At 59.3% G+C, this 68,660-nt stretch overlaps 4 protein-coding genes across 4 annotated transcripts; 1 reads left to right on the plus strand and 3 right to left on the minus strand.

The window, feature by feature from the left end:
• Positions 1 to 20,539: 20,539 nt before the first annotated feature.
• Positions 20,540 to 22,449, plus strand: HES1 (hes family bHLH transcription factor 1). Its single transcript, XM_082487157.1, has 4 exons — positions 20,540 to 20,666; positions 20,756 to 20,851; positions 20,948 to 21,035; positions 21,707 to 22,449. Exons 1-4 carry the CDS (start codon positions 20,559 to 20,561, stop codon positions 22,189 to 22,191), a joined length of 777 nt encoding a protein of 258 aa, XP_082343283.1. The 5' UTR covers positions 20,540 to 20,558; the 3' UTR covers positions 22,192 to 22,449.
• Positions 22,450 to 53,136: 30,687 nt separating this feature from the next.
• LOC309675024 (uncharacterized protein) lies at positions 53,137 to 56,065 on the minus strand. The gene has a single exon (XM_082487225.1). It carries the CDS (start codon positions 56,062 to 56,064, stop codon positions 53,299 to 53,301), a length of 2,766 nt encoding a protein of 921 aa, XP_082343351.1. The 5' UTR covers position 56,065; the 3' UTR covers positions 53,137 to 53,298.
• Positions 56,066 to 59,723: 3,658 nt separating this feature from the next.
• LOC309675025 (uncharacterized protein) lies at positions 59,724 to 61,727 on the minus strand (the record flags this gene model as incomplete). The annotated part of the gene is made up of 1 exon (XM_082487226.1): positions 59,724 to 61,727. The coding sequence occupies one exon, from the start codon at positions 61,725 to 61,727 to the stop codon at positions 59,934 to 59,936; it is 1,794 nt and encodes a 597-aa protein (XP_082343352.1). The 3' UTR covers positions 59,724 to 59,933.
• A 3,491-nt stretch (positions 61,728 to 65,218) lies between these two features.
• On the minus strand, positions 65,219 to 67,051 carry LOC309674940 (uncharacterized protein). The gene has a single exon (XM_082487130.1). The coding sequence runs from the start codon at positions 67,044 to 67,046 to the stop codon at positions 65,319 to 65,321; it is 1,728 nt and encodes a 575-aa protein (XP_082343256.1). The 5' UTR covers positions 67,047 to 67,051; the 3' UTR covers positions 65,219 to 65,318.
• Between the last annotated feature and the right edge of the window lie 1,609 nt (positions 67,052 to 68,660).

Consider the following 68,660-nt stretch of genomic DNA (forward strand, 5'->3'; position numbering starts at 1 on the left):
AGCTGAGGGGAAAAAAAGTTGAGTGAGGTTGTGTGTCATTATTGGCTGTGGGGACATCTAGTCTGCAGCACCAAGCTTTGGGGCTGGCAGGCTCCTGCAAGACTTGAGGGATATGGCCTGACTGTGCACTTTGCTGCAGCGGGAGGAGGCAAGAGCATCTGTCTCTTTTTTTTTTTTTTTTTTTTTTTTTTTTCAAAAAGATACATTAAAAAAAAATAAAATAATGAAGGCTCCCACTAACTGTGTCTTAGAGAGGGTTCATTTGCTTGCCATGTGTGATCCCCAGGTCAGGGAACCATGGGAAAGGGGAGCACAATTTTCAGTCCTTCTCAAAATAGAGAAGGAAGCAGAACAGCCTAAAACCCTTCAAAGTATTTGCTTTTACAAGAAACCCGATAGCTGGATCGCTGCTATAGGAGTGCTGCCCATACGTCCTCTCCCCGCACTTGGCTGTTACCTGGCCATTTCAAATATTATTTTTTGAAAACCACTTCCATAAATCAACAAACACAGCCCAGCACCAGCAGAACAGCCCACGCGGCTGGAGACCTGGTGGCCGCTGCCAGTCACTGAAGTAGAACAAACTAGCAAGTACGCAAAGAAATGTGATTAATGAAAGACAGACCACAAAGCCTATAAAAACACATTTCTTGCTTTTATTAGACCAAAGCAACTGTATAAAAAAGGCACACGAGCCCGAGATGCCCCGACAGAGGAGGGCGAGGATTGCCACCGCCTTGTAAAGATGAGGCATGTGGATCCCCCGCCTGCCCTTGTCCTGCCTGCCACCCCACAGGCATGGGGGAGAGGAGGCTCCACCGCCGTGTGCCCGGCTGGCAGGGACACGCATCCCTGCTGGAGCCGGCTGGGATGAGGAGGAGGTACGGAGGGGAGAGGCACAGACAGAGAAATGTGAGTTAATCACAGCGTGTGGCAGCGCTTGTGAAAGGATGGGTGTTACTGGGTGTCCGGCACTGATGCATCGGTGTCACATGGCTGAGGGGAGGATGCAGTGGCGTTTCATCACTCATCTCTCATTCACTGGGGCCTTCAACCTGCAGAAATGTTATTTTTGCCTCCCCAGGCACTTCTTTTCAAGTTAAAAAGAAACCCTCCCAGGAGTGGAAGGGAAACGTTTATTGTCGCCCCCCCATTCAGCTTGGTGGAGACGGTAACAACGGTGGAAGATCAAGGAAGGGATCAGCATGGCACCCTCACTTCCTGGGGAAAATAAAAGCTATTACACTTCCCTGCCACCGGCATGGCCTGGGCATAGATATTAAAAAAAAAAAAAAAAAAGATGAAAAAAAAAAAGAGAAGAAAAAGAAAGCCCCTTTTTCTGCTCTTCAAGGCAAGATCTCCTCAGCGAGCACTGGCAAAGAAAGGCATCTTGTTCAGGGGCTCTGAAAGGCAAGATGAAAGGGGAAACCTACATTTTTCAGCCCAGCCTGTTTCTGACATGGGAAAATAGCGCAGACAAGAATAGATAGCTTGTTGGCTCATTTTTTCCTTGACAGATTATCTGTGTGAATGCACCGTATTAAGCCGGGAGTAAGACGCCAGGATCCCCCCCGCCCTCCCTCTCCCCCTTCCCCAGCTACCTTGAGAGCAGCAAAGAGTGAGGAGCTGTGATTTGCGAGTGTGCGGGGTGCTGGGGGTGCACGGGGTGGCCATCCATCACCAGCCACATCTTTTTGCCACCTCTTGTGTTCAGCAGCCTTCTGCGCCCGCACTCAGGCTCCTGCACGCCCTAAAAATGCAACCATAACCATGCCGAAAGCTAAGCTCAGGTTAGGAGGAGCTGTGCTGAGATTAATTTAGCAATGCTCCCTGCAAAACATGTCCCAGCAGCACACGTGGGTGGTGGCATCGGAGAAGACGTGCTGCCATGATGGGATGGGAGAGGGTGACTGTGGCCACCAGCAGACCACAGGGGCCCAGGCTGGTGCCAGCGCTGCTCTCGGGTGGCCTTGTCTCCCCAGAGGAGCCCATTTTGGCTCTCAGTGCTGTTGCTGTCGCGTCTCCCTCCCACGGTGGCTTTCACTGGGCTTTCGGTAGCTCAGCAGCCACCGTTTCCATCCCGGCGCCACTCGGAGCGCGGGTCATTAGCTGCGGCAGGCTGTGTGACCACCAGCGCTGTCACCCGTGACGGCTGCTCTCCGCTGCCTGCTGCGGATCGCCAGGCACCGGGTTATTAAAACAAATGCGCAGGTGCCACACTTAGGGCTTGAGGGAGGCTCACGCCAGCCTCCTGCCCGCCCGCGCCCCGGCCGAATCAGGTTTTCCTGCTGCAAAGAAAGGAAAATTGGTCCAAGCGAGGGCTCTGCGTCTTCCTGGGGGGAGGCTGGCGCTGCTCCCGTGGGCAGCAGGGACATGGCACCATCGGTCCCACCGCTCCCATCCGTGGGGTCACGCTCTTTGCTTCTGCTTAGAAATGAATCCCTGTCAGAGAGCAGAATTTGGGGCTGCGTTGCCCAGCCCCAGGCACGTGCACCAAAAAGCCTCACTTAGGCCAAAAGCAGCCCTCTAGCTTAAAAAAATGCAATTAAAAGTCCGATGCCTTTTGGGTCTCCTTTGTCCCCTTCTGAGTCATTTGGGTCCCGTTGACAGGTTTTACCCCACAGTCAGAAGAAAGAACTAGCAAAGTGGTTAAATGATGACTTTGCCCTCCTCGCAGGGCTCCAGCAGGGTCCGCACGCCACCCCCCCCACCCCCCAACTGCGACAGGAACCCGGGCACCAGCAGCGCCGAAATGCAGCCACTGAGGCATGACAGGATGATTAGGGAACGTGCCCGGCCGGATTATGGGTCACTGGGAAGATCCCTCCTCCCCCAGCACCTGGGATGCTCGCCGGGCTGAGCACAGCCCATCCTGCATCCCCCCGCATCCCCCCGCATCCCGCCAGCCCTGCGGCCGCGTGCGTGCATCTGCGGGTGCATCTGCCCGGGCGTGCTGCAAGGTGCTGCGCCCTGCCCCGGGAAGCGTGTGCGTGTGTGCGTGTGTGTGTGTGTGTGTGTGTGTACCGGGAGGCCCGTTTGCATATGAAAGTGGCCGTGTGCTCCGGAGGGCTGTATCATTTATTGTATGATCTTATCTGGCGCGTGCCTCAGCCGCCCTTTCCCACACTCTGCATGCTCTGCTGCCAAGGCCCCGGGCTTAGCCTGTCAGCATTACCCGGGCTCAGCAGGCAGGCAGTAATTCCCTGAATAAAGAAAACATTTTAAGGTTTGACAAGTCCAGCATTTGCATGTCTGTTTTCAGAGAAATAACCATCTCAGGGGATTAAGCCCTTTTTTTTTCCCATCCAGCCCAAAGTATGAAAACATTCTTGACATAGTTGCCTGAAAAAAGGATTTCTATAGAGTAAAATACCTTGTGTCCTGTGTGAGTCCAGTGATTTGCTTCAGGGGGAAGAAGAAAAAAAAAAAAAAAAAACAGAAAGGAAAAAAAGGAAGAAAAGAGGCGCTCCAGTCCAATAGCTTGTTGGTTTTAAAGTGGGTGAAACGCGCCAGCAAGCGCCGCGGATCCCAGGCGACGCACACACGGGAGAGGATTTGCATCCCTCCGTCACTGCCCACCTCTTTGTGCGGCGCCGGCAAAGCCTGTCGGCTGGGCTCCCCGCGGGGCTCGGGCCGCTCTGGCTCGCAGCATCACTTGTGAGCTGAATGAATCCTTCCCGGCTCAGCAGCCCTGGAGAGGCAGGCAGCTGCCAGGGGAGGAGGGCTGGGGGCTCCGGGGGGGTTCCGGGGGGCTCCGGGGCTCAGCTTGCTTGAGATGTGCCTCAACACGGGGGCTTTGGTCGCCCACCCCAGGCACGTCCCAGGGGAGCGGTCACTGCACGGCCGAGCCGAGGGACACGCTGCCGCAGCATAGCGCCAGCCCCAGGAGGACTGGGAGCAGGTCGTGGCGGAGATGCGCAGCCAGGTTTAGGGTGTTAAACACTTATTTTCTTTACTACGAGTAAATCTGATTTACAAAGAGCTAGTCACCCTCTGATTCCAAGGAGGAAGTCACGCTTTGCCAAATTCAGAATTTGGCCCTCTGGTGCGGTACTGAGGGGCACCGGGCGAGACCAGCCTTTGCCCCGGTACCGCCTGGCAGCTCCTGTGCTGGCAGCCGCCTTCGGAGCCTTCAAGCGAGAAGGTGCACGTGGGAATTACACACACACACACACATACACACGCCGGCTCGGGGCCCGGGCAGATGACGAGCATCCTTCACTCCTCCGGGCTCTCTGCCCCGGTACTCCTTGGCACACCCAGGATGCTCCCAGCTGTGCCGGCCGCCGGCTCCCATCCCGACACCACTGGCAGCGGAGTCCCGCACGGCTGTTTGTAATTTGTCAGGGTGCTTTGCCTTCCTTCCCCCGGCCTCCCCCCGCATGTACACTGGTTTTCTTCACAGCTAAATGAGGCTTTAAACTGGGGGATAATACAGCTTTAACATGGAGAGGCTTAAAAAGCAAAAGTGAATCATTCCTCAGTTCTCCTTCCCGTAATCTCTCCCGGTAACATTAATTATGAGTTTGCGCAGAGTGCCCCAAGGCAAGCGCTGCTTTCCCAGGACAATTAAAGTTACTTAATTATTAAAAACCGTGTGTGCTGTTCCTGTGCGTTCCCCAAAGCACCGTGAGGCAGGCGGGCCGCCTCGGCTCACACACTTTCTCAGAGCGGCGATTGAAGCGTCTGTGGGAAAGTCTGCTCCTTTGTAATTCCTCCGGCATAATCTCCGCGAATCCCACCCCCGGCCCGCACCCCGAAGGGCGAGCGATGCCGGCGGCCGGGCCTCTGCCCCCGGCCCTCGCGTGCGGGACGGCAGCGGGGGCGGGTGGTGGGGTGCCGGGCACGGATGCCGGTCGGGCTGCCTGCTGCGGGCAGGAGGAGCCTGGAGGGGGGAAGCCCACCGCTGGGTGTTTGGGGGGGATCGGATGCTGGTGTGGAGCTGCGGAGGATGCTGAGCTCTCCTGCCGGTTCTCCACGTTCAGAGCAGGGCTGGCCAGCCCTTATAGGCAGCAAATGGCTTCGCACCAGAAAAAAGAGCTTGCCAAAGGCCACGGGTTGCCCGGGCAGCTGAACCCTGCTGCCCCGACACCCCGCGCCGCTTGTGGGTGCACCATGCTGTGCATCCAGCACCCGCAGCACGGGCGCCCGGGACAGCCCCGGTGCGACACAGCGGCAGGTTTGGCTTCTTTTTCTTCCTGACTCAAGATATTTTTCAACCTGACAGAGAAAATCTTGGCCAGTTCTCGCTCATAAAAGCCAGGGAGAGGGGAAGGCGCTGTGCGGCGGGGGCAGCAGCGGCAGGCGGGGGAGGATTTCTGCCCGGCACCTCGGAGCCAGAGGGCGGCACGAGGGAAGCACAGCACCAGGGCACAGCTCCCTGCCCGACTCTGCATCTCAGGAGGTGCCTCCGTGTGTTCCGCTCACCCTTACGGTCTGGTATTCTGGTTCTTTCACCCCTTTCCCGGGCCAAGGATCACCGGCTCGCAGTGCACCAGGTGCCGAAATACTCCGCTTCCTGCGGGAGCTTTGCCAGCCGCTTCCTCCCCCTTGATTTGGACTTGTTCTCACCATGATTTCACTGTTCCCAGTTTGATGCCAGCTCTCCCTCCACCTGCCACTCTAGCTCCTGGGACTTTTATCATCTCCTTTCACCTTTTCCAAGCTTATGTGACCTGGACGTCTGGTCTTTCTTCACCATGCCTTCGAACTCCACTCCCAAACATCTTTAAGGCCTTTCTTCATACTCCTTTATTCCTGTAACATCCTTTTTGAGAAAAAAAGAGCTGCCCATAATACTCAAGAGTAGGATCTACTTAATTGTTCTCTCTTCTTTCCTAATCACACGTGACACTTGCTGTCCTGCCTCTCACCCAGCATGGCTGCAGAGGAGGGCTGTGTTTTGCACGGCCAGTTAGGGCTGCTTTTCTGCAGGTCGTTGCTTTGCTTTTATCAATACTGAATTTCATCTGCCAGGTCACCAGCCTGAAGTTTAATACTGTGAGCTCCTGCTCAGCAGTCAGCTTTACATTTGGTGACCCTACGTCTTTTAACCCATTGTTTTCGCCCTGCGAGAAGAACGTCCCTCCGGTCCATTGAGTGTTCCGGGGCTTTTGCAGAGGCGCCAAGGCCAAACCGTTTTGGAAGCGCTGCTACCCCATGACTGGCGCATCGCTCTGCTCCCCACCCTCGGTGACCTGGCTGGTTTGCGAGACGTGGCTTCCTCCTGCAAGGTGGCGTTGACTCTTCTCCAAGCGCTGGGTTGACCCAGACCGTTACAGATGACTTCTCCCAGATTGCCCGTGACATTCCCTGAGCCCCTCTGGCTACCGCTCATGTCTCCTTCCCTTCCCCACCCTCTGCCCCAGGCTGGCAGGAGCAGCCGGGTACTGAGCCCGGCTGGGCTGGCATCGCCTCATGCTGGACACATGCCACTCTGTAGCTCCTCGCTTTGCTGGAAGACCCCTCCAGCAGGCTCTTGCCATGGGACGGGCCCCCAGCACAGCAGGGACAGGAAGGCTGCCATGGGGGCAGTGCCTGAGCATCCTCCCTTATCTCCAAACCACCTCTCAGCTTTCTGCTGAGCCTTTGCCTTCCCTGGGTGCTCTGTTCGTGCCTCCATCATCCACCACCTGCACCAGCTCACTCGCCAGTTTCCTGCTCCCGGCTCGTACACAAACGTGCTTATTTTCAGCTTTTAATACCTTCGGCAAGTTCTTCCCCAAACTTTTAAATCACCTTTATTGTGACTTTACTTTTTTTAATTTGCCAGGGTTTTGTTCTTTTCTGTTTCTCGTGTGGCAGCACCAGGTCCACTTTTGAAGGCTCTCTCTGCCGCTAACAGCCTCGTCAGCTTCTCCCTATGACCACACCAGCTGCTTTTAGGCCCTTCTCGAGTCACCGCGAGGGCTGGGGGCTGCACCATCCCCGACTGCTGCTCAGAGTCAGGCTAGCAGCGCAGGGCAGCTGATCCTGGGGGAGCCCTCCTCCCCCCGCGAACACCCGACCACCCCCTGACTTTTGTCCCACGTACAGTAGAGGTTCTTTCACCCCCCACCCCACGCCCAGGCACTTCTTTCCTTCCCGTGACAAAGCTGAACCCGCAACAAAGAGTTACTCCAGCCCTGCCGGCAGCCGGTTTGACTCCTTGAAGTAATCGCTGTAATTGACCCTTGCAGGCGCTGAGCGCCGAGGGAGCGGGGCCGTTCATCAGGCTGACGGGGTGTGAAAACCATCAACTCTTTGGCTGGGCTGGCTCCAGGCCCTGTCAGGCTGTGCTGGGCTGCCGGCGAGCCCCATGGCCGTCCTCACCCCGCGGCCCCCGCTGCCGGTTTGGTGGGGGGCTGGATGGGTCCCCAGGCTGCAGGTGGGGAGGGGATGAGCAGTGCCTTCATCCTCGCAGGGCATCCCCATGGCACCTGGGGAGCAGGGCTGGAGCGCCTTCACAGATAGCCTGCTTTCACCCGAAACCTGCCACGTTTGGGTCAGCAGCTCCCTGGAGCCCTGGGGACATGGGGACAGACCCACCTCAGCGCTGCGGCTCTGCACTGCTGGCAGCACCATGGCACGGGTGGCACCACTGTGCACTGTCCCTTCGGTGCAACCCACATCTGAATCTGGGGGCACCGCCGTTCGCCATCCGGAGTGTGCAGCCCATAAGTGGCTTTTCCTTAGGCAAGGGACATCTTCAAGGTACAAAGCTGATGTCAGAGGCAACAAGCGTGACGCATACCAGGTGATAAACCCCGGCGGGGCTGGCTGCTCCTCACCTCTGCCTCCAACACCTCCTGCGCCAGGAGGGAGCTCGTGCTCCTACCTGAGCGGTGCTGAACGAAGCCGTGGAGACGGTGCAGGAGATGCCCATCCCTCACCAGCCCACGCCAGCTCGTCCCTCTCGGGCATCGCTCAGGGTCCAGCCAGCAATGAGGTTATTTTCTGGCTGCTGCCGCTCCTGCCGGGAGCTGCTCCAGACCCTCCCCGGCCAGGGGATCATTTCAGCCCCATTTGTCTTCCTGGCAGTTTTGTCGTTCCCTTCAGCAGTTTTCTTCCTCTGACTCGGCTGCACGCATGTAGTAAGCGCGCTGTCCGGCCGCCCGCCCTTGCAGGCAGCCCCAGGGGACCGGGCGCCATGCCGGCCTCCACGCCTCGCTTTCCTGGCTGGGGAAACTCATTTCACAAGCAAAAGCTCCCTTTTTGTGTCCAAGTCACTGATGAACGAAGATCAGAGCCATCGGTGTCCCCCCTGCATGCCCTCCAAGCACAACTGGCCACCATCCCTGGCTCCAGTCCCTCCCCGTGCTGCAGCTCCGGGGTGAATTCTCACTCCTCCTTTTCAAAGAGCATCATCTTCCCATGGCACAGCCAAGTGCTCCCATGCGTTGCAGCGGGCAGCAATCAGCTAGCGTTGCCAGGTCTAAAAATGGTGTCTTAAAAAAGCTCTCAGGGTAGCATGGCAGAACTCTCTACCCCTGTCTGCCCTTCAATCTCATTTTCCATTTACACCCTTTCCTTTAATTACCTTTCTTCCAAAACATGTTGCACACCAGAGAGTAATTTAAAGAGCAGGAACACTGTGGGCTGGGATTTCATGGGATTATGGCTTCCTCCCTCCCTGTATCTCCCAGAGACACAAGATTTGGGATCCCTGGCTGCTGCATGGCCGTGGGAAGGCTGCGGCAGGATGGCTCCAGGTGGGACCTGCCCTGGGTGTCCTGTGAGTGTGTCTCCTCCTAGGGCAGCACCAGTGAACCCAGTTAGCAGGACGAGCCCAGGGATTCTGGTGTCTACTTTTCCCTGCTGCAAGCAGCCTCTGCTCATGGCCGTTATCCTTCTGCAGATGTCCAAGGCAGAGGTCACAGACCTCTGCAAACCTCTGTGTGTCCCAGGTTCCTGTGTCGGCAGTGGCCGGCCACAGTGCCGTGTTTCGACATGGATCCAAACATGGATGTGTGTCCCCTGGCTGCCAGCTGCCGGGGACAGGCTGTTGTGCACCAAGGGTGCAGGGCTGGTCCTCTGCTGTGACCCCGGGACAGATCTGCTCTCCCCATCCTCCAGAGGCCGTTTGCTTTACGATCTGTGAACATCAGGAAAAAATGAAATAGCAATGGAGAATTCCCTTCAGCAAAGCTTTGATGGTGAAAAATGTGCTGTTGGGTTGTCTGTTCTTCAGAATTCAGAAGGAGAAAAAAAAAAAAAAAGACAAGGAAAAGGAGGAGGAAGGAAAGAGAGAAACCATCTGCTTTTTTGAGAATTTCCTCACCCACACACACTCCATTGCTGCTACTCAGAAAGGCCTTTTCTCCTCTCCACTCCTGTGCAATCAGATAGTCCCCAAACTGCCCCCGGGTTAATTGAAACCAGAAGCTGCTGTCACTTCCAAGTGTTATGAGCACAGGGACCACGAGGAGCTCAGGTGTTTTGGAAAGGATGATGTCAGTAGGGTCTGCGATGAAAGGCTCGCTGACAGCCTGCGAGGCGATGCCGCGGGAAGAGCCGCAGGTAGGGGCTCAGCCCCTCCGTGGGTACCACCAGCTCCGCTCCATCAGCCGCGCTTTGCCAGGTGCTGTGACCAAGGGCCCCGCACTGCCCGCCACCGCACTGCAGCCACAGCAAGGCTGGACACGAGCTCAGGGACTTTGCCCCGTCTGCTCCCCACACTCACCCCTACGCTGTTATTTTTAGGGGGAAAAATGTTAGATTTTTTTAAAGAAAAAAAGCCCAGAGTGAAAAGAGGCTCTGGAGCCCTTCCCGGCAGGGGACAGCCGGTGACGGTGTGTGCCTGGCCTCCCTTCAAAGCGCGAGTGGCTAATCTTGTCTCAATAAAACCAGCATCGTGTCAGGGTAATCAGCGGATGTCAACGCTTTAATGGCACTGGCAGAGCCCCAGCGAGGTCCGGGGGTTATCCTGGCTGCATTGTATTCCCACGGGAAAGGTAGATAGCAAGCTCCCTCCTTCAGGTACACATCCGACGGCTGTCAGGTGCCGTGGGGCACGCGTAGCACTGCCGGCACCTCCACCGCAGCTCCGTCTGGGTTATTAATGGGCTCTCTGCTGCCTCCAGCCATCCCTCCCCGGGCATCCCGCCTGCCTGCGCCGGGAGGGGACAGGACAGGATGGGACTGGGACGGGACACTTTGCTCACCAGCGGGCAGCGTAAATCTCAGCTTCCCAGGCGGGGCAGCTCCGCAACCGCAGCAGCTTCAGCGCCGGGTTTATACGCTTACATTTACAACAGGCAAATTGACAGATTAGGCTGTGTACACAGATTGTGTAAACTGCTGTCGGGTGCTGCCCCGTGCCCCTCACCGGGCGCCGGCGGGTGCCCGAGCCTCTCCGCAGGGACGGGAGGGAGATGGGGGGGAACCTGCCAGCGGCACAGCCTGCGCCGAGCCCGGCACGCTCCCACGTACCCGTCCCCTCGGCCTCAAGGGCAGACCCGGAGGAGAGCGAACGGGGGGGCACGTTGATTTAAGATGTGAGAAGGTCAAAAGTTTTCTCGAGCGGAGTTGCTATCACGACGCCAAACACTTCATCCCCCTTTTTATCTGCCCCAGTATTTATTGTCCATGAGCAAATACTTGTGTTTTTATAAATTCCTTTAGAGTGAATCACCCTTCTCCTGTTTAAACCAGCAAAGACCACATCAAACAGTATCACTCCATCTAGAATTAATCATTAATTTGAAGTATTTGACAATATTTTGCCAGCGTTATTTCTTCCTCTCCCCAATTAATAGAGGTTAAGCCTCAGTACCGGCACTTTTGCAGGACACTCGGTGCACGGTGGTGTCGCTGGGAGCTCACCAGTCCCAAACTGGTGCACAGGCATGGAGGTGCAGGTCTGGACCCGGCCGTCAGGCAGGTGGAAGCACATGGTGTGGAGAGGGCAGCTGAGCCGCCGCGCTGCCCTGGGTGGCCCCGGGAGCCTCCATCCCGCAGCTGGGCAGCTAATGCAGGCAGGGGCGTCTGTCAGAAGGTTTTTGGCTCTCGGGGCAGTGCAGAAAGGCTGGTCTGGTCTAGAGGGTTGTAAAAGGAGCTGGAGCCTTCCTCTGCCTGCTCTCCCTGCAGCCTCCACGAGCACAGTTTCAAATCAGGCCAAGATCTGATCTCAGATGGATGCATGTGGCTTCTATTCACTCGAGACAGAATCCAGCCTTTAAACGCCACGTTTTGTACTTTGGTTTTGGTTTATGCCTCTAGACACGCGTTTTGCTAGGACACTGCATTTCATTTAAAAATTATTTTTGACAAGGCCTTATGGCTCATGAATTCCTGCACGCCAGGTCCTGCAACATGCATCCCAGATCTGCCGGCCTCTTCCCAGGCACCAGATCAGGGTGGTTTTGCCTCCCGCTCACAAACAAGCCATGAAATGATCTGGATTTTTCCAACGTCTTTGTGGCAGGGCATTTTCTCGACGCTTTTATGCCGATCTATTGCAGCCCTTGGATGGTTTGCAATCTAGCTTGCTTGGATGCTTTGCTATTTATTAGCATCGCTTCTTGCTTTCGAACAGATGAGTAAAATGTATAAACACACAAGGGCGCATGATGAAGGCAGAATATAGCCTGCTGTCCACAAATAACACACCAGGGGCAGAAAGATCAGGCATGGTAAGCTGGCCCAGGCAGGCTGATGAACTCCAGGTCTTCGGCATTTCATGAGCACATTTGGCTATTAATCGCGTACTTAAGGGAGTTAAATAGGGGCAGGCTTGGGACCTTTTGGCACGGTTTCTGCATTGCAACACTCTGGGAGGTCCCCTCCAGCTCTCCTTGCTGAAAGAAGCTGCTCTCCACGTGCCTACAGCAGACACGCTCCGAGTCCACAGGTGCCTTCAGCTCCGAGGAGAAAGCAGGGACAAGCTCCTGGGCGTGCGGCGCCCACAGCCTCTTCTAGCTCTTTCCTCGTCCTCCCCTGCCTGTGGCACCCAGGGTGCTTATGTCACAGGGGACAGGGAAGCCACCGCCATGTGCTGCACTCCTGGCTGCGGCTTGTGATGCTCAGGAGAGCGATGGAGACGGTGCTGGGCAAGGCATGAGCGTTATTTTCTTGCCTCTCTCCAGCAGCGGGACGGCAAAGGCTGGCTCGCCCGTCGTAAAGCCAGCGGTAAGAGTCGCTGCTCGCCTCGTAGGAAATCACTGCCAAACTCTCCCCAGATTGACACCCATTTTATTGTGGGGCAGTAGCAGAGAGCGCTCTCTAACAACGGACTGGACCGCTGTAACATCCCCGCAGCGAGCATCCCTGCCCAACCCGGCTTCTGGCATTTCTCCACCGGGTTTATCACTGCATCAGACATGTGAATACACCTTTTTTATGGCATGAGCCTTTCAGTGGACTTTCTGAAAGACAATGATGTGCCTTTAAAGGTTTGGCTGATCCTGTTTCCTGTATGCTCCCGAGCCTTGTATACATTTAAATTCGACTTGTTAACTTTATAAGGATACTTCAGACTTGTATTGTACTGAAATTGGCTGGGATCTCGGTATCTCCCTTATTCCCACGTACTTTTTACTTAGAAATGCTTTGTAGTCACGTTATTGCTGTTGGGAGGTTTGGCTTTAACAGCCTCCAATAAAGATATGAGCCTGCGAAAGGGCACCAGTGGCCCAAGATGATTCAATAGCAGGAACCGAAGTGCAGGTGCCTGCTGTTTGCAGGGCCTCTAATTCGGGGCAGCGGCAGCCGGTCCCAGCTCCGGTGGCCGGCTCGGCAGCAGGCAGGGAGCAGGCAGGGCTCCTCATGCCCTGAGGACCTGCCTGTGACAGGCACAAAGTCCCACAGCCTCCAAAGTCTCGCTGCAGAGCGAGCGGAGGCTGTCAGGCATGCATGGACGGCAGCAGGCTGCAAAAAAACCCCCACCTTTGCTGGGTGGTTTTTTTTGGCTGCTGCTTCTATTTGCATCCTCGCACAGAGCCGAGGCCTCGCGGGTGCTCCGGCAGTGGCACTAAAACCTCCCTTTCATCACCAGAAATACTCCCCGCTCACCTCCTCGGGTCCCGCCTGTGTTTTTCCCAGCCCAGCCCCACAGCCATCCCGCCGTGAGCTGATGCGAAGCCTCCCAGCCCACCGCAGGCGTCCTCGATTTTTGTCTCCATATTCTCTCTTTGCATTTCGTAGTATTAAAAAAATTGCAGCTGCACGAGCCTAGGTTTGCTGCTCCGCTCTCTGCGTAGCTCCCGGGGGCTCCCTGCCCTCCCCTGCGCTCCCCGGCAGCCTCGACGCATTTCTGGGGTGGCTGATGAGAACGCTGCCCTTCCTTGGCAGGGGAGGAAGGACAAGGCCCTGGAAATCTCATTTCGGGACATTTCATCATTTGGATTACATGTGAAAGTAAATGTCACTTCATACGACATTGCAGATTACTTATCAAATAACGATCTGCCTCTTAATGCCTAGACTACAGGAATCTGTGCAAATTAAATGTTGTACTTGCAAATGTATTTATTCATTACGCTTAGCAATTAACTCACGATTTGAGTAATTGAGCTGTAAATTATCCCCTTGTTTATAAAATAACAACATCCTCTGAGGGATAATACTTTCTATTACAGCAATTAGTAACACATCAATTCTTGACGAGCATGTAAAAGATCTCCACCTTTTCTCCTCTTGTGTTAGTTGGTGTGAGAAAAACGATTCTCCAGCACCAGGGCACGCACACAGCTCCGGACTGGACCGCCACACGGGCGGCCGGGCGGCACCAAAGCAAATGGAGAATGCACAGGCGTTTTCCCAAAAATCCCACCCCTTGCTAACGCGTGTCAGTGGCCAAGGGGCTAATGGAGGGGCTTGGCTGCAAATCAGCGAGAGAAGGAAGGAAAATAAGGGAGAAAAGCAGTCCACCCTAGCACACACCCTGCTCTGCTGCCAACGTTTGTAAATGGAGGATTTCACATCACCACCTCCCACGTTAGGTCTGACCGCCCGGGGTAGAAAAATAAACAAACCCCCACCACCCCCGTATCTCCCCGGCACACCGCCCCAGATCGCCTCACCTGCCGCCGCGGCTTAACTCTGCCGTAATTCGGGTGGCTCACCGGGACTGCCGCAGGCAGGAGGCAGGGCAGGATCCGGCTCCCCGGAGAGGCGGCAGGGACGATGCCGTGGGTGCGCTGCCACACAGCTTAGCGCCGTGCCCCGCTGCCCGACCCACGTGTACGAAGACGTGTGTCTTCGTGAGTTCGCTAATCCTAATAACAAATGAGCATCCTGATATTCTTGATATAGCTAAAGGACTAATTTTAGCTCTGCTATCACCTTGAATCATGAATATTGATTTCAGGAATGCAGCATCCAAATTATATATACATTAAAATATTAGATAGGCTAATTCTCTCCATAACGCTGCCGAGCTAAAACAAAACTGAAGACACCGGGGAGATCAGGCGCCACGTGCAAATGATTCATCATACCCTGGATTTATCAGAGTCCATCTCTCTACCACTTCTAGAAAGACATTGGCTGTGCAAAGGTTCTATTCCGCAGTAGCAAAGCACTGCGCCCTGAAGTATCCTGTGTTTTCTTGAACACATGGAGACGGGAATAATGGAAATGGGAGTGCTGACAAGCTGTGACTGATCCCATGTGTTAATGGGAAGTGCCTGGTGTCCCAAGGGCCCCGGGACCAGGTCAGACCAAGGGGGGCTGAGACCTCTGTCCCTGCCCTCCGCGGGGCACACAGCCCCGGTGCTGCCCGTCCTGCCCGCGCTGCCCTCAGCTGAGTTTCCCAGCATTTTCCAGCACCTCCCAAAGGCCCCAAATATCTTCTTGCTACGTCTCCGTGGTTGCCAGGGTTTTGAGGATCACATGCAATTCACACACCGCTCTCCCCACTGCTGGTTCACGGCATCAGGAATAAGAGATGACGATGAGCTGATGAATTTAACAGAAAGCTCCGGAGCAGTGATCGGTCCGGGCTCCTTTCTTGGACTGATTAATGCCAAGGAGAAGGAATCGTGTTGGAAAAGGTGATTGATCACTCTGCAGAGGAGCACAGACGCTGCTGTCAAGGGCTGGCCCCGTGGGATTTACGAGCCCGCAGCCGGTGAAGGTTGCGTCCCCAGGGAGCCGCGTGCCGTGGCTCCCACCTGCCCTTGGCTGCGGCTGCCCGCAGGGCCGGGGGAAGAGGGCAGAGGGGGCACAGAAGGGCTCGTGTGCCGGCACTCAGAGGACATGCTGACGTGCCCGGGCGCAGTTTCCCTGCGCCGAGGACAGCTGGCGAGGCTCCCACCTCGCCACGCTCCCGCCTGCGTCTTCCCGCCCCCCCGGCTGCGCCGATCCAGCTGCGCACAGCTGGGTTGCAAACCGCACCGCTGGTCTGAGCTGACTTAAAAGCCGTGTTCTGGAAAAGCCTGCGGGGCTTCCTGCAGCCGTGGCACGCGGGGGTTCACATGCAGCTCGGCACACAAGTGCTGCAGCAACGCAGCTGGGGGCTGGAGTCGGTGGAGGTGGAGCTGGTGCACGTCCACCTTCACCTGGAGGCTTTCAAGAGTGTGTCTTCTGCTCGGTGTTTAGGACAGGGACATTTTCAGTGCCAACAAGTCATGTGTGCCTCCTCCAGCCCCACCATTGCTAAAGTCACAGTATTTTCATATACGTACCCAGGCTCCACGGCTTGCAGGGTCTCCCTTGCGCCCTGCAAGCGCGCAGGCAGCACAGCTCCGGCACAGAGACAGCAGCCTCAGGCAGCAACACAAGTGGGATGCTAATAAATAAATAACTCGGCTCTCAGTGCCAACACCTCCCACCACACACAGAGAGGATGACAGACGAGAGACGCTACTTCTCTCCGGAGTGCAGCGGTGACTGCGCATTTATTTCTGGTTCTCAGAGGGATGCGGGCTCAGCTGTACATCCCTCTGCCGGGAGCGGCTGTCTCTTGCCAAAGATCCTGGCTGTTGTGCTGGAGCGGGACTGCCCTCCCACAGCCAGCAGACTGCAAATTCGTGGTCTGGTGAACTCCGGTCATGTCACATAGAAAGAGCATCTCAAAAAGAAGGGTATAAGGCAGCTCCCAGGCTCTGGCTGGCAATGGCAGTGGCAGATACAAGTCCAAGCCCTGCAAACAGTTTGGGGATGTTCCCAGTGCTTGTTCCTAGCTCCGGCGCCTGCCAGCGACCAGCCCTCGCTGCCAGCGGAGGACCAGGCAGGAGACAAAGCTCTGCAAGAGTGCAAAGGGGAGAAAGATGGGGCTGTACCATCTCCTGCCCATTAGCACATGCGGCTGCTCCAGCCCAACCAGCAATCTCTGAAGTAACGCCGTGGGTATCAGGGGCAGGAAGGGAATTCCCATCCACATGGGTGGCATTTTGCAGCTGCCAAAATGCCCTCCTCGCCAGCTCCCCGGCAGCGTTTCCTTGGTTCAGCAGGATAGGAGTCTGCCAAGAGGAATCAGCTTAGCAAGAGATCCAGGTACCCTGGCTCTTGTCCCAGAGCCCTCCTCGGCGCAGAGCTGTGCTCCAGCCTGGGACGGGACAGGACGGGATGGGATGGGATGGGATGGGATGGGATGGGATGGGATGGGATGGGATGGGATGGGATGGGGAGATGAAAACTGTTCTTTCATGCCTATCCTTAGCAACACCAGAGTTTCTCATAGGTACTTTGCTACTCCAGCAAAGCCTTGGCCACTTCATCCCACAGCTTCCTACGCCATTCCCGGGAATGCCTGCCTGGCCGTGTGGGCGACAGAAGGAAGGGTACCAGTTTCTGGATCCCACAGGTGCCCCCCCAACACAAGGGGGTATCAATGCAGAATCCCAGAGCCCCCCCACGCTCAGCCTGACTCACACAGCATGGAGTACAACGAATAGACACTTCAGCCTCCTCTTTGCGGTGGCAGCCAGGGAATAGCTGAAACAGCCCGGCTCCTGCAAGGCACACGCTTGCCAGGGGGAGCAGCCACCGTACGAGCCCTCCGAGGCTCGTCTGCCAGTGCTGGGATCCTGGGTCTCAGCAGGCGCTTGGGAAATGGGTTCCCAGTGGAGAGGGCAGGATCTGCTGCAAAAGAGGGTGGCTGTTCTACCCAGCGAGCTGCTCCTGCCATCGGGAGGGCCGGGCAGTGACACTGCCGCATGAAAGCTGTTCTGCCCTCTTCACCGCCAGGACCTGGTGTGTAGGGGAGAAACACCTATGAAAGCCTTGCTTCGTCTAGGGAGCTTTGTCAGTTTGAAAGTGACCTTGTCCCAAAGTTTGTTTATGGAGGGGGAAAAAAACTCTGAAACCTGTGCCCAAAGCTTTGGAGACATCTCCCAGGGGAGCCGGTCGGGTATGGATTGCACAACAGCTTCTGGGACAGAGACCACGAGTGGAGGCATGCGTGCGGGGCTGCCCAGAGGAGATATCTGCGCCAGGGACGTGGCCCTGAGACACAGCACTTGTTTTCCAGCCTTCAGGGTGGTGACGACTTTGAGCTCTGGCCAGGCTAGGTTTTCAGACCGTGACTCAAAGAGCAAAAGCTTAGTGTGCCATTCCTGAGCTCCAGCATGTACCCCAGCTCTTACAGGCAATTTGGTTTCTATTTTCTGCATTTCCTAGGGCCCTGCAAGCTTTGGATATTAAGGCTTTTAGATCTCTAGAAGCGCATTTTGCTCGTCTTGGCTGCTTGCTAAAGGACCGGCGAGCAGGCATAGCCAGCCCTGCCACCTCCTCGCCTCCTGCATGCCACCCCAGCAGCAGCATCCTATTTTATTCCACCTTCCCACCCCTGGGCCCGTGCCCAGGACTAGTCCAAATTTTCTTGCCAACACATTCTTTCCTCCAAGATGTTCTGCCAGTCAGTAATGCCCTAGTGTGCTGTCTAAAGGTTCTTCCCAAATCTGTTTTGGACAATTCCCAATATGTAACCCAAGATGACTGCCTGAGCGAAGAAAAAAACATTGCTGGAGGACTGTGGGACAAGGGACACCCCAGTGCCTGGGGCAACCCCTTATCTCGGGGCTTTATCTCCCCCTTGGCACCTCTTTCACAAGCAAAGGTAGGGCTGGAGAAGCCCAAAGGATGTGTTCCAGGTCCCCCCAAAGGTTACAAACCCCTTCACCACCTCCTTCCAGCCTAAACATGGCCTCAGCCACTTAATTTCCAGAGACATCCTTCCATGCAAATCCTCCCCTTCCTCTCCTGATCCCCAGGGAATTCACACGTATACACACTTCCTCTTGGGGATCACAACCCGCACACGTGTAAGGCATTTCACAGCAGCAGGCTGGCGGCGGCAGCGATGTGGACTGGGAACACCAGTGTCACTGCCTCCCCGCTGGCCCGTGCAGCGCTCAGCCGCGGCTCCAGGAAGACCCCACAGGAGCCAACACTTTTGGAGACCCCACAGCCTGGCTCTATGCACACCCCAAAAGCAGAACCCTCCCAATGGGCAGGGGCTGGGCTGGGGCAGGGAGGGAGCACGGGAGAGGGGAGCTGCTGCCGCCAGGTCCCCATGGTGGGCGAGCGGTGGCAACCCCTAAAGACAGCGTGTCCTCACTGCCTGCCCTGCTCTGGTCCCCCAGAGACACCGACCTGTTGCCGGCAATTAGAGGCGGTTAGCAGCTCTTCGGCTACCATAAACATGGACATAATTGCAGCCTGTTCTCGCTCCTGGCTGGGAGGGACCATCTTGCCCAGCTCCGCAATTCCGGAGCCCTCTGCAAATCCCCGCAGGAGGGAGAGCACCAGCTCACTAATTGTGGTAACTTTCCTTCCCTCTCACCCCAAAATACACCCAGATACCAGCACTAGAAAAAAGTACAGGTCCATCCGAGAAATTTTTAGACTCTTCAGAAATGTATTGCAGATTTCATGGTAATCAGTCGTCTCCGATATTTCCCCACAAAGGCGACTGAGAAAAGGCTTTTCCGTAGTGACTTCCCCAGCACGGCCTCGGTCTTTTCCTCGCTCGAGTTTGTCCAAATGTCTAGCTAATTGAGGCTTACGTCAAATATTGCTCATCTGAAGTTAAATCTTACATGCTGAAGGCTCCTCTTTGTTTTTAAATCAAAAGGCTTGTGGCTCCATCAAGGAGCTGAAAGAAAGCCTGGATTTGTACTTTTCTGCAGTTTTAAACATGACACTCTCCCTTTTATTTATTTTCCTTTTTTTTTAAAAACTCTGAAGGCTCAGCAGGCAAGCCTCTGCAGAGGCGAGGGCTTTGCACCGGTGAGATCTGCAAACATGTCTCTTCTTTCTGGAACTTTATTTTTCTCACGGTCTTTGAAAAGGCGAGATCAGGTGATACGTGTGGGATTGGCTCTGTACAGGTGCAGATCAGGTACTGGAGGAGGTGGAAAAACATTACTGTGTATACTCAAAAAAAAAAAGAAAGAAAGAAAAGAAAGAGAGACAGAGAGAAAGAAAGAGCGAGTGAGCACATTTTTGAATAGGCCAGGTCTAGTTCTTGGCAGGATGACTCAGGCTTAGCTGGCAGACTATGGGAACAGGAGTGTGAGAAAGTCAGTCAAGCGGAGGGAAAAAAAAAAGATTCAAGTCCTCAGGCAAAATACTTTTTTATCTTTTTTTTTTTTTTAAAGTAACCCCCACAAACTGTCCAAGCCAGCTGGAGGTAGCCAGCGAAGCGCGGCTGGGCCGGGGCCGAGGGACAGGCACCACCCTGCGGTTTCGCACTCGCCCCACCATGGGAGCGCACGCACCACCGCAGCTGCGGCCGCCCACGCGTGCCAGCGCCGGGGAGCGTAACCCACAACCACCACGGCTTACCTCAGCCCTGCGGCTGCCACCGCGCACCCTTGCCCTCGGCCCCATCCTCCCCTGGGGATCGGCCGGCCGCTGGCCAAGCCTGGCCATGGCGACACCACGGTGACATGTGGGGTGGCAAGGCCCAGACCACCATGGGAAGACCCATACCGCCGTGGCAGGGCCCGTGCTGCCGTGGCGATGCTAAGAGCACCCTGGGAGGACGCAGGCCACCTCAGCGGGGACGAGGGCCAGCGGCCGGCCCCGCACACAGTAGCTGGCCTCTGGCCACCACAGCTGGGCCCAGGCCGCCGCGTCCCGGCCATCACCCCCGAGGGCCGCAGCCCCCCACAGCGCAGCCCGCCCCGAGGCCGGCAGCCGGCGCCCCCCGAGGGGAGCGGGCGGGGCCGCGCCTGCCACGGGCGCCAATTAACCCGGTAATTAGAGCGGCGCTCCCCGAGGTCCTCCTCCCTCCCCCCGCCCCCCCGCGGGGGCGGCGCCCAAGGGGTTAACCGCGGCCGCGCGGCCGCCCGCCCGCCCGCCCCGCGCCATTGGCCGGCGGCCGCCGCGCGGCGCCCAGCCAATGGGCGGGCGCCGTCCACGAGCGGGGCCGCGTGCGGGCGGCGCCCATTGGCTGGGCGCGAGTGTGGGAACGGCGGCGGGGGACGTTTCACACGAGCCGCGCGCGTGCGGCGCGCGCTATAAGTAGGGGCGGCCAAGGGCGCGCGGCACCCGCGCCCCGTCGGCCCCGCTGCCGCCCGCCCGCCGGCCCGCAGCGCGCGCCCGCCCGCCCGCCGCCCCTCCTCCTCCCCCGGTTCCCCCCCCCCCGGCGCCTCTTCTGCGGCGGCGGGCGCTGCCGGCGCGGGCGCAGGATGCCGGCCGACCTGATGGAGAAGAGCAGCGCCTCGCCGGTGGCCGCCACCCCCGCCAGCGTCAACGCGACACCCGACAAGCCCAAGACGGCGGCGGAGCACCGGAAGGTAAGGGCGACCCGGGGGACGGGTGGCGCCGCGGACGCGCAGTGCCGGACCGAGCAGCGCCGGGCGCTGACCCCCCGCCTCTCTTGCAGTCCTCTAAGCCCATCATGGAGAAGCGGCGGCGGGCGCGCATCAACGAGAGCCTGGGGCAGCTGAAGACGCTCATCCTGGACGCGCTGAAGAAAGATGTAAGCGGGGGTACCGGGACCAGGACTGGGGCGAGGGGGCGCGGGGGGGGCTGGCGCCGATGCCGAGCCGGTCTGAGCCACCGCCTGTGCCCGCAGAGTTCGCGGCACTCGAAGCTGGAGAAGGCCGACATCCTGGAGATGACCGTCAAGCACCTACGGAGCCTCCAGCGAGCCCAGATGACCGGTGAGTCCCGGGGGGGGTATGCGGGGAGGGAGGACTGGGGCGGCCCTGCCTGCATCCGGGGGCCTGGGGGCATCTCGCTCCCCGCCTGCATCCTCGGTAGTGAGGGTAACAGGGACACCCGGCTCCTCACCTGCACCCCCGGTACTGGGGGGTGATGGGGGACACTGCTCTGTACTGCTATCCCTGGTCTAGGGGGGGCTGTGGGCTCCCCACCTGCATACTGGGTACTGGGGGGCTGTGGGGGGCACAGTGCTCCCCACCTGCATCCCTGGTACTGGAGGGCACTGGGAGGGCTGCAGCCCTGGCCTGGGTCTGCTCTACCAGCAGAGCTGTGCTGCCCATCTGGATCTGTTTTGTGGGGTGAAAGGCACAGGAGCCCCTGGGGGGACTGTGCCCCCAAGGTGGATCTGCAGTACTTCGGGGCATAGGAGGACTTCTGGGGGTTGTCTGTTCCCCACCTGAGTCCCTGATGCTGGGGACTTGGTAGCGGAGGAGCCATGCTCTCCATCTGGATCCTCGGCACCTGGGAGCGGAAGACATGCTGCCAGAGGAACTGCACTCCCTGCCTGGATTCCCGGCTCAGGGGGGCTGCAGGATGTAACATCGGTGGGCTGAACACCCCCATGCCCTGTGGAGCCTGCTGACCACTGTGCCCCTCTCTCCCCCTGCAGCCGCGCTGAGCACAGACCCCACGGTGCTGGGCAAGTACCGCGCCGGCTTCAGTGAGTGCATGAATGAGGTGACGCGGTTTCTCTCCACCTGTGAGGGCGTCAACACCGAGGTGCGCACCCGGCTCCTGGGCCACCTGGCCAGCTGTATGACCCAGATCAACGCCATGAACTACCCTGCGCCCCCCCCACCACCACCACTGCCACCAGCCGCAGCCTTTGGGCCACCCCTGGTGCCACCAGGCAGTGGTGCGGGGCCGCTCCCGGGCATGCCCTGCAAGCCGGGCTCCGACGCAGCCAAGGTGTACGGTGGCTTCCAGCTGCTGCCAGCCTCCGATGGGCAATTCGCCTTCCTCATCCCCAGCACCGCCTTTGCTCCTGGCGGTGCTGTGCTGCCCCTGTACGGTGGCCCACCCACGGCTGCCACTGCCGCCTCGCCGCCTGGCCCGCCACTTGGCACAGCCGACTCGGTCTGGAGACCCTGGTGAGGGTGACAGGCACTGGACTGGACTGAGCACCGCACCCCGTGCTGCTGGCACGGCTGTACATAGATTATATGTTCATATTGGATTGTGCCTTTGTACCATAGCACTCCCTTGACAGTGTTTCGTGTTTTACACGAGATCTTTTTTTCCTCCTTTCCCTCCCCTTCCTTATGTGACACCAAAGATCGGGGTTGTTTTTTTTTTTTTGAATGCTCTTAAAATAAAAGTGTCCCTTCCATTTTGGAAGGCCTTTGGAGATAAGTTGGAGTGCTGGCATGTGTGCATAGGAGGGTGAGCCCGGCTCCTGGTGCGCTGCTGGCTGCCTGTGGATCACGCTGCTCCAGGGCTGCCTTGTCCTGCTCTCCAGGCTGGAGCTGTCACTCAGAACCCTCTGTCCTCTCTGTCTTGTGACATCACCTGGTCCCCTCTCCCTGCCCCGGGGCAGATGTAATTGCTGCTTCTTTGGGAGCAGACTGGTCAGACTTGTTAAAAAGAGCTTATGTTTGCAGAGCTGGTGAACGCGCTGAGAGAGGCACCTCCGCTCTCCTCCTGGCTCCTGGGGCTGATGGAGCGGAGTACCCCAGGTAAAGCGAGACAGATTTCGGCGTGGAGCCTGACAGCCCAGCTCCCGGTCTAGGCTGCCCGGGTGAGCCTCCTGCCCTGGACCCGGGGGGAGCCCGCTCTCGGCTGCGGTGTAAATCGCGAGTGACTTCAGTCAGTTGATTTAGAGACCGGTGCCTGCCAGCTTCTCCTGTTACAAAAACACCGTCTCCCGGCAGGACAAGCCTGACACGAGTGCTCCTGTCTCCTGGCTGACAGGCTGCAGCAGGCGCTGGGCACCACCTCCACCTGGACTTAAAAGCACAGAGCTGTTCCCAGCCCTGAGCACCAGCCAGGCTTTGCTTGATGATTAATGCTCTGCATGTGTTTTTGATAGAGTTGGGCATTTCCTCTGCTGTTATATGGAAAACATGTGTCCGGGGGAGTGATGTGGGGCTGTGTGGACTATCTCTATAACAGTGAGTGGCAACTGACCCCTTTGACTTGGTCATGCCCCATTTCCAGGCAAGATGCAAACCCTCGATAGAGGTGAGCGGCAGTCTCTGGTTACAGCTTGCATCGCCCTTCTTAACAAGTCCTAACTGAGAGCGGACAGCTTTAAATCGTGCCTGGATCCGCTGGGGGATTCCTTCCAAATCCTGCCGCAAAAGCTTGTTGGATTTTGTCCGGATCAGCCAGGTGCTTGAATGTATCCAGGTGCTGGGGAAATGAAAGCTGGGGAGAGTGCGAAACCAGACAGATTAAACCTGCTGGGGTTTGAATCCCTCCCCAGCTTTTCCCCCCTTCTCCCTGTATATGGACAGAGCCTCCTGATCTGAAAATACTTGGGATGGATTTTGGGGGAGGGGGGGAAGGTGTCTGGGATATGTCTCTGCAGGGTGTACTTGTGAGGATGGGGCCAGTGGCAGCTCTTTTCTCAAAGGGGCTGCAGGTGATGATATCCCTGGGTGATGCAGCTGAGCTTTCCTTCCTTGGTCTCCCAGTGCTTTGCTGGCCTGTCTGTGTTGCCACCTTCACAGTGGCATCCCGCAGCCAGATTTTGTGTGCCAGCCTTGGGAATGTTGGATTTGCTGTCCCTAGGCAGGTGTGTAGCTGTATGGGCTGAGCCTGCCTTCCCTTCCACCAGCCATAGCGTCACCTTTCTGCGCCAGAGGTACCGAGGGCAGGACTGAGCCCACCTTGTGTCCAGAGAAGTGCTCGCAGGACCTGTCTGGGAATTGCACCAGACCAGCTCCTGCTGCTGGATGACCTGCTTGGAGCTGATGCAGACCAGTAACGCATCACCTGTAAGAGCTAAGGCTGTTCCAGCTTAGCAGTCTTCCTTTTCTGCTGAAGCAGTTGGTTTGGAAAGTGAGTTAGGAAAAAGACTGCTGTAGGCCAATGGAGAACATATAGCAGATCCAGGAGCAAAAGACAAGATGAACCTATTTGCTAATGGAGTTTAAATAGCCTAGTATAAAGCAGATACGCTGTGCTTGGACCAGTTTCTCCAAAGCTTTCTGTGTTTACTCTATCCCACAGCCTGTTGACATGAGATCTGCTTGAGTTTGTGAGCTTTGAGGGGATCAGAGCAATTCCCAGGAGCCGTGCTCTTGATGCCAATTCACTGAGCCCGTGACAAATTGGGATGACAAATGCAGGCTGCGGGTCCGTGGGTCATTATGTGCAGGAGTTGCCCTTCAGGTGCAGCAAGTGCCTTCAAACTGGCGCTGTGGGATGAGCGGGCAATGGTATAAAGGAGGGCTGGGGGGGCAAGGAAGGGACAGGGCTGAGCTGCTGGATGGTGGCCTCTCGTTTGCCTGTGACCCTGCGCGGGGCTGTGGAGGACAGATAGGAAAACTGGACTCCATGGTGGCCAGATGGGATGCAGCTCCTGTCAGCTTCCCTGGGGAGGGCTGGAGCCAGGTCTGTCCCTCTCAGATTATGGCTCTTGGGCCCGTGAGCAGTTTGCCACAGCGCGGCGTGTGCGTTTGCAGCCCGGAGAGCACAGAGATGTGCTCCGTCCCTGCCTGCAGGGTACCTGCATGGGGGTCCATGGGTGGTGGACCCTGCCTCGGCCACCACCCTGCCATGCCATGCCCCCCCCCCCCACCACGGGGCTCCCACCCCTGGCTGCCCCTCGTATCCCTGCGGCTCCCTTCCATCGGCCGCTGCTGCTGCTGTCCCGGGAAACCTGTCATTAAAGTCAATTAACTTTTCCCACACTCCTCGCGAGCGGTGTAAAAACCCCTCCTCGCTTCCTCCTTGGCTCTTAAGTGCTACCATATGGCACGGCCCCCCCCTCCCCGCGCCCGCCCTGCCTTTGATTCCAACCAGACAGCCGGAGCTTTATGATTTAAGCCGGGAGAGCCCTCGTACCAAGCCCTGGGCCGCTCTGCGGCCAAGGTGGTTTTTTTAGCAGGCAAGGCTGTTTTCTGGCAGGAAATGAATAGCTCCCAGATGAGCTCAGGAACCTGAGAGGTCGTGAGAAAGGAGCGAACCCCCGGCGCGGTGGCGGGCTGCCAGGCGGCGTGGGGAGCGCGGGAGGGAGCGCGCTGCCGGCACACGAGCCCGCTCCGGCCCCCGCTGGCAGGCGGCGAGGCCGAACGCCGGCAGCCCGCCGCCGCACGCCGCCCGCACGCCTCGGACGGGACCCGGCCCCGCGGCAGCTCGGCCCCCCGGCCGGCTGTCCCAAACCATCGCCCTGGCTCGTGCCAGGGGCCTGCGGCCGCCGGTTGACCTTGGGCTGGGAGCCAGGGCTCCGGCCTGCAGGGATGCATGGGGACGATGAAAAAGCAGCCTGGCAGCCGGGCTGGGATTTGGAGAGGGGAGTGAGGTGGGTTGTCTGGGGGTGCCAGGGCAAGACCCCCTCGGGATCGGCACTGCAAGCCTCCCTGGGGGCTGCACGCCGCGGGGGCGTGAGCGGGTTGGGGATGGCTGCTCTCTGCAGGGAGGACCAGGATGCTCCAGCCCTGTGGCTCCCACCCAGGACACACAACCCCCCCACCCCAGCCCCACAGTGGCGCCGGATCCCGCCCAGACCCAGGGAGCCCGTGGCTTGGGTTTGTGCCGGTGCCTCAAGGCAAGCACCCGCCTTCGCTCTGCCGCTGCCCCTGGGGCAAGGGACGATTTACAGGGGTGACATGTGTTTTACTTAAAACAAGTCAAACAAAAGCGCGGTTTGTTTTGCGGAGTGCAGACTTCCTGGGGGGGTCAGCCCAGACAAATGACTCTGCTCCTGTTCATTAAACATTTGCGGCCAGCCACGCCATCAGCTGGTGCTGGGGACGGCATTCCCGGCTGAGCTGGGACAAACTTCTCCCCTTCCCAGACTTTACAGCGTGAGGGATTTCCGATGCCCCCTGCCCCGACATAGCTGTCCCCCCCCCGGCACAGCTATGCCAAAGCCGTGCCCCAGGGGTACCGGCTTTCCGTGAAGATGCCTTGCAAATATCCGAGGATGGCAATTTGACCCACTGGGAGCAGGCTGGGGGTGCATGTCCTGCCTGCCAGCACCCCAGCAAGGGTGGCACGGGGGCAGTGTGACACCGCAGGGGTGCGGGGCTGGGGGGGGGGGGGGGAGCTGTCCCCGGGGTGTTTGCCGAGGGGGGTGCGGAGGCAGCAGCGCAGGGCAGAGGTGCTGTTGCCAAAGGGCAGCCGCAGAGGTAGGGATACCTGTAATCTGTAACGATTAGGAAGCTGTTTCCAGCCGGGGTTTATTGCCAATAAAGCCAGCTCAGCACAACTGCTGGGGCATTAACTCTTATCCGCCCAGCGGCACCAGAGCCCTGGGCTCTGCCTTTGGGCCCGAGGAGACCAGACGCCCGTGGCAGGGCATGGCACAGCCCTCCTGCGCTGGGGACACAGCCAGCACCCTGCACTGGTGGGATGTGCCACCCCGGCACGTGCTCCCAAAGCCCCCGGCCTCAGGTCCCTTCGCCTGCCGCCCGCCACGTGGGGGGACGCAGCAGGAACCCGGCAGCAGGGGCGAAGTCTCCGTACCCGAACTCCTGAGGGGTTCAGCTGTACAAAAGCCGTGTCCCGCTTAATTAAAAGCAGACCCGCTGTAATGAGCCTGCCAGCACACCAGCGTGGCTCAGGCAGCTCTGCTACAGCGGAGGCTGGGACTCAGCCCCACCATGGGACTGGGACACACGGTGGCCCAGGGACTGGGAGCCAGGGCAGGGTCACCCTGTGACTCCCTGCGAAGCCCCATCTCCCTTTGTGTCCTCCCAGCCCCCCGGGGAAACAGCCTGTCTCCAACCCAGCCTGCTACTCTTAGCACCTCGCCAAAAGTCATCCTGAAAATTGTCTCTGGAGCGGGGTCCTTCCTCCTGGCGCAGGGTCCCTTGCCACCCCGGGGCTGTCGGCTCCCATCGCACTGCCCAGCCGTGCCAGCACCGTGACCGCCAGCGAACGTGCCTGCCCTGCAAGGGAGACGTCCTCCGAGGTGCCGTGGCAGCACCGGGAGGAGCTGCTCTCTGCTTTGGGTCCTCGGGGACTGGGATGGCACGAACCACTCTGGGTGTGGGCACACCGGGGTGCCTCGCAAGAGCCTTTGCAAGGGTGCCCTGTGTTTTGTTGGCCGGTTTTGGCTGCCGAGGAGGTCAGAGGGCTGCCGGCAACAAGTAGAGGCTGCTGCGGCTCTTCCCGCTGCAGAAGATGGGCTGCAGCTCTGTTTTCTGGAAAACATTATGAGTTCTTGAAACCGTAAAACAATCTGGCTGGTGTCTCTCCCTCTGACGTTGGAAATCTGGACAGTGTTTGTACCAAGAGAGGGAGCAGGATGTAGAGACACATGCCGAACCTCACAGTTACGTATCATGCCTGGCTCTTGCTCCCGCAGCCCTGCTGCAGCCCAGGCACAGATAAACCCCCACCTCTTCTGGCAGCGCCGACACATGTACGGCATCTGCCAAATGGGGGAGACGGTTCTGAGCCTGAGCCCGAGCCCACCGCAGCCCAGCAGCATCCTCACTGAGGCTAACGACTGGTATAAAGCAGGACCAAAACAGGCTGATCCTGCCGGGCTCGGGGAACATTTGTCTTTGCAGCTCCAGCATCAGGCTGAGCCCCGTCCCCGCCTCTATCGGCAACAGGCTCAGCTCCAGACCTGGAAGACAACCTGCCTTTGTCCCAGCAGTGAAATGAATCCAGTTTATGGTGGGGGAGAGCAAATGGCCTGTTGCACTCAGGGGTTTAACTGCAACGTGTAAATAGAGAGCGACACCAGAGTCCTTCCCGGCTACCGAGGAGAGACCTTCAGGGCTGCGTCGCAGTGGGTGCTGGAGGGGATGGGGGAGCTTCAGGGTGATGATGCATCAGGACAAACCCTTCTACTAGGCAGTGTTCCCCGCTGAACCAGTCTCATGTATGGTGAACGGACAGGTATATTGGAGCTCTCATCCCTGGCTCTGCATCTGGGAGGGCTCCGGCTGGTCAGCAGCCACACAAGGGTCTCACGGCGAGGACCTTGGTGGCCCTGAGGGATGCCTCCTTTCTCCCTGCAGCCAAGCCTTGCTCCTTGCCATGGGGCTGGCACTGGCTCGTCCCGCAGCACAGAGCTCCCTGTGTCCCTTCCCACGGGGCGGCTTGCTTTCAGCCGTCCTTCGGCTTTCATTGTGCGCGGAAGCAGAGGGACTGGCAGCTGGACAGCCCGGGCTGGTGTTTCTGAGCGGGCTCCAAGCAGCTGTTTGTGCTCGCAGACGGCGCTGGCGCTCGCTGCCTTCCCTGCTGGGCTCAGCTGCGTGCGGGCAGGCTGCAGGCAGAGGCTGTGGGCAGCCCCCTGCCTGTGGCGCTGCCTCTTTGGGTCAGCGCTCCACGGAGGTTTTGAAGAGCGGGTCTGGTGGTGGGCATGGGGTGAGTGGGGTCACGTCTCCCCAAAGGGTCGAGGAGATGGACCACCATGGCCACCCGCTGCTGGACAAACGGCGGAGGGCAGCGGGATGGGAACAGGCAAAGAGGCAAAGGGGAGAAGGGCATGGCCGTGAGCTGCATTGTGCTTGCTCAGCCAGCGTCACGGTGAGCACCAGGGTCACAAGGCGCCTCTTGGGGACCTCCTCCCGCGCCGGGGGCAGCCCACGGCACGGCCACCGCTCCCCCCTCCCGCCCTCGCCCCCGCGGCAGACCTTGCACAGGGCGAGGGCTCCCTTATCGCCCGGGGTTTGCCTGTCTGGAGGAGCACGCTGCAGACGGGACTAGTTAAACATCAGCCATGGGAAACGGGACAGGAAAAGGTCTGACGGGACAGGCTGTCCGTGGCCCCTCATCCTTCACAGGGGAGGCTCAGAGCCCAGCTGGCCCCACACACTCACTAGTGACTGTGGGCTGCTCCAGCGGCGCCTCCGGCATCAGCCACATTTCACAGCTCAGAGTTGTCCCTCCTGTGTTAAAGCCCGCTGAGACCCCCCACCCAAGGTAAACAGGAGCCAGTTTATTGCTTGCTGGAGTTGTTTCCTGGGGAGGTCAGGAGGGCTCTCCTTGGGGCTCGTGACAGCCTGCTAAGCTCCGCTGAGCTAAGGTGTTAGGAGAGCACCGTGCACTGGGAAGAGCAGCATTTAGCCCTGCAGGGATGCCTGCAGCCTGCTCTGAACCTTGGGACAAAGTCCTGTTTGTCTTCCCTTGGTTTTCAGGTTGCTGTGCTCTGGGCTCCCCTGCCCACTTGTTTACGGCACTGATGCAGAAAATTGTGATGGCTGTAATTGCCCGTGGTTTGCTGATCGAGCGCCTGCCCCGTTTGCCGGGCCAGAGACAAAAGCCCTAAATCCCCTTCCAAGGTTTGAAACCGTGTCATCCCAACGGGTAAGAAGGGGAAGGGATTTACTTATACCATTTGCTTAAAGAGTGCCTGGACATAAGATAAGACCAGTGCACCCCAGAGCAGGAGCAGCACCAGCATCCCTGGGGACTGCCCTGTAACGCCGGTTCCCTGCCCTCGCGTGCCCCCCTGCGCCGGGGAGGCAGCTGGGCACCCCCACACCCCCTCCGGGCTTCATCTGTGGGAGGCCGACCCCCCCACAGGCTGCCAGCTCTTCTTCTGGCACCGATCCCTCTGCAGCTCCGGCACACTAGCAGAAATCTCTCCCCGGAGACCAAGGCACCACGGACTCCGGCTCCATGTGCCTGAGCCAGCCCGGCATCCCGAGAGACTGCTCCTCGCAGGATCCCTGCCTCCAGCCGGATGCTGCTGGGGGGGTCCACAGGCTTTTGAGAAGGGGCGGGGGGGGGGGGGAGCCCTTCCACCCTGCGTGTGAGACCTCAGCAGGAGCTCGGCAGCAGCTGCAGCGAGGCTGAGCAGAACGATGCGAGATGTCTGGAGATGGCCAGCTACCGGCAGGAGCGCGTGGGAGAGGAGCTGCCTGCCACGGGGCTCTGCCTGCACGCAGGAGGGACCACACAGAGGCTTCGCCATCCAGCCCTTCGCAGCCTCGGGGCGCCTGGAAAGAGTCACGCAGATTTTCCATCCATCCATCCATCCCTCCATCTATCCATCCATCCATCCACCCCTGGGCTGGGTCATCCCCAAAAACAAGGGGGAGGGCAGGGGCAGCCCTTGGCAGGGGGCTAGGGGAGCTGTGCTTGTGCTGCTGGGTTCTGGGGTGTCGGTCTGGGACCCGAGGGGGGTCACTGTGGCTTAGGGAGCTTTGCTGGGGAGGAAAGAACAAAGATTTGGCCAGACAGAGCCACCAAGGGCAGCCTGGGGAGAAGGGCAGCATAGCTGGCGTCAGCACAGCACAGTGTGACGGGCACGGGGACACCCCGACACGTCGTGCAGCCGCAGCCTTGCGCTCTGCAAGCCGGGGAGCCCCGGCAGCTCGGCTACAGCCCTGCCAAGCCCGCAGGGAAGGACCCTTTGCACAGCCACATGGGAGCACGTTCGCGCAGAAAGGGTAAAACTTCAGATGCCGGGTGTTGTTTCAACCCCGGAGCTTCCTCAATAGCGAGCTGCCCTCCGGAGACCTCCCCTTCGGCCGCAGAATGGAAGTAGCAGCCTCAGCACTTTGGCAGGAGCAGCGAGCTTTCTGCCTCCCGGCCCCGCTGAATAGCGGCAGAATTCATTATAGCCCCGTTTCACTTCTCCCTCCAATTATCCCCCCGGACAATGGGCCGGGGCTGCGGCGGAAGGTCCCTTTCAGGAGGTGCCGGTGGCAGGACGTGCTGCTGGGGCTCAGCTGAGAGCCCCTTTGCTGGAGGGCAGTGACCTGAGTCCAGAAAAAATGCCACTTTTGTGCCCGGGCAGTGAGAGCGTGCAGAGGGCCAGCCCGGCACCGGGGACCGGGGGATGCTCCCTGCAGGGCGGGAAGCACTTGTTAGCAAGAACTAGCCCAAATCTGTGAAACACCTGCAATATGGGGGTATTTTGGTCAGAAGTAAGATATCGATGATTAGTTAAGTACCGGAGTGTTGTTTTATCTTTACAAACACAGTGGTGACTCAGTCCATCTGGCACTTCTCTGCACAGCGACTTTGGAGCCAGCAAGGACCACAGGCGCCACTCGCACGGTGGCTGTGACCCAAGGGACTGGGCTCCTGCAGGCGACACCTTGCGTCCAAGGGCCCAGGTGTCTTCCTTGCCGTGCTATGGCCACCTAGATCACCACTCTCCAGCCAGCCGTGTGTAGGCTATCAGCTGCTAAGGTGGAGAAACTGGCAGCAATGGGTGCTGGAGCCTGTTGGGGGCTCTCTGAGAGCCTGGAGTTGGGCGTCAGAAGATGGACATGACACTCAGGTAAGGGCTTGTTTTCACCAGTCCCTCCCTGGCTGCTTGGAAAGTCCCCTCTCTTCCCAGAGATGCTCTGCCCCAACCACACTCATTGCTGCAGCGCTCCCCAGAGCCTTGTTCCTGCCCAGCGGAGCAGAACTTGCTGGAGGGAGATTCAAGGGTGGTTGATGCTCGGAGCAAACTTTAGTGTGGGGAAGGGGGGATCCGCAGCCGTGCAGGCAGGGAGAGCCTAGAGGTTTATGCAGCCACCTCGTCCCTTCCACCACTGGCTCTGCAAGATGTGAGGGCTGTTTTGGAGGAGCTGGCACAGGGGCATGACTTTGCACCAGCAGGTCCAATCCTGGCACGCTCGAGGCCGTTGCAGTGTGCGTGTCACCAAAGCAGGCTGTGCCCCAAGCTGGAGAGCCTGCAGAGAAACCCCGGGAGAGCGCGACAAGGGCTGAGGACGTTTCCGATGGAGGCAGACAGGACACTCAGCCTACTTAGTTTATCAGGAAGAAGATCAAGAGGCGGCTTGATTACAGTCACAAGGACCTTGGTGCGTAAGTACCTTGGCAGAAATAACAAGCCAGGTACTTAAGAGCTCTTTAATCTAGCAGGGAAAAGCAAAACAAGGGCCAATTTGCTCCACATTTCTAGCAGTCCGGGTGATTAACTCCAGAAGGAGAGGCAGGAACCCAGGCTGCCTTCCGGGGCTGCTGCGGGGCTGGCTGGGGGCTCCTACCCCACCACCCCCTGGAGCAGCGTATTTTACCTTGACATAAGGTACAAAAAACTTTAGGAGATAGCAGAGGGGCTGTGGGGTTGGGGCAGCATGGGGTGACCTGTCAAACGCTTCGGCTGCAGAGGGCACACCTCTTCTGGGCAGGCGAGGTGGCCACCACTGGTCCTTGGGACAAGGCAGGGTACAAGTGGCATTGTCCGGGAGCAGTGGGTAGAGTGGCACGGGGCGGGTGGCTCTGGCCAGGGAATCTGCAAATCGGCATTTATGTTGAGATTGCAGCCAAAGGGTCTTTGTGCCAGAGGGATCTCCAGCTGCTGAGGTTTGAGCTCCCGAGCAGAGGGATGGCTGATCCCCTCTCTGCAAGCTCACAAACGCCCAACTGAAGTCCCTGAGGGCACGGGGGAGCGGGGTCGCCCAGCAGCCAGCAGCACCCGGGGCTGATCCTAGTAACGCAGCCCTGGGATCTCCTGCTGGACACAGCTAACAGGTACTGGGCAGCTGCATCTCCATCTCACCGACAGCACAGCCAAGCAGAAGGAGGAACGGAGCACTTATCCCATGGAGCCATTCATGTTTCTATTTAAATTCTATTTCCCCCCTCATTTTAAGAGTTTTCTGGGTAAAAAATCAACAGCCTGGCCAGGGCCCTGTTGCAAAGCATCGGGAAGAGCCCTGGCCCAGGGCCGGGGGGATGCTGTGGGGTCCCCCCAGTGCAGCCCTGACGCCCGGCGTGCCGCCAGCGGGGCTAACAAAAGGCCAGCAGCGGGGCCAGCCCGTGCTGGGAGCGCCGCGGTGCCGCCGCTGAATAGCTCTTCCCGCACAGAGGAAGGCATGAAGAGGCGTAATCAAATAAGGGTATCAGCATGGTGCTCCTTGAACGGCGCGCCCAGCGTGAGCCGGCGGCGGGGCCGGGCGGAGGTGACAGGTATCTTTATCCCGCCACGCAGGAGAGCTCCAACGTCCCGCTGGCAGGAATTTGTCTGCAAATTTTCCCCCATTGAAAGGAGCGAGGCGGCCGGCGAGGCGCGGGCTGAGATGATCGCTTGATTAAGGCCGGGGCAGGCGAGGTGGAGAGAGGGGGCAGCTCCCAGGGAGCCGTGCTCCCAGCCCTTAACCTCTCCTCGGGAGACCGCAAATTATATCTGTTAATGTATCAGCCCCCTGGTATCCTACAAATAAGTCGTCTGGCTAAGTGCGTGTCAGACGTTTGCAGGGGGAGTTGTTACCTTTTCATCACTTAATCATTTTCATCATCATCATTTAATTTATCTTGCAATAAAGTTTAACCCGGCGAGTCCCGGGGAAGGCAGGTAAAGCGGCTTACCCGTCCAGCTGCACTGCAGCAAACCGGCTGCAAAAGGGCTTTGAAGAGCAGAGGGAAACAGTTTTCGCTGCTCCCCCGAGGAAACGGGAAACCCTCTGCTGCAGGAACAGGAGTATTCCAGCCCCTCTTCCCATCCCACTCCCCTGCCAGCCGGGGACCACCAGCGGCCGGAGAGAGGATGCTCCCCCGGTGTACCAGGGCTGGGGAAGAGGGGGGGGCGTCACACACTCCCCCTGGGTGCCAGAAGTGATTTACACAGTGCACCCGAGAGCAGAGTCAATTAAGGTCACATTTCTGTGTTGCTAAACAACAGGCGGCTCTGGGTTCAGGCCCGCTGAAAAGAAAACAAAAGCCACCCCTTGAAACGGGGGCTTTGAGAGGGTTCAAAGGAGCACGAAACAAAAGGCGGGCTTTGTGGGCTGCCCTCGCCCGCGCCTTCCCGGGCCCTTCCGCCACCAGAGACACCGTTAATGTGGCAAGGGGGAGTTTTTAATTGTCCGGCACAAACAATGCTGGCATATTTAGGCCGGCCTCATTACAGAGCCATCCGAAATGCTTGGAGAAGCATTCCCACCGCTTAGCATAAATAGCAGAAACGCTTCTTTCACGAGCAGAGCAGGTCCCATCTGCTCCCAGCCCGTCCTCACCTTGACTTGCCATGGCGAGCCCGCGGGGTCGGCCCCTCCGCCCCGCCGTTCCCAAACCCCGGTGCGGGAACCTGCCTCCCTGCCCTCGGCTCGCCCCGCTGTAGGGGGGTCCCTGCACCCCACGGGAGCGGAGGGCAGGAGCCCCGGGGGTTTGCAGTGTGGGGTGCTCCGCCGAAGGGGCCGGTGTGGCAGCCCTGGATGGGGTTTGCTCTTCCCGCCCTGCTCCGGCGGCTCAGCCATGGGTGCCGGGGGTCTCGAGGGGCATCATGCACAGCTCTTGACCCAACAAGGCAGTTGGCCCCGCTGGGTGCCGGCTGATGTCCCTCATGGGGAATGAGACAGAGGAGGTCTTGGGGACCTTCCCCAGTTGGGGCGAGTCTGAATCAGGACTAACACTGACGTTTCCCAGTGAGACCCAAACCTGACCGGGACTCAGGGTCTGGGCTCTTCATGACTGTGGCCGTTTCAGTTTTACACCCCATTGCACTTACCAGACCTCCCTTCCCAGCTGGTGCATGGGTGCCCTTGACCCCGCCAGAGTGTCCCACCAGCCCACGCCGGCCGGCCATCCCCCAGGCTGGGCAGAGGAGCCTGTGGCTGGGAGGGGGCTGCCCTGGCAGGGACACGGCCTTCCCGGGGCTGGGGGAACGGCATGGCTGCGAACGCCGCTGGCTCGGCTACCGCCGCCAAGCCCAGCCCTGCGCCTGGCGTTTCCCGGGCCGGCGGTGCTGACAGGTTGCAGCCCGGCAGCCAAGGCGAGGGCAGAGCTGTGCCGAGCGGGGCACCGTGGCACAGAGACAAGCCGGCCCCAATCCCCCCGGGCAGGGGGTCCCTGCAGCGGCCAAGCTGCCCTCCCTGCACCGGTACGGCTAGGAGTAGTAACAGCGCTGCGGCCACCCACCCTGCCTTGTTCGGGGAGCGCAGGGACCCCTTTGCAGCCCAAGGAGCTCCTGTGCCCCCCACCCTGCCTGGCTCCCCCGCTTTCCCCCAGGGACGTGCAGCTCCCGTCCCTGGAGCGAGCCGCCCCGGCAGCCGCGGGCAGCCCGGCGCAGGGCAGCCGAGGCGGCGAGCCTGTTTTCGCCGCGTGGGTCCTGGCAAAGAGCCTCGTCGGCCCACGGGGATCAAAGCGAGTGGCGTTTCCCGACCGATACCTGATCCCGGAGCTGGAAGGGAGCCGGGAGGCTGCCGAGTGCCTCCTGCACCGCTCCCACCGCCACGCAGCGCCGAGCGTGCCGAAGGCCCCGCGCTGCCGGGCTGCGTTTTACGGCGCTGCAGTTTCTGCCAGCTCCCGCTCCCTCCCCTCCGCCCCCCCCCCCTCCCCCTTCTTGGAGGCAACCAGCTCCCCACGCCCCACAGTTTATTAAAAATCCCGGGTACCTTGGAAGAGACAACACAATAGTGTACTTGTTACAGCTGCCTCGTATTAATGGACTGCCCCTTTTGATTTTAGAGTGGAACTTTTGGCAGAAAACCAGCATCCAAAAGGGAAAATGGCTGTAAAAATGGGCAAAAAAAAGGGGGAAGCCCCCCCCTGCTTTGATCAGAAAGGCTTGAAGATGAATCACGGTGATGCTCGGGTAGCTTTGCTAGAGGTGAAATTGGGTTGCAAAGAGGGGAGCCGGGGCAGGCGATGGGGCTGGGGTGGGAGGGAGCCACGGCAGCCAGAGGTTCAAAGGCCTCTGCAACGAGGAGCAGAATTGGAGGATTATTCACTTTCTATATTTTCACTCCTGCAGCACACATGGGAATCTAATTGGCCAGGATGAGAAATCCAGCCAGACAGCTTACAAGTGGGCTCGAGAAGACAGAAAAATATTTGCAGCTGCAAGCCATTAAAGGCAAACCCAACCTCGCTCTTACACTTTAATTACCCTGCTGTACGCTCTCCTCCACGTACCAGAGCTCACGTCAGTTCAAAAACCTTTCAGATCTTAAAAGGCCAAGCGCAACGCCTGGCTGCGCCGGGGCGGCAGCGCTCCAGCGCGGCGAGGGCCGCTCACCTCGCAGGGCGTCCAGGCATCGCCTCTCCCCCCACCACCCTGGTGCAGACCTACAGCAACCCTGCCACTGCTCCTGTGAAGCTGACGGCAGTCCTGAGTCACCCCAAAGGGGTTAGCTTGACTTTTTAAGGAGGGAGGGAGCCCAGTCTCATGAGGTCGGGGCTTCCTGTGCAGCCCGTGTTCTGCAGGGTCCAGCCAAGCTCATCCCAGCATCTCCCTGCAGCGGCAGCCCGGGGCAAAGCCCTTTGCGGGGCGATGCCTGCGGGTGCGTCCTCCCACAGCCGTCACTGATGCTTCTGCATGTCAGCCAAGCCCTTTATTTCCCAGGATCCGAAAGCACTTGCTGGGGACATTTCTTCCTTCTCGGCGCCTGGTCCCACCCCGATGGCTGGAGGCAAAGAGTGGCGGAGGGACCCCATGTCCCCATCTCCACCACAGCACCCACACATCCAGGTCGCTCATCCCAGTGTTACGGGGTGCTGCAGGCTGCTCGGGGGACCACACCGCCCACAGCCACGGCGCAGCCACCCCAGGGTGACAGCAGCACAGCGCGGCCCATGGGAGGGCTCCGGCTTCGGGGAGGGGTGGCAGGGCGGCAATCACAGCCCGGCCACCACCGTGCTGCTCCCGGCTCCTTGACTGCTCATTTCCTTTTCTGCTCCTGCAGTGACACCAAAGATGTTATTGCAGGTGCCGGCCCCGGCCCCGCTCACTCCCCCGCGCAGTTCACCCCACTCCTCCTGAAACCTGAGGAGGACTGAACTCATTTTATGCCATTTTATTTCAATGCTCCGAGCGGTAACCTTGTGCCAGGCATTTTTAATCTGGCTATAAACACTGGAGAGGAGAGGGGCTGTAACTTTGCTTGATGGGGCAATTTTTTATTGAATATTTTGAAGCTTTGGTGAAAAGTCCTTCCAAAAGCATGAGTTGGGGGAAAAGTGGGTGTTTGATTCTCGACTAATTTCGAACTGATTTCCAAGTTGCTTGGTGGCACTAGAGAGGCATTGCAGGACATAGGGAAGGTCTCCAAAAGATGGGGAAAGACCCTCAGGTGGAAGAACTGAAATGAGTATGTGGTTGCACTAGCCTGAGACGTTAAACCCAGGTGTGTGCGTGGGACAAAGGGGAAGACCCTCATGGACGTGCTGGTTCTGGGACAGTGCACTGGGGTGTAGGCAGGGACGTCTCTGGTCCTGAGTCGCCACAGTGCCGGTGCTGGGGGGGCCAAGAGAGCTGCCCTGCTTCTGGGGGAGATGCAAAGTCCAGCAAGGAACTGCAGGGAGCCCGGAGCTGCCTGGGGACAGCTCTGCCTGGGGACATCTCTGCTGGAGCCAGCACTGCCCAGGGGCAGCTCCGGCGGGCAGCGGCGCTGAGGGACGCAGCACAGCAGAGCCTCGCAGGCAGGACGATGCAGGGGTACCCACGCAGCACTGCCGGCATCCCGAACGGGGCTCCACGCACAGGGTGCAGTCAGCGGGACCTGGCCCTGCTCTCTCCTGCCCCAAACCCTGCCAATTTGGCCAGAGCTGGCAGGGAGGACAAAGGAGGTGCCGTGCCCCGGGAGCCCACCCGCGCCCGAGGACAGGGAGGAGGCAGCCATGGCCCCGGCCGACAGCTGGGGAGGGCGAAGTGAAGGCTAAATAAGGATGCTGGCCACTGCTGGCCACCAGCCCACTGCCACCCATGCAAATCACCCAGTGGCGGATGAAAATCAAACCCCGATGGGAAGGCGATGCCCGAGGCCGGGCTAAGCACCAAAGGAGCCATGGTAGCCACTCCATGGCACGGGCCAGCAGGCACCTATCCGGGCATTGTGTCCCCAGTGGGAATTTGCCATGAGCCGGTCTCACCCCTTGGCGGGGGGGAGGTTCCCTGTGTCCCCCAGGAGGGGACTGGCCAGGGGGGACACGTCTTGGGGTCGGGGAGGCGGGCGGCTGCCGCGCGCCTGGGCCAGCGTCGGGGCTGCTCCCGGCTCTGCCCCGCTCGGCTGCTCCCGGCCCCTGCCGAGCCCCGGGGGGGCAGCGCGGGGGGAGCAGGGGCTCCAGATTGGAACCACATGGAAGCACATTTGCAACGAATTAGGCCGGGAGCCAGCAGCTCTTGCTTGGCCGGGTGTGCAGCCAATCTTTGGGGATTGTCAGCTCCTCCCAGGTTTCCACAGCGGATGTTCCCCGGCCAGAGCGCAGCTGGGCTCTGCGCAAAGCTGCGGCCAAGGCGGCCCAGAAGGAGATGAGCACACGCGTGGGCAGGGACCCCCGGCCACACGCACAGCCCCGATGGGTCGACAGGGCCCCCGGGCACCCCCTGCCTCGGCCAGGGATGCTTTTGGGTGGTGAGGATGCCCCAGCGCGCCGGGGGAGAGGAGGTGGTGCACGGGAGGGGTTATTTGGCCAGTTCCCAGCCTGGTAGCCCTGGGGTGAGGGGGCAGCTGCAGCAGGCATCATGTGTCCCTGCCTGCCCTGCACCCAAAATTTGGCAGCCGGGGAGCCCCGGCTCAGGTGCTGGTGTGAAATCACGTCTCGAGGGTACCTGAGAAAAGGGCTGACCTGAGAGGTGGGGAAGAAAATCTCTGCCTGGCAGCCCTCCCAGGTGATGGAGGGGGTTAAAGCAGTGGTACAGAAAGGCTCTGAGCGTGCATGTCGAAGGATGACACTAACAACTCATGTGACAACCTGCCAGGAAAACTTTTCAGATCATAATTCGCATAGCGTTTGTATCATGTTCCCTTCCTGTTTAAAAAGGCAATATGGAAACCGTGCAAGGGGTTATTTGCTGGTCAGGCTGGTTTGCTGGTTATACTCCCTGTCACACGTGTCCCTTTAGGAAGTGATGCCACTGCGACAGACATCATTTCTAAAAATAACGCCATCCCATGCATTAATCTCCAGTGCCATTTGTTCTAATTCATTCCCAATTAAAGAATAACCGCTAATGATTAGCAGCGGGTGCGTACTAAGCCCCTGGCAGAGTAGGGAATCGGGCATCTTCCTCGGCGACGTGTCCTACCAACGGCAGAGGACAGAGAGGGGACGCTGCCTTCCTCTGCCTAGCCCAGCCATTTCAGCCCTTGCAAATCCATCAGCAGTATCTCATCAATCCTGCCCCATGTCGAAAGGACAAATCCCAGGGGCACCCAGAGCCCCCGCGCAGCCGCAGAGCCACAGCCCGGCTGCTCGGCTGGATACGTGGGGGCCCCAGCGGCACTGTGGCTCTCCGATAAGGCCACGTCTGCTGTAAAAACGGCCTCTTGTTTCGCAAGTAAGGCTGTTTAAGAAACGACAGGCTGCCGCGTTAATCTCAGGCTGGCAAGCGAGCACGCCAGCAGCACGGCGGCCGGGCACAGCCGTGTGCTGCAGTCCGGGCAGGGAGGCACGCAGGGAGGTCCTGGCCACCAGCCCATCTGACGGTGGGTTTGCGTGGCCACTGCTCCTTGATGCCCACGCTGCCCGTGCCCGGCTCCCGGCGCGGAGGGGCCGCGGCAGGAGCTTCCCGTGCGTGGGCAGCCCCGTCCGACCTGCAATCCCCCCTCCTTCCCCGTGCTCCCGCTAACGGCCCTGCAGCAGCAGCGGCCCAAACATGACTCCCCCTTGGATTTTTTTATCACCCGCATAGCACTGGCGAAGGGAAGGGAGGCCACCACCGGGGAACATCTGGGCTCCATTGCTCATTGTCTGGCAATTAATGTCAGCGCTGAAGACAGAAGGGACGTCAGATATTAAATAAACACGACCGCACTCTGCAGACCAAAACAGCCCCCCTGGGGAAAGGCGCACATGCGCCCGCACCCACACGGCCCCCCCGGCACGGCCCCGGCCGGGGCGCAGGACACGGGCGGCTCGCCGCACACACGTGTGAGCACAGCCACACACGCTCGCAGGCTCCCACACAGCTTGGGTTTCACGTCAGCTAAGGCAGAACGGGGGGAAAAAAAAAAAAATAGAGCTCCTTTTCCTTTTTCGTTTTCCAGCAGGCAGATTACATCCGCAAGTGCGGAAAACGCTGAAAACTCTGCTCTGTGAAAGAGGGTGCTGCAGGGAAGGAGGCCAGAGCCCCCCGGGGGCTGGGCTGGCCGGTACCCCCCCAGCCAAGGCTGCTGCCCTGGGCCGGACACACGCCTCTGGCAACCAGCAGCCACGCACCGGTCCCTGTGGGTGCACACATGTCACACACGGGACCGTGTGGGCTGTGTCCTGCCTTTACCGGCACACGCGGCCCCTCCTGCTGCCCCGCAGTGCCGGCACGGCGTGGCGTAACACGGCATGGTGTGCGGGGGGGCTGAGGGCAAATTAGTACAAACCCCTGCCCTACGTGTTTCTGCACCTCCTGCCAGCCAAACAGCAGGGATGGGCATTCCCCCTGACCCGAAAGCCTTTTCCCCTGCCCTTTCCCCGCCTGTGCTCAGAGGCAGAGCGAGCGCGAGAGCAGCCGGACCCCCGGAGAGGCAGGAGGCTGCCTGGCCACGGCGTGATGGCAGACGCGTGCCTCGGTGCTGCTCCTGCAGGCTGCAGCCCCCGGGCTGAGCGAGCTGGTGCAGTATTCAGTTCACAGGCCGGGGAAGGTATTCCCCATGGGCTGCCTTGTGCCGGGCAGAGGATGCGCAGTTCCGCCACCAGCCCGGCCCCAGCTCGCAGGGCACCACCGACCAGGTCACCAGAGCACGGCAGGGCGCAGCATTACCCCCGGGCGCAGGCTGCGCGGCTGGGCTGCGCTTCATGCTGCCGCATGGATGTTGCTCTGATGTGCGTGTGAGAGACACACTGCAGCGCCGGGACACGGCAGGGAGCGACGCTTGCCATGCAGGTGTGCGGGATGCGCCTGACCTCTGCCCGCTGCTGCTGCTGCATGGCTGGAGCAGGTTCCTGCATCCCAGCATCTTCCATCAAACAGGCTGAGAGAGTTGGGGTTGTTCAGCTGGGAGAAGAGAAGGCTCCAGGGAGACCTTACTGCAGCCTTCCAGTACCTAAAGGGGGTCTACAGGAAAGACGAGGAAGGACTTTTTACAAGGGCCCCTAGTGATAAGGCAAGAGGGAATAGCTTCAAACTGGAAGAAGGTAGATTTAGATTAGATATTAGGAAGAAACGTTTCACTCTGAGGGTGGTAACGCACTGGAACAGTTGCCCAGAGAAGTTGTGGAAGCTCTGTCCCTGGAGGTGTTCAAGGCCAGGCTGGACGGGGCTTTGAGCAACCTGGTCTAGTGGGAGGTGTCCCTGCCCATGGCAGGGGGGTTGGAACTCAATGATCTTCAAGGTCCTTTCCAACCTAAACTGTTCTATGATTCATTCTATGAAAACAGGAGGTGTTCCAGCACGGATGTTCACCCTCCACAAGTGTCGGGGAAAAGCAAAACACAGTAGGCTGGTACGTGCCCAGGCTCAGCCTGGGTGGTCTTCCATCCCTTCTGGCTTTAAACTTGCGGATCCTGTAAAGGGCAGCGGGGAAAGGGACAGGCAGCGCAACATGCCCCGTTCGCGCAGGAGAGGAGCGCTGCAGCAGCCAAGGGCAGCGCACGGGGCTTTCTGCGCCTGTGTGCGGTGGGGACTCATTAGCTCAGGGCTGGCTGTGCCTACTTTATTCTCTGGAAGCTTTTGTTCCTTTACAGAAACGTAGTCTCTCTCCCCCTCGCCCTTAGCCCCTTTTAATATTAAGGTCAATAGGTTGACGATTAAGCAGGAAAAGGGCATGAAGAATCAACCAAATTAAATCTTGTGTGCAAACAGGTGGGTGTGAAATTTCAATCAATGGCCGGTGTTAGCGGGGACCCCCAGGATCCCGATTTCCCAGGGGAAGGCTGGGCAGCCCCAGGGGGATTTGGGTACAAAAACTCCAGACATGGGAGAATAGAAAAAAGTCTTCTCAAAAACCAATATTGACAAGGTCCCTGTGTTTGCACCCCAGCTTTCCCCGGCAGCACAAAGGGAGATGATTATCCCGGGTCCGGCGGGGAGGGGACGACGGGAGCTCAAAGGTGAGCCAGGTCCCCCCCCGGCTCCCCCGGCCCCAGTCCCTCCGCTTAATCCCCCTCTCGCCCCAGCTTTGAAGTCGCCAGAGGTCGAATATGGGATGTAAATCACGTTAGCCGCAGTGTGTGATCACAACGCCGCTGCGAGACAATGCCGCGCTTCCCCCGGCGCCCGGGCATCCCGCCGAGCCGCGGCCGGCACCGGGCTATAAACGGCCCCGAGCTGCGGCCAAAAGCGGGGACCCAGGGTGGGCTGTGGCTGGGGGCACCCATCCCCGGCGGGAGAGAGCCTCGTGCTCTGCCGCGGAGCCGGGAGCAGGAGCCGCAGCGGGCACGGGCGCCCAGCGGCCGCGGGGCTGCCGATAGCAGGAGGCTCGTCCCTGGGATTAATTAGCAAAGGCTGTGGCCGCAAAGCGATGTAAAACACGAGCCGTTTGCTGGGGCGTTGGTTACCGGGGCTGTCCCGCAGCGTTGCACATCTTGTAAGCATTAGCATCACGTAAGAGGAGCCTGCACAGAAGGATGTGGGGTTTATTGGCTTGTAAACTGCGTTGTTCCCGCTACAGTAACGACATTGCCGGGGGAGAAATGCGCCTTTCGCACACGAGGCTCGGGAACCAGGTGTGCCGGGAGGAAACATAGCGGGGTTTGGAGGCTCCGCTGTCGCTATTAGGAGAGAGATCCAAAGCAGGCATGGGAGAAAGCAGGAGGAGGTACCAGGGAGATGCTACCGCTGCCCCCGGGGCTGCCGTGCCTTTCAGCCCTTTGCATTTATCTGCCCCAGCCCCGGCCCGCCGGTGCTCAGCCCCCTCCGCTCCCCCACACGCACACACTGCCTGGGAATTTCAGAGCCAGGATGCGAGGGGTGACAGGGAGGCAGCAGATACCTGCCGGCTCCTCGCCTCTGCTTTGATGCCCTTTGCTCTGCCTTGCTCCAGCACTTGCCCGGCGCAGAGCAAGCTTCCCTGCCCCACAGAAAAACCTCCCGTGTTTAATCTTCCCTTCGCCAAGGAAGCAGCCTCCGAAAAAAAGTGACGGCAGACCCAAATAATTAACCCGTTTCCTTTCTTCTCTCTACCAAAAACGCACCGTTCTCTACAGTTGGCTGTTTTAAGTCTTTTTTCACCGTTTCACACCCAAACCACAACCAATTATCCAAGACCAGCAGCAGAGCTTATCAGCCGTCGCCATCCTGCTGCACAGATCTGGATGAAGGGCGTTACAGACATGCCCCCCCCCAGCCTGGCCCCAAATGCCCCTGCTTTCTCCCCGGAGCTGCCACCTGCCTCGGTTGCCCCAGCAGACCTTCCCAAGCAGGTGCGTGGTGGGAAACACGGGACCTGTCAACCTCCCCCCACCTGGTGATGGCTGATGGAGAGGACCTCGGAGATGCCAGGGATCTGAACCACATGGAATCAACGCGACCACACGTACCCACTACAGGAGCCACGCGCGAGTGCCAGCCCAGCTCACCCCCCGCACTCCCCTCCGCTCGCTCCCCCGCAGCCGGAGGGGCTTCTCCATCCCTGCCTGCCACGGCAGCGCCTGAGCACAGGACCCCGGCAGTCAGAAAATATCTGCTTTCAAAGCTTTTTTTTTTTTTTCTTTCTTCTTAATTGGGAGACCGGATGCTTTTTTTTTTTTTTTTTTTAAAAAAAGAGTTGTTATTGTGGAAAATATCTGCTCTCCACAGAAAATGCCTTGCATTCGCTGTACACATTGTGGGCCATACCAGAAAACATCTGATGTGCTTCCAAAACCGCTGGGGCATTTCTTTTCCTATTAGAGTGGAAATTTTCCTCAAGAAACAAGTTTTACCTAGTTTGCACTGACATTTGCTGCAGCAGAAAGCAAGCAGCCCTGTCCCCACGCCACCCTTCCATCTGCGGGAGGTGACATCGTAGGGTCACCCTGGCACGAGCAGGCACCCAAACATGCAGCACGAGCCCTGGGTTTGACCCAAGCCTTGACCCAAGCTTAGACCCAAGCCCCTTGGGCCACCAGCACCAACCATCAGCACATACCTGGGGTGGCCCAAGGGGGAACCATGGCTTCTCACGGCAAGATGGTGTCTGTTTGAGAAACACGGAGGAAAATACATTATTTTAGTCCTATCAACAGCTCCCTGCTGCCCTGCGAGAGCCGAGAGGAGCCCAGCGTGCCCACCAGGCTCCCAGGGTCACGCTGGCCCAAGGGCAATTATGGAGATGCCCTTTTCTGTCCCACTGTGTGAGCTGCCCAGTACTGCAGCGCTGCTCTTTGTCCCAGGTCAGGAGAAAGGTCTGAAAGGTAAATTTACTGTGGAATAGCACTGTTTGACCGTTATATCTGGCAAAATGACCTGATATCTGCTGCCTGTATTGCTGGCGTTTCACAATGTGAAGCACCAACAGTGCCCAAGACAAACATCTAATATATTTAACATTAGCCAAGACGGCTGTAGAGCATCAACGCTAAAAGTTTAGAAAGCTAAGTCAAAACTAAACACTGCCATTTCAATTTAGCATTTTCCATTCTTATTCTATAGAAATTAAAAAAGAGAAAAAACACAACCCCCCCCCCCCCCCCCCCCGCAAATTTCACTCATGTCTTTAAATTAATTAGCACAGATGTTAGGACGGTGATTACAGCTACTCTAGCCGTTGGTTTGCCCGCTGTGTCCACAGCACAAGGTAGGAAGCACCCGGGGATGGCTGTTACGGTCCCTCCACAACAGCTCGGGCTGGGTCTGCATGCGGCAGCGCGGGACCCAAATTCTGCCCGGCTCGGGAGGAGCTGAACCCGTTCCGTTTGGGGACTATTCCTTAACACTGTTCCCCCGCAGCAAAGCCTCCAGCGACAGTAAAGAAAATTGCTTCTTGTGCCTTCCCACCTGAAACACACCTTGTTTACCAACCGCTCCTCATCGAGCGTTTACAGGTTCAAAACCATGGCAGCTCACCCCGCGTGCCCGAGAGCCCGGGGGCTCATTAGGCAAGGGCTGGCTTCGCCGGCGACGAAGCGGCTGAAGATGCTGCAGTGGTGTGCTGTAGCCAGCCAGGCCACAGCCATATTCTCCATTTCTTTCTTTTCTTTCTTTTTTTTTTTTTTTTTTTTTTTTTTTCCCCAAGCAGTCTTCTGAGAAAACATCTGCTGTGCCTCAAGCCCGCACCGGAGCTGAAGATCAAAATAAAGGACTTTTGTCTTGTTATTAAGCATTTTAGCAAACGTGACTATTACATTCATATTATATTTCCCTGTTTTGTACAAACACGTTTAAGTCAGCACTAAGAGGATTACGTTTATGGCGCACCAATCTCCGCTCAAATGGGCTGACTAAAGAAACTCTTGTTAAACAGTATTTTCTCTAATGCCTGTTGCTTTTCTTCCTTGCCTTAGTGCTCAGACATCTATCCAGGCTCCCTAAATCCACCCTCCTCATAAGCTTTCAGATCAAGACTCTTCCCCCCTCTGCCCCCCTCCGCACCCTTTAATACAGCTGAAGATGAACATTAGCGCTTGGTTCAACTGCACTGGAAAGGGAAAGGGCAGATTCATCAAAATCTTTATACCTCCATAGAAAAATGTAGCCTTTTGCCTTTCCTCGAGTGAATGCCTTTTCTAGAGGGTATTCATTAGGGGTTCGGTCTGTTTTTGCAGACAGCTCCACAGATGTTGACATTTTTTTTCTTCGCTGGGTTAAGACGCCTTCTATAGGCTTTCAGTCTTCATTTGTTACTTCTTTATTATCCAAGAGGGGTTTTTCTTTCTTTTTTTTTTTCTTCTTTTTTTTTCTTTTTTTTTTTTTTTTTTCTCCCTTTCTTCCCAAGGAGTTGACTCGGTTGTCTGAAGAGAGCAGTGGTAGTCAGGCTCATTATTATCTCGGACCCTTTTTCATCACCCCGGCAGGCCGGCCGGGGCCGCGGGGCCATTGTGGCGGAGCAGCAGGTAGCTGTGGCACGGCGGGGTCAGCGCTCCGGCCGGCACAGCGCCTTTGTGCGCCCGCCTCGTGCTGCTGGCTCCGTTTGTCCGGCGGTGGGAAAGGTCAGGAGCACGCCGCCGCTCCGTACCTGAGCTTTTGTCTCTGGCCTCTGCCGAGAGAGCTTATGGAAATAATTTGTTGGAAAGTAATCGCTGGACCTGGAGGGGGGGAAGCAGAGTGAAGGGGTGGAGGTGTGCGGGCAGAGATGGGGGTGGTACCGGAGCCGTTTGGTCCATCAGACACACTCTTTCTTGGCCATAGCTGTTGCATGCTGGCAGTGTCCATCCTCTGCATGCCACTTGGGAAGCCACGGGCTTGCCATGGTCCAGCGCCTTTACACATCGAGATAGCTGGTTTCCCACGGCAAACTTTGCAAAGAGAGCAATTTGGCTCGATGTGGAGGCTTAAAGCGTGATGCAGGCAGCACCCCTCGCTCATGTCCCCATCTCCAAGACCATGCGCATCATGCTTCGCCCAGGACCCATCACCCTTGCCTCCAAACATACACCAGCCAAATACTCTAGCCCAGGACCGGCCGGCGTCCAAAAACCTCCACCCCAGCTCCCAAAGAAAATTTACTGTGTACCTAGAGATTTTTCCCTCAAAAAAGATTGCCAGGACAGACACAGGGACTGGCAAAAGCATCACCATTCAAGTGGTGCTTCAGGACCTGCTGTAACAGAAACCGGAGGTAAGGGCTCCAGCCTGTTCACAGCTGGGCTCATTGTGTCGCTCCCCGCTGCAGGCCATGCATTATCTCAGGAAAAGAAAAGCCCTCCCGCTCTTCCCGGGAACCCTCCTGGCCCGTTCCCACACTGCCCGGAGTCACCAGCCCCGCAGCCAGCAGCGGGCTCCCCAGCTGTGCTGGCCGGGGGAGGTGATGGGTATCTTTATCCCACCACCCAGGAGAGCACCAGCATCCCGCTGGCAGGAATTTGTCTGCAAATTTTCCCCCATTGAAGGGAGCGAGGGGGCTGAGATGATCGCTTGATTACGGCCAGGGCAGGCGAGGTGGAGAGAAGGGGCAGCTCCTGGGGAGCCACGCTCCCGGCCCTTAACCTCTTCTCCCCAGCCTGATGATTTAATGCCTTAGTGGGGCACGTGGGCTCCAGCCATGGGGCAGCAGGTGGGCATTGAGGGTGATGTGATCCCAATTAGCCCTCGCTGTCTAAATAACGCCAGCAGTGGTTGGGAAGGAAGATGCCCGGTGGCAGGCACAGCACCCTCCCACCTTCGCAGCCCCGCGGGGTTGTGCCGCTGCCGGGTGCCCGTGCCGGGTGCCCGTGCCGGGTGCCAGGCGCTCCCCAGCCACCCTCATCCAGCCAAAGGAGGAGTGGGATGGGAGCAGCTCCCCCCCACCAGCTGCAGCCCCACATCCCAGCCTGGGACACTGAGCTCACTGAGCGGAGTCCGGATGGGAATATTGCTGGGGACACTGAAAACCATCATATTCAGCCCCCACCAGTACGCTAAAAGCTCCCGCCATTTTCCCTTTTTACTATGGCTTTAGCAGGAGAGCTCCCATTAGCTTCACACATCGTCCTTGGGGAAATTGTGCTGATAGATGAGTGAGATCAGGCAGGTGGATGTTCTTTTCATCACTTCCACTGCTAAAAGCAAGAAAAGAATGATCCAGCTCCTGCAGCCTGCTAGTGATCCACCCTGAGGGTCACGGCTGGATTTCATGCTCCTCGCTCTGCGCCAATGCCTGGGGGACCGCCTGGCCCCAGTGGGCAGGGCAGGATCTGGCCCAGAAGGGCACTGACTTGGAAGCACTTTCCTTGGGGCTGGACTCCCCATTTCCCCCCGTACAGGGATCGGTCCCCTCCCAGCGCAGCATTTCACCCCAGCAAACTTCCAGCACAACCACGGGCTGAAAGCAGCTTTTCTATAAAAGCGGAGTGATGGCATCCCTCGCTGCGCCTGCCCTTTCTCATTCCGTTGTTGCCTCCGAGCGTGCCGCAGGCTCGGTGGGGCCGGCTGGTTGGCACTCGCTGGCGCCGGCCGGCATCAGGGATGTGAAGGAGACCCGGGCACGGGATCCGCAGCAGCCTTCTCATGAACATTGCGAGCGCTGAGGTTTATAACCCAGAAAATCTGGGCTCTGAAGGGCTCTATCTGGCGGGGCAGGAGGCGTGCCGCCCTGCCCAGAGCCACTTTTATGCCATTGTGCCTTTTCAGCATTGCATTAAGGCAGCCAAAGAAGGGGGATTTTTAATGGTTCCCGGGGAACAAAGCGGGAACATTCGGCCCAACTTCATTACAGAATCATCTGAAACGCTTGAGGAACGTTTCCCACTAATTATCATAAATAGCCGAAAAAAATCTTTCCCTCCCAAAGCAGGTTCCAGCTGCCCCTCTGTGTTTTCTCACCTCCACTTCCAATAGCCTGACCCTGCCCCCGCACAAAGGGGAGACCCCGTCTCTGCTCCCCCCTCACTCGGGGGCTCTAAAGAAATACAAACAGGCAGCAGATTAACAGCACCTTAAACAAACAGGCAACTTCCGACCCTCCGGGCTGTCCCGCTGCCCAGGGAAGGATGCGCCGCTTGGTTTTCCTTGCCCTTGCTCTTGTGCCCTGCCCAAATCCTGGATAAAAGCATGGGCAGCACGAGGCATGAAGCAGGTGGACCAAGGATGGGAACGCCGGGGGTGCCATCCCTGCACCCCTTTGAACCCCATCCCCCATGCCTGGGTGTCCTCTCGCTGCCCCGGGTGTCCTCTTGCTGCCCCGGCTGCCCTGGGGGAGGTTGGACCCTGCCCCGGCGGGACATGGCTGCAGCCCTTTTGCAGGAGGGTCGGGAGATGCCAAGGCCAAAGCAGACAAATGAATGTCCCAGTTCAGCTCCTGCCCCGTGTGTCTCCCAGGGCTGCTCGGCAAGGAGCAGCCTGATGTGGCCGGACGGTGCCGTGAGCAGGCACGGGAGGGATGCTGCGGGTGAAGGATGGGGAGGGAGAGGCAGACTGCGCAGAGGACACATGGAGGAGTGGTGCCGGTGTTCAAAACCATCACCAGCATCGAGGGGGTACAGCAGCAACACTGAGCAACGACTGCCAGCCCACAGTCATCTCTGCTGAGCCTCTGCCGGAGAGCTGCCCCAGCTCGGCTCCTCACCCTGCGGGTCAGCCATCCCACTTCCCTGCTCCTGAGGGACCCAGTGCCGAAACAGCCCCTTCTCACCCTGCCTGCGGCACACGGAGCAGCCAGCCCCCCCTCCCATGGGCGCCGGCGGTTGTGAGAGACGTGGGGGCTCAAACCACACCAACAGCAGCGAGACGCCGCTCCTGGCACAGCTATGGCACGTGTTTGGGGCCGTCAGACGAGGTGGGCGCCGGGGGAGGAAGCCGCAGCAGCACGGCTGCGGGCTGGGGCAGGTTCCCAGCAGCAAGCCGGCGGCGGCACTTGCCCATCGGAGGCGTGGGTTTGCTCCCCACCCGGGTTATTGTGCAAATCCCCCCATGCAGGTGTTCGCTGCCCCCCCCCCCTTCCCGCCAGCCACAAGAAAGGGCTGTCGCTCAGAGCCCCCTTCCCTGCGCCCCAGGGGCAGGAAGGGGACCGGAGGCAGGTGGCAGGGACAGGCCACCGCACCCGCAGCGCGGGGGGCTCCCGGCAGGGCTGACGGGGAGAGGGGTTACAGGTCGGTGCCGCAGCACGAGTGAGGGGACCGTGGGAACCACGTCTTGTCTGCACAGGGCAGGAAGAGAGCCAGCGGTGGCTGTGGGACTCCCAGGACACGCTGGAGACCCCCTGGTCCCAGTGCCACTGGAGGGACACACAGTGTCTTGTTTCTGCTTCTAAATGGTTGTCACCTGAGGTTAACTACAAGGACCTCGGGCAGTCAACAGCAACTGGGAAGAGGTTTACCAATTCACAAGCAGCCTGGGGATGCCACACAGGGATGCTTACCTTTTTTTCCAACACGAGAACCAGGGGCTTCCCGTGCAAGGAGTGGAGAGCCGGGGGAGAGCTGAGGGAGGTGCTGCCTCCTTCGGTGCGTGGGTAATCCTGGGCACTCCTCACTACAGGGTGCAGACGATAATATCTTACCTGAGTTCAGAGAAACGAGAGAAATTCACGGATTAAAATATCACAGAATCACAGAATGGTCAGGGTTGGAAGGGACCTCTGGAGATCATCTAGCCCAACCCCCACTGCCCGAGCAGGGTCACCTACAGCAAGTTGCAGAGGACGGCATCCAGGCGGGTTTTGAATCTCTCCAGAGTGGGAGACTCCACAACCGCTCTGGGCAGCCTGTGCCAGTGCTCTGCCACCCTCAAAGTAAAGAAGTTCTTCCTCGTGTTTAGATGGAACTTCCTATGTTCAAGTTTGTGCCCGTTCCCTCTGGTCCTATCACTGAAGGACAGGATACCCTCAAGCGCTGCTCAGTGCAATGGCTCTCCTGCAAAGGGCTGCCCGCGGCAGAGCGGGGAGGGTGTGCTGGGGGCTGTGCGCTCCCTGGGCACCTGCCTTGGCCGTATACCTCCCCGCTGGGAGGAAGGTCCCTGCTCGCCATTGCAGCCCCGAAGCAGCAAACCTGGATGCTGGTCTCCCCGCTGCAGATCCCCCCTTGCCCTGCCCCATCCCCGGGTGTTCTCTGGCTCAGCGGTCAGGAAACCCAAGCACATTCCCCCACAGGCTGCCCAGGCACATCACCCCCAGGTCACCCTGCATCCCACCCGCCTCTCAACCCCTTCCCTCCTGGGGAACACCAGAGCGAGCTGGGGCAAATGGGAACGGCTGCTAATTCCTCCCAGCCCAGCACAGCCGTAGCCTTCCAGGATCGGCCCCGCAGCGACGGAGGGAGCCGACTCCTGCCTGCACGCCAGCTGCACCAGCCTGGCCCCGGGAACACGGGCGGCTGCATTTTCATTGCAAATTAGAAATCAATCATAGCAGGAAATTCCCGTGCTGAGAACACCCTGGCTATTATTATTTTACAGCACTCGGAGGTGTTCCGGGCACTTAGGAAAGATGTGGCCCTTTTGGGGTATTATGGGGCAAATTAGTTTTAAAGGCGGCTGTAGGAATGTTGGCCATTTGGTTTCCGGAGCGGGGTGGGCGCAGGTGGAGGCTGCGGGGTTTTGTGCTGCTGTCGGATACACCGCCGCTCTGCAAAGAGGGAATCAGCACACTCCGGAGCAAACACCTCTAGCCTGACCCCAGCTTTATTAATAACAAGTAATTAATATGAGAGCGGACGTGCCTTGTGTCTCCGAAGACCTTTTAAGATGTGATTATGTTGTGCTAATCTCACCCCGAAGTACTTCCCTGTTTAGACTGCGCTGGGCCATTAAATATCTGAAAAGCCAGCGGAGACCCCCCCCTTGCCGCCCCGGGAAGTGCTCGGGATCTGCTCCCCGGCAGCCAGGCCCCCCTTTCAAACCCTCTAAATCAAGTATTAAGTCGAGCCCATCTGGACTGCCAGGAAAAACACTCCCTCCCCTCATCTGCGTCTCATTACCTGCCGTGCCAGCCCCGGCCCCGGAGCCGCTCGCTCCATCCCGCCCAGATGTGCTGCCCCGCGCTCGCCTCCCCTATTTCACAGCCGTCAGCAGGACTTCAAGGAGCAGCCGAAGGGCCTGTAACACTGCACAGGCTCTTAGCAAAGACATATATCCAAGGTCCCTAATGCACAGCAGCAAGCACAGACCCTAATGTGACCCCCTTTCCCCCTCCCTTGGTCTTGCACCAGGCAGGGGAGCCAGGGCACGTGGGGGTCCCTGGCCAGGAGGTTTCTGAGCCGCTTCCTCACAGCTCTTTGCACAACACGTGTCCAGACTATTGATTTTCAGGGATTCCCCCCCAGAAACCCCCCAAAGCCAGGAAGCCCTTATGCCCCACACCTGGGGAAGGGCACCCAAAGGCAGGGCAGGACGGAGCGGGCACCAGCAACAATGGTGAGGAGTTGAAGGCAGACACCCGCAACCCTGTACTAACCGCGGTGATTAAATTTGGGAGCAGCTCACCCGGCACAGGGAAAAGTCAACACTGAGCCTAGAGCACAATAAGGTACCCAAAACCCAAACCAAGGAACAACCCCTGCATTTGTTGGCTCAAAAATCTTCTGGGCTAAAGCTTTCCAGTGAAAGCTTCACCACTTCCAGAAAACCCGCAAAACCATCCACTTTTGTTCAAGTTTGGCACTTTCCTGGCCCTGGCGGCAGCCCAGGACTGCAGAGGTGAAGATGCACATCAAACCTGCATTCTCCAGGAGAGTTATCCCCTTCCTCCTGAGCTTCCAAAGAGCCTTCCGCTGCCCAGCCAGCAGTCGGGGCTCAGTGTCAGGTGCAGTTATGGTACGAGCACCATGTGGCCCCGGCCATGCTCAAACATCGCCCTTCCAGAGAGGCCAGGGCAGGCAGCATCGCAACGAGGTTTTGGAGGCACGAGATTTACGAGGGGGATGAAAAGCATGTCCATTGTCTCCTTGTGCTGCTGCCTGCAGGAAGGTGTGCAACCCTGGTCCTACACCGGTCCCCGATGGCCAGCGCTGGCTGGGGACCCCATGATCCAGCAAGCAACAGGAATCCCCCACAGCAGGTCATGGCGAGAAAAGCCCTGGGATGAAAATACTCTTCTCGGCAGCCCTTCAGTGCGCAGCAGAGACACAGGGGAGGCTTTAATGTCAGCGAGGAGGAAAGGGAGAAAGAGAGGGGAAGAGGTCAGAGGGTTATGACGGACCCACAGGCACTGACACATCCCATAACAACGTGGGGAAGAAGCCGGGGCGCAGGGCAGGAAGCCTTGGGATGGCCTTCCCCAAGGACTGCATGCACCCTGCAGGGTGGGGAGGAGATGCAGACGGGAGCTCCAACCAGACCCCGCAAGCAAGAGCGGGCTGTGCCCGAGGTCCAGTGAGGTCCCCACCCGGCCGAGTGCAGGGTCTCCGGCATTTTGGTCTGGTGGCTCCAAGGCCTCTTGTCGCCATCTCTGCTCCCTGTGGCCCCGGGCAGGCGGTGGCAGCCACTGCCTGTGTCGGGATGCCATCTAGTGTCGCTTGGCAGAAGGGCCCGTCAGGCAGTGACACCGTGCACAGGCTCCCCAGGCTCACAGCATCTCCAGGGGCCAGCGGGGAGGCCCCCCAAAACAGCACGGGTACTGGGACACCCACCCCTGGGGGACTGCACCCCACCGATGCTGGGCTGCACCCCATGACATACACCAACACGGCTCCAGACCCCCAAGGAGGACGATAGGCATTGCCCAGGTCACGCAGGGGCAGGAGAGCTCAAAGCGCTGCCCGGGCTTGTTCGGGGGACTCCGGGGCAGCCAGGGCCTGGAGACTCAGCAGCCTCACCGGTGGCACGGGGTGGCCCTGACAGCGGGTGGCTTGGTGAAGGAGGCGGGTGAGCATCCCCCATAGCAGCGTGCAGCCCACCTGCAGCACCAGTGCGGCCAGGCCCAGGGCCAGGGAGATGCGGCAGTGCTGCAGGCTGGACCGCAGGGCAAAGCCCCAGGTGTGACGGCCGCTGGGAGCCAGGGGTGAGGAGGGTGGTGGGACGGGAGGCATCGGGAGTGGGACGGTGCCTGCAGGGGTGGAAGCATGTTGGGGGGCAGTGGGAGTGGGCTGGGTGTCAACTGTGGACAAGCCCCACGTAGTGGCACGGTCCTGCTCCCTGCCTGGCGCCGGAGCATGGTGGGATGGGGAATAGGAGGCCAGTGGGACCACGCCTGGTGCAGCAGCCTTGTAAGGTGGCCAGGGGGCTGAGACAAGGGAGATGCTGGGTGTCCCCCATGGGACAGTATCTGGCCTCTCTGTGGGTGTCAGAACAGCAGGAGGCACTCGTCCGGTGGTGGCTGCCAGTGTGCTGGTTGACGCCTGTGTGGTGGCAGAAGCTAGAGTGGACAGTGCAGGCTCTGGTGGCCTGCTGGTGGCCCCAGCAGGCTGTAGGCTTATGATGGCTGGAGTTGGATACAGGCTGAAGGCCTCCTGTGGCACAGCTGGCGATGGGGTGTTGATGGAGGTCTCGGGCAGCACTGTTGGTGATGCGGTAGTGATGGAGATCTCAGGCAGCACTGCTGGTGATGGAGTGGTGATGGAAGCCTTGGGCAGCACAGTTGGTGAAGGTGTCTTGATGGATATCTCGGGCGGCACAGTTGGTGATGGAGTGGTGATAGGTGCCTCAGGTGGCACAGCTGGTGAAGGTGTCTTGATGGAGGCCTTCGGCAGCACAGCTGATGACAGGGTGGTGATGGAGGCCCTTGGCAGCATGGTTGATGATGGTGTGGTGATGGTGTTTTTGGGCACATTGGTTGATGATGGGGCGCTGATGGAGGTCTTGGGTACATTAGTTGATGATGGGGCGGTGATGGAGGTCTTGGGCAGCACAGCTGGTGATGGGGTGGTGATGAAGGCCTCCGGCAGCACAGCTGATGAAGGAGTGGTGATGAAGGCCTTAGATGGCATGGTTGATGGAGAAGTGAAGAAGGCCTCTGTTGGCATGGTTGGCAACATGGCAGAGGTGGCCACAGGTGACAGCATGGTTGACGGTGCCATGATGGGAAAGGCTGCCAATGACAGTGTAGTCAGTGCTGCAGTGGGCAAGGCTCCAGGTGACAGCAAGGTTGACATCCCTTGTGATGATGTGGAGGTCAATGGCAGAGGTGGGTTAAAAGAAGCTGGAAGAGGAAGAGTAGCTGAGCAAATTAAGTGGTAGTCCCTCAGTGATGTCACTGCTTGCCCTGCCAGGTGGGGTGGACTCTTGCATGACACTTGGGTGGACAATTTAACCTTCTCACTGTTGCCCAGAACCCAGCTGTGCAGGTAAAGGAGACTGCAGTCACATGTCCATGGGTTCCCACTCAGATACACTGAGTTGAGCTTCTTCAGTGGGTCCAGGAGCCCTTGGGGGACATTCTCCAGCTGGTTCTTCCGAAGGCTGAGGGTTTTCAGATTTGGGAGAGAAGCAAAGACCTCATCATCCAGAGCAGAGAGGTAATTTGTGTCTAGCTGGAGGTCCAAGAGCTTACTGAGTCCAGTGAAGGCTCCTCTTGGCAGGGCTGCTAGCTGGTTGTGGGACAAGACGAGTTTGCTGAGAGATGTGAGGTTGACAAAGATGCCATCTGGAAGTGTAGCCAAACTGTTCCTGCTCAGATCCAGTTCCCGCAGGTGTGGCATGGTGTCAAAAAGGCAGCAGGGTAGCTCTGTAATGTGGTTGGAATCCAGAGTCAGCAGCTTCAATTTGTTTAAACCAAAAAATCCATGGAGTGGGAGAGCCCCGATGAGGTTGTTGTCCAAGAGGAGTTTCTCCAGGTGAGGCAGGCTTCTCAGGAGCATGGGTGGCAGTGCCCTGAGCCTGTTCCTCTGGAGACTGAGCTCCAGCAGCCCCGGCTGGCCATCTAGCAGCCCCTCTGGGAGGTCATGCAGCTCATTCTCATACAGCCGGAGGACTCGCAGATGGGGGAGTTTGCTAAAGACATCCCCAGGAAGAGCGGTGATCCTGTTTCTAGCCAAGTCCAAAAACGTTAGATTGATGAGAGAATCAAAAACGCCTTCTGGAAGAGAAGGGATTGCATTGATGTGCAGGGAGAGCTCTCCCAAATTCTCCAGCCCATCAAAGAGGCCTTTGGGGATGTGTCTGAGGTGGCTGTCCCTCAGCTCCAGCCTCTGCAAGCTTGGAAGGTTTTGGAAAGTGCCCACAACTAGTTCTTCTAATGAGGCACCAGAGATCTCCAAGTCCCTCAGCTTCTCCAAACTATCAAAGGCTCCAGGTTCAACTGTCTTGATCTTGTTGCCAATAAACAAAATCTTGATCAGGTTGGGCATGTACTTGAAGGCACCTTTCCTTATAGCAGTGATGCTGGTTTGCACGAAGATCATCTCAGAAATGAAGGGCTTTGCAATCTTTGGGATCTCGCTGATGTCATTTCTTCTCCCTCTATAGACCTCCTGGTAGTCTTTGGGCATTTCATATGGATCTTCACCCAGGATTTGATCTTGGCATTTATGGGGATGGAAGGAGAGGAAGAAAAGGAAAAGGAAATGCTGGTACATTGTCCTGAAAAAAAGTTTTCAAAAATCAGTTTTGAAGAACAGAAAAATCTCTGTCCACAGCTCATGAACTGTGGTATCACGCTTCGTTCAGCTCTCAGGACTCTTGTATTCACACATCATAACTCATTTTCTGAGAAATAGAGAGACTGTACCAGCCAACGTATGCTGCTTTTACAAGAGTTCACTGCCATTGGGACCGAGGGATGGAGAGGAAGGGAGAGTGACCCAGCTCATGGCTTGGCACTGGGGGATGCTCCAGGAGGGCCAAGGGCTGGACAGTCTGTTCTCTCACCCTCCTTCTCCCACGCCTGGGCTGCAGGCTTGGCATCCGGCTGGGTGAAGAAGGCAAATTGCTGCCGCCCATTAGCGCTGCCCCAGTGGGTCCAGTTACTCAGCAGGGCAATAGCCCATTCATGCAACAACAGAAGCAATCAGCCCTGCGCTTGCTAATGAGGGATCAGCAAGGGTCCCAGGAGCCAGCCAAGACCAGATGACCTTGTTTATTCACAATTTCCACACTGTGCTGGATGGACTTGCTATTTCATTGCCGCTTCTCTCCGTTCAGGAGGGTTATTTAAAACATAGCTTCTAAGCATTTCCTTTGGGGGATTCTTGCTGATCACATCATATTTTGGCCTTGGTTATGCAGCTTTGTCAGATAGAAATGGTGGACTTATGAGCAGCAGCCAAGATTTAGGGTGAGGCTCATTAAAAGACTATGTAATGTCCACAGATTAACTGTTTAATACCTAACATTTAGGGCTGTGACCTGCGGTTAGGAGGTGAAGTCACTGACACACACCCACCAGCAGCCATGTAAAGCCCATCACTTCTATCGAGTCATTCGGAAACACCCAACGAAAACATCAGTTGGGATTTAACGGCTGCGAGCATCGTACCAGGACAATAGTTTCCAGCTTGTGATTCACAGCCCTGGGTGGGAGCAGGGGAAAGGGCTGAGGATTGCTTCTTGGGTGTCCATCAAAGCTGACCACACAGAAGAACTTATGCTGGGAGGGTAAATTTGCTATGAAAAGTTATTTTCTGAGAAATGTTGAGAGGTCAGCAAATACAGGAGGCTGAAAGCTACTGGGTTTGAAGAGAAACTGATGGGAGGTGAGGCATGTGCCAGCTGCCCCGCGGGGTTCCCCGGGGCAGAAGCCACTGCTGATCCCTGCCCGTCCTCTGCCCAGGGAGACTCGGGTGCGGGCGCAAAGGTGCCTGTCCCACTCCGGCTGCGGAGGCAGCGCAATGGGACAAATGCACAGGTGGGAACAGCTGGACTGAGTGTACGGGGATGAAAATAAACAGTTTTGAATCGCAAAGCTTTTTTTAAAACCTTCCCTCACCCTGCCTGACTGCGGTGGACCTCAGTGCGGTCCCCTGCTTGTCCCACCTCCCCCAGCAGTGCAGGGACATGGAGGCACAGCCCCAGACCACGCCGCTGCAGCCCCTCGTGCTCCTTGCTGCAAGGAAACGATCAACAGCTCCCCAGAGCCATCCCTCCCGGCGCATTTTAAAAGAGCAAAAAAAGCGTTTTGCATCGCTTACTTGGCCGAGCGCTTGCGAACGAGTCCAGCTGCCGGAACGAGCCACACCACACGAAGAGCGAGGCCACCAGACGGGGGTCCCATCACCTGGCCAGCTTTTTATCCACGGCCCAGGCGCAGGGCTTGGTTTCACGCGAGGTCAGGACACAGGTCTGCGCGGGGAGATAAGGGGCAGCCGGGGAGCACGCAGCGGAGCTGTGGCCCCGGCATGGGAGGCCGTCGCAGAAACCCCTTGGAGAGGATGCAGGCACGTACGCCTCTAGGCATTATCGGCTGGCGCCACTTGACTAGTCACATCTAGGGAAACCTGAAGATCTCTAGGCCAGCCTGGTTTGTAGCCGATGGTCTCTGCAGTCCCATAACTCCAACAGCGTAACCCACCAGCTTCACAGGCACCACCCCCACCGACACAACAGAAAGGAGTTTTCCTATTTAAAGCTTTTCCTGTTAAAAATATCCAGCTGTTTCCTTCCTCGGGAATTGGCTATTGCAGCTAAAGGTGCTGCTCTGAAGGCATTTGTTTAAGCTTGGGATGATGTCTGTGGCCGGACAGATACGCTGACACCCGGGTTCTGGGCTCGGCCCCACAGCTCCGCACCTCGCTGGCCGTAGGGCTGGGGCTGTGTTGTGCCAGCCGAGCACGAGCCGAAGACCCTCCTGCAGTGACACTCAGTGCTCCTGACCAGTGCGGGGCGTCTTGTGGGAAGAAACAACCTGTTTGATTCAAAGACCTAAAATGACAAGACGTCCGTCGCTTCCCACCAGATAATTGCACTAATTGCATTTCTTCTTTGTTTTTCACCTGCTCTTTTTGAGGTTCAGCTTATGCTCTTGGGCTTTCCTGGCAAATTAAAAAAACACTGCAAACTATTGCACGTTTTCAACAGGCTTACCCTTTTCCAGCGTCAATCCCATATGCATCCAGGTCCCCCCGCTCGGTGCCAGGCTGCTCCAGAGGCTGCAGGTTGGCAGGAGCCGGAGAGGACAAGGGGGATGGCGCTCACAGCAGGAGTGACACCACCTCCGCAGGCCACGGACCCTGCGGTGTGGCAACTGTGCCAAGGTTTGTGAAGCGCTAGCCACCTGCCTCCCCGGAGCGTGGGGCCGGCAATCCAGGGCACGGCTAGCACAGCTACCAGCAACAGCCCACCAGCAAGACCAGCGCAGCCCCAGGCAGGGTCCCCAGCGCCCCTGTTGCTGCGGGCAGGGCCGGGGAGGCCGGCTCAGAGGTGGCCCGGGGCGGCTCCGCCTGGCCGGGGACAGCCCGTGTCCCACCGGCCGCAAGATGGTGCAGCAACACCGCACCGCGACCCCCCGGCGGAGCGCTGCCGCCTGCGGGGGGGCGCCCGGCACAGCCCCACGGCTGCATGCACCCACGCACACACACAGCCCCATGTGTGCCTGCACCCACGCACTCACACACACCCCCCACCCACACGTGCATGCAACCATGCACTCACACACCACCCCCCCACGCATGAATGCACCCACGCAGTCATACACCCCATGCATGCACGTACCCACGCACTCACTCTCCCATGTGCATGCACCCACACGCTCCCATGTGCATGCACCCGTGCACTCACACACACACATGCATGCACCCACACGCACTCACACACACACATGCATGCACCCACACACTCCCATGTGAATATACCCACGCACTCACACATGCGCACCCGCCGTACCTGCTGTCCCCTGGGCTGATAGCCCTGCTGGGACTTTGTGCCCCATCCTCGCGGTCCCTGGGGGTGCACAGCCCTGGGCTGGAGCCCACCCTGCAGCCCGTGCCTCGGCAGCGCTCACCCATGTCTCCTTCAGACACCCCACACCAACGCCGTGCCCGGGGGGTGGTGCCAGGCTGCAGCCGGGTCTCTGCACGGCCGAGGGATGCGGGGAAAGAGCCGAGGCTGGAGAGCTGTAGCGGGCAGAGATGACCGCACCAGAAAGCAGCACCCACCCACCGCCAGGCACCTGCACCCATGGGACACCACACGCAGCCCCAGCCCGTTCCCCGTTGGGCCACAGCGACCTTCACTTCCCCCAAATACGCAGGCAGGCATGGGGGGAAACGTTTCCTTTCTCCACCACAGGAACTGGTTTCACAGAAATAATACGTACGTTTTAATGAAATTCCAAATATACAGGAAACGCATGGCTGCGAGAATAAATACCACCAGGCCAGCTCTTGCGGAGAGCTCAGTGACAGCTGGTGACCACGGCAGGGGTAGCAGAACAGGAGGAGGTGCTGTGTCCCAGGCTGGTCCGGAGGTGGCCAAAGCAACAGCAGAGCAGAAGCGGGCGCCTGCCCGAGCCCTAGGGCACAGTGGGGAGACCTGGCGACGTGGCCTCATCCCTGCTCTGCGCCGTGATGAGGATGTTGACCTGCAATGTGCCGCAGCGGGAGCGCAGCACCCAGGCGCCCTGGTACTCCAGCCCCGGTCCTGCCGCCTGCCCAGGAGGAGGAGGAGGAGGGAGGCGAAGGCTGAGCTGCTGGCAGCTGGTGGTGTCACAGGCCATGCTTACGGTGCCCTCAGGGTTGCTGTAAGCGCACTGCCCCAGAGCATCCTCCCCCAGCTCCCCGTCCCAGCCCTCTTCCAGGGGGATGCCGGGTGCTCCCGGGCACTCCAGCTGCCCCTGGGGGACCTCCAGCAGGGACCGTCCCCGAAGGGCAGCCGGGCTGGCGCAGGAGGCTTGTGAGTGGGTGAGGGGCTCAGCGAAGCTCTGGAGCCAGCCCAGGAGGTAGGCGAGGCGGCAGTCGCAGGCCCAGGGGTTGTCGGTCAGCCCCACGCGTGCCAGCTCCCCGTTGGCATCAAAAAGCCCCGAGGGCAGGCGGGCCAGCCGGTTGTGGTCCAGCGCCAGGGCGGTGAGGAGGGGCAGCCCGGCCAGCAGCCCGGCCGGCAGGCTGGAGAGGTTGTTGTGGCTCAGCTGCAGCGCCGCCAGTCCCACCAGCCCCTGGAAAACCCCAGTGGGGAGGTGGACCATGGCGTTGTGCGAGAGCGCCAGGGTCTGCAGCGCCGAGAGGTTGGCGAAGAGACCCTGGGGCAGTGTCTCCAGCCGGTTGCGGGCCAGTGAGAGGTGGAGGAGGTGAGGGGTGCCAGCAAAGAGGGCGGCAGGCAAAGTGGCCAGGCAGTTGCCCTCCAGGCTGAGGACGGTGAGGTTGGGGAGACCAGCAAAGATGTCAGGGGCCAGGCTGCCCAGGGCATTGTGCTGTAGCTGCAGCCGCCGCAGCCCCCCCAGACCGGCGAAAGCATCGTCTGGCAGCTCCTCCAGCCGGTTACCGTCCAGGTGGAGCTCGGCCAGCTGGCCCAGCGGCCTGAAAGCCCCGGGGGGCACCCGCGCCAGCAGGTTGTCGCTGAGCTTGAGGAGGCGGAGGGTGGTGAGGGGGGCCAGTAGCCCCACTGGCAGCTCAGCCAGGACATTCTGCGAGAGGTCCAGGGTCTGGAGGTGCCGCAGCGGGCGGAAGATGCCAAGAGGCAGCGCCTCAATCTTGTTCCCTGGCAAGCGCAGGTCCTGCAGGCGGCAGGCGGCGGTGAAGAGCCCCGGCTGCAGGGAGCGGAAGGTGTTGGCACCCAGGGAGAGCTTGCTGAGGTTGGGCAGCCCCACCAGCATCCCCGGGCTGACCGCTGGCAAGGGGTTTCCTGACACCTCCAGCTCGGTGAGGCTGGGCAGCCCCCGAAAGGCGCCGGCCTCCAGCTCCTGGATGTTGTTGTTGAGGAAGACCAGCTTGGTGAGGGTGTTGCTGGAGCCCAGGGCCCCACTGCGGACGCTGCTCAGGGCCGTCTCCACGAAGAAGAGCTGGGTGGCATTCCCTGGCAGGCCTGCTGGGATCTCCCGCATCCTCTCCTCTGAGCAGAAGACTTTGGAGGTGTCGTAGCACTGGCAGGTGGGGGGGCAGGGCGGGGGCAGCGCCCCCACCAGCAGGGACCCCAGCCCCAGCAGCGCGTAGACCACCAGCCTGCACTGGAGAAGGAGCCGAGCCTCATCCCCTGCCTCAGCAGGGCAGAAATCTGCACCCACCGGCAGGTGCTGCTGGGGAAGCAGCTTTTGCAGCCAGAAACGCAGAACAAGCCCCAGGACACTGCCACCGCGGGTAGCTGCCCCAGGCATGGGGTGTCCCTCCAGCCCCGGCCCCCTGGCCCTACCTCAGTGCTCCCTTTGGGGGAATGGGGAGCGCTCCCCTCCCAAATCTCTCCCCACCTGCCCCGGGCAGCAGGTCAGGGCTCTTTCCCTGCACCCCAGCCCTGCTCCAGCCCACCCTGTGACAACCAGGGTGATGTCACTCCCGCCAACAGCCCCCACGTCCTGCAAACCAGTGGCCGAGGTGGCACCTGTGGGGTCCCACGGAGGTCTCAGGGGAACCCACAGCCTCACGAGATGTCTCCAGAGGCAGGGACCTGGCTGCTGGGGCAGGGCAATGTGTGAAGCGCGGGGATGTGCTGCACACAGGGTGATGGGGACAACGCTCCAGGGCTCCTCTGCGCTCAGTGACAAAAGGAGCGGGCGCCACTGGTTGTGTTTCTAATTGCCCATCAAGTTACTTCTTTCTCTGCAAGCAACCAGAGCAGCGTCAAATCAGCTCGAGGGATAGCTGGCTTGACCAAATGCCTACTCCCAGCCCACGGGGGGGCACTTTTTAACCACCTGAGCAAAACGGTGGCCTCCAGACCTCCGCCAGTCCCTCCCTACTCGGGACACACGCCGGGTGATGGGGGATGCTGCCTGCCCCACAGCGAGGCCCACCTGCAGACACCCTGCACGAGCGGGGGTATCCTGCACTTACATCAGCGCTTGAGAGCAGCGTTGGGCTGGGCTTTCCCTTTCCGCCACCTCACGTGTTTTCACGCAGAGCCAACAGCAGCTCCCACCCATCCCGGACCCTTCCCCCCCCAACCCACCCGAGCGATGTGGCTGCCACTTACCGAGCGTGGCATTGTGGGGACCGCCACCGAGCCTGCGGCAGGTTTGCAGGGACGCCGCTCACCGAGATGGGCCGATGTTTTGTGGGGCGGATGGGAAGCCGGCTGACGACCCGTTCCTGCTGGGGCGGAGCTGCCCCTTGCTGCTTATCGGCAACAACAACCCGTGTCCTTGGAGCGCTTCAAAAAATAGCCCGACCCCAGAGGGGCTGGAGGTGAGGCCAGAGGCAGCCGCCAGCGAGCATCCTGGCAGGGAAGCGGGGTCCTGGCCCCGGATGTCCACTGGCCCGGGGATGGTGGCCGGGCACTTTTGTCATGGGTGGCACTGGTCCCAGTCCAAGGTCAGCACATTTGCTTGCGGCAGCATTCCAAGACCTCCCCTGGACTTCATTAAAACTCTGGCCAATGGGGCTAGCAAACATCCCATGCATGAGAGAGGGCACAAGCGCAGCTCATCAAGACAAACCAATGCCATAAGGAGGGGACCACCCTGGGACCACCATGTTGAGATGCACCAGGTGCTTTGCAGCCTGGGACATGCACTCAGCCAGCAGTGGGATGGCCAGAGGGACCCGTGGACCAGCTGGACTCCCTGGGAGCTTGCGACCTGCCCGGGGGAGCAGCATACACCACTTTAAGGGCTGCCTTGCAAGAGCCTCTGTTGGAACCGTCTAGGGCGGCAGCGGCCATGGAGACACCCTCAGGGGCAAGAGGAGGGACGTGTGTACAAAGCATTCAGCCGGACCGATGGAGCAGACGGTGACACACAAAGAACACAGCTGACACAAGCCCCAGCAGGGTGCTGGGTAATCCCTCAGGTCCTTGCCCCAGGGAGAAGGACTGTGCAGGAGGCCATTGGCATCCCTGTCGAGAAGCTTACCGAGGTCTCAGCTCACTCTCCAAAAACCATCCTGCTGCTCTTGGACAGCCAAGCCCTTCTAGGTCCCTTCACCCCAGGTTGGAGCCCAGGGACCACCACGGGCTCTGCGACCACAGCCCACTGACCCTCTCCCAGCCCCACCAGCCTGTATGGGCTTTTCCTCAACATGAAATAATCTTTTTGCAGAGGAATTCAAGCACAGCTGCTGTCCCTGCTGGGTCATTCCCCAGCTGTGCACTGTGGAGGAGCAAACAAATAGCTCTTGGCACTGGGGGTGGACAACTGCACTTTAATGGAGAGGTCACAGAGCAGCACCCAACAGCCCCATAGCATGGTCCCGCGTCTCCCGATGCTGCGCATGTCCCAGCCTGGAGGAGCATCCCATCGTGTGCATGAGTTTGGGGCTGCTTGTGCCAACACTGGCTCATGGGGTGCCACGAGCAGCCAGCACCATGGGGTGCACATCACGTGTGACCCTTGTCCCGTGGCAGTGATCCCCAGGCAGTCTGGCGCCGCTGTACCATGTGTAGAGGTGAGAGGGACTCTTCTGTGGCCATGCCACGGCTGGAGGAGGCACAGTGGCCACTGGACACAAGTGCTGCTGGGGGGACAGTGTGGCCCCTTCCAACCAGAGCTTGCTGACAACCCCTCCCGGTGTGCACCGCCAGCATCCCCGTGGCCCGAGGGCTGCGAGCAGGCAGCAAAACCAGGCACACAGAATGGGACATTTGGGGTGGGAAGAGGAGGAGGAGAGGATGTAGCTTTGCCAGGCAGAGCAGGGCCAGGCTGCTCATGAGCTGGCGGGGTACACATGAAGGTGTTGAGGCAGTGAGGACCAGAGATGGGGTGCAGCAGGAGCAGTCCTGTGGGGGCTGTATGCTCCAGCAGCCCCCAGGGCACAAGCAGAGGAGCCTCCCCCAGCCCCTGCCCGGCAACCCTCGCCGGGGAAAGGGCGTTTGCAACGTGGCCCTGGGGAGGGGGCAGCCAGCACAGCCAGGCAGCAGGTCCAGCTCTGTGCACGCTTCGCACCCATCACCCCACCTCTATAATTCCCCCACAAGCTTCCCGGTCACCCACCTGGCCGGGGCAGGGCGCTGCAGGCAGGGGCATGGCCACAGGAGGGTCAGCACCAGCGTGAGACGAGGGCTCAGGGGGGCTGCTGCTGCGCCCAGGCACCGGCCCAGCGGCTCTCCCGGTGGGCGATGCGCAGGCGTGAGGGGAGCAGGAGGTTGCCTGGGGTGGGGGAAGATGGTGGCTGTGCCTGCAGGCAAGGAGGGCAGCTTGGACGCGGCCGAGTCACTCCGGGTGTGCCACCGCAGCAGCAGCGCCGGGCGCGGGCAGCCCAGCCCCGCGGGGATCCCCACCCCGACGCAGCCACGCTGCGAAGCGAGACAAGGACACGCAGCTCTGCTTGGGGCGAAGGCGCTCGCTCAGCTCCTGGCCCTGCGTGGGGGCTAGCACCTACCTGCCCGGGCAGGCATGGCGGGGGGGTGGGGGTGGGGGAAGATGGGGAAGAGGGTCCGGGGGAGGACAGCAGGCAGTGCAAGGGGACGATGTGAGGGGAAGGATGGGGAAGTCCTGTTGTTTGGGGTAAGCACCGTCGTGGCCAGGCTGTGGGTCCCCGCTCGAGGGGTCCCTCTCAGCACCCCGGCTGCTGCCCCCGGGCAGGGAGGGAGCACAGCGGCAGGAGGGGCAGCCATGGGGGGTCACCCCGGGGGAGGCCCTGCTGCGGAGCAGGGGCAGGGCAAAGCAGAGCAGGACAGGGGGTGCGCAGCACGCGGGGTGATGCCGGCCTGTCCAAATCAGCGAGGGCAGCTGCCGCAGAGCCGCCATCCTGTCCCTCGGCCCCGCGGGGAGGGGACCCCCCACCCAGCACTGGTCCCCCCAGGGTCTTCCAGGAGCTCAGGCTTCGTTAGGTGCCTTCATCCTCATGAGCACGACGTGGCTCTTCTTCCTACAGCCGTAGACCACCAGTGCCACGAGAGCAGCGAGCAGAGCCACGCACACCAGCACGACAACCGCCACCACCACCCCGCTCTGCGTGCGTGTCAGCCCCCACCGCCCCCTCTCCTCCTCCTCCTCCTCCTCCTCCTCCTCCTGGGGGGACACCGGCAGCCCCGTGGGGGGCTCCATCCAGGCACCCTCTGGCAATGCCGCCTCGGAGGGGTGATCGGGGAGCGGGGTGCTGGGATGGGGGGAGGCAGTGGGGGGCCGGGGGGTGAGGAGCTGGTCCCGTGGCAGCCCGGCAATGGGGGTGCCCCGCAGGGCAGGGGGCTGGGCACAGAGGGGGGGTGTCTCGCCCACCTTGTGGGGGTTGTCCTCCAGCCAGCCCCGCAGGGGCAGGATGCCCTCGTCGCAGCGCCAGGAGTTGTTGTGCAGCTTCACCTCCCGCAGGGCGGCCAGCGGGGAGAAGATGCTGGCGGGCAGGTACTCCAGGGCGTTGAAGTGCAGCTGCAGGTGCTGCAGCCCTGGGGTGGCCCCGAAGAGGCCCCGCGGCAGCGCCTGCAGCTGGTTGTGGTGCAGGGAGATGTTCTGCAGCTTGGGCAGCCCCTGCAGCACTTGGGTGTCCAGGCGGCGCAGGGCGTTGGAGTGCAGCGACAGCTCCAGCAGCTCCCCCAAGCCCCGGAAAGCTCCCGGTGCCACCGAGCGTAGCCGGTTCTTGCTGAGGACCAGGAGCTGCAGCTGGGTGAGGTTGCTGAAGACGGCAGCCGGGAGGGTGGAGAGCTCATTCTCGTAGAGCCACAGCTCCCGCAGGTTAGGCATCGGCCCAAAGGCACCCGGGGAGATGTCCCGTAGGCGGTTGACGTGCAGGGTGATCTTGGCAAGGGCGCGCAGGGGCAAGAAGATGCCACTCGGCAGGGCAGCGAGGAGGTTGTTGGACAGGTAGAGCTTCTGCAGGTTCCCGTTGTGCACGAAGAGCTCTGGCGACAGTGTCTCCAACTGGTTCTGGTGCAGCCCCAGCTCCTGCAGCTCCGGCAGCCCATCGAAGGCTCCCGCCGGGATCTGCCGGAGCCGGTTCTCATAGAGCCGCAGCACCTGCAGCCGCGCCAGCCGCTCGAAGGCCCGGGGCGGCAGGCGGTCGATGTTGTTCCTGGCCAGGTTGAGCTTGGTGAGGCTGGTGAGCTGGTCGAACACCCCCTCCTTCAGCTCCTGCAGGTTATTCCCGTGCAGCTGCAGCTCCTTGAGGTTGCTCAGGTGGGCGAAGTGGGAAGGCTCGACTTGGAGGATCTGGTTGCTGGAGAGAAGCAGCGACTCCAGTTTGTCCAGGGGCTCGAAGACCTGCACAGGGAGCTCCTGCAGCTTGTTGCTGGCCAGGCTGAGGTAGCGCAGGTCGGGCAGGTGCTGGAAGGCCCCAGGGCTGATGCGCGACAGGTTGTTCTTCTCGATGCGCAGCCCGATGAGCAGGGAGGCGTTGCCAAAGGACGCGTCACCCAGCTCAACGATGCGCGTGTTGATGATCTGGAGGGTCATGGCATTCATGGGGAGGGGGCTGGGGACCACGGTGATGCCAGCACCGGAGCACTCCACCTGGGCGGTGCGGACACACTGGCACAGCTCCGGGCACTGGCCACCAGCCAGCTGGATGCCCACCAGCAGCAGCAGCCACCGCCAACAGCCTCCCCGCTCCATTGGGCCTGCAGCAAAAACAAAGGAGGGGGGCTCAGCCCCTGCGATTTCCCAGCCCCCCAGGGCCACTGCTAGGGATGGGCGCTGCTTTGTCCCTGGAAAAGGCCACCGAGTCCGTGGCCACGCTCCTGCTCCCAGCACGGCAGCAAGGCAGAGGAGGGCAGGCGAGGAAGGCTGGGGACAGGCGGGGCTGGGGACAGCGCAGAGCGGGACAGAGCTGGGGGCTGCGGCGCCTGGCTGCCATACCACAGCTATTAGTGGCATCCCTGGCGTCCCCCTCGCTCGGCTCCTCCAGCAGCCAGGAGCACGGTGGTTTCCTGTTTTGTAGTGAGCGTGGTGAGACGCTACCAGTGGCGCTGGCCTCCCAGCAGCACCAAACTGCTGAGACCTTCACCAGACCCAGCCCGCGGCACCCACAGCCGAGTGGTTCCCAGGGATGCTGGGTTGGGGCAGGAAGAAAGGTACTCCCCCCAGCACCCTCCTGGCTCTGCCCAGCGGAAAGGGCTCTGAGCTTCTGTCATAGAGCCAAGAGCAGCGCCGGCACCCGCTGCCCGGGTGTGCTTTAGCTCAGATCCTGCAGGAGCCCGGGTTCTGGGGGTTCTGAGCCCTCTGCCGGTTCCCCTGCCCACGCTGGGTACCGGGGTGGCCCTGTCTGCACCCCATCCCCAAAAGAAGGTCAACCCAGGCTGCTTTTGGCCATGAGAGCAGGGTGTCCAGTGCAGGTACCCATGTGTGGGGTCGTCCCAGGGGTAGTGTCCGGGGGAGTCCTGGAGCCCAAGGGTAGTGAGGGCTTTACAGCAAAGTCCTCCATCACTCCACAAGCACAGCCACCACGGACACCCTCTCCTCCCTCCTCTGGCCCAGGAGCTTTCCCCTCTCCGTAGATCAAAGCAGCAGCCTCACGCCAGGCTGGCACAGAGCAGCCCCCCGCTAACAGCTTTGAGAGGCACAAGGTGGGGAGAAAACCTGCAGCTCCCCCCTGGCCCCAAGCACAGCTCAGCAGACAGGCAAGTCCGGCAGCGCAGGGGTCCGGGCACGGCGTCCCGGCTGGCACAGTACCCCAGGACAGAGGGGGACAGCCCCTGCCCTCTGCCCCGGGCTCCCTCCCAGGAACATGCTTGTTCTCCGTTGGGGAGGGAGGAACCCTCCACAAGCCAGCGCAGTTTATGTTTCCCATATGGAAACAATCTCCATCCAAGAACAGCTTTGTTTATAGCAAGCCATTTATAAACTTCCCCAAACGCTCTGCACATCAAAAGCCCCACTCATGTCACTCCCTGGTAAAGCAGCTCAGAGAGCATCCAAGCTGGAGCGCCCTTCAGGAAAGGCAGCTGAAAACAATTTATCTCCTCTTTTCTTCTAGGGATAAAAAACTCACAGACCAAGAGGCTGAATATTGCTCAGCCCCTCAGCATCCCACTGCTCCTAACATCAGCCCCCCTAAATGTTACTCCTGCACCCCCCCTTGATTTTCTTTATAGGTTATTATTTAAGATACATTGTCTATGTAACTATTTCAGCTCCCACAATGCCTAAGCAGGCTCAGTTAGTTGGAGTACCCTTGCAAGATAAACATCTCCGCATCAAATCAAAAGATGCTGAATGTGCAGATCCCGC

Source organism: Vanellus vanellus (genome assembly GCF_965231255.1).
Source record: "Vanellus vanellus genome assembly, chromosome: 8".
In the NCBI taxonomy this organism is placed as follows: domain Eukaryota; kingdom Metazoa; phylum Chordata; class Aves; order Charadriiformes; family Charadriidae; genus Vanellus; species Vanellus vanellus.

Bases quoted from the DNA above. Each gene is read 5' to 3' on its own strand.
- LOC309675024 (XM_082487225.1), bottom strand. From the start codon at position 56,064: ATGTACCAGCATTTCCTTTTCCTTTTCTTCCTCTCCTTCCATCCCCAT.
- LOC309674940 (XM_082487130.1), bottom strand. From the start codon at position 67,046: ATGGAGCGGGGAGGCTGTTGGCGGTGGCTGCTGCTGCTGGTGGGCATC.
- HES1 (XM_082487157.1), top strand. From the start codon at position 20,559: ATGCCGGCCGACCTGATGGAGAAGAGCAGCGCCTCGCCGGTGGCCGCC. The intron at 20,667-20,755 runs GTAAGGGCGACC...CCTCTCTTGCAG, and splicing joins CGGCGGCGGAGCACCGGAAG to TCCTCTAAGCCCATCATGGA. The intron at 21,036-21,706 runs GTGAGTCCCGGG...CTCCCCCTGCAG, and splicing joins CCAGCGAGCCCAGATGACCG to CCGCGCTGAGCACAGACCCC.